This window comes from Quercus suber, unplaced genomic scaffold (genome assembly GCF_002906115.3).
Source record: "Quercus suber isolate HL8 unplaced genomic scaffold, Cork oak 2.0 scaffold_60, whole genome shotgun sequence".
NCBI lineage: Eukaryota > Viridiplantae > Streptophyta > Magnoliopsida > Fagales > Fagaceae > Quercus > Quercus suber.
This window is the reverse complement of record NW_027069525.1, coordinates 1-72089: the sequence shown is the minus strand read 5'-3', so window position 1 is coordinate 72089 and position 72089 is coordinate 1. Positions and strand designations below refer to the sequence as shown.

The window sequence follows — 72089 nt, the reverse complement described above, 5'->3', positions numbered from 1 at the left end:
ACGTTGATGTAAAAGCCAGAGAAAGGATATTTGATGGTGACTTTTAGATCAGATTTCAAATTATTTGTTTGGAAACAATTTATTTAGCTTTTTGCTAAATTTCTTTTATTGAAAGTGTGCTTAAGGGTTCATTTGTGAATAACTTATTTAGCTAAAATTGAAAACTTTTTGTTGAAAGTACTGTAATTAAAGTTACAAATTAATTGAAATAGTACAGTAAGACTTATGAATAGTACCAAAAAGTGCAATGAGACCCATGAATAATAATAAAAATAAGTTAAATAGTCAAATAAGTTATCTCAAATGCTGTGTATACTTCTACCTTGGAAAAAGTGATAAAAAGTGGAAAAAGGTGATAAAAAGTGGAAAAAAGTGATAAGAAGTAGGAAAACGTGAGATTTTAAAAAGTTTTACATAAGAGATAAAAACTAAAAGTTAAAGCTGATGCCAAGCATACCAGAATTGAAAGGACAACATATTTTAGAAGTTCCAAAACCCTTCTTTTAGGACTAGGATTGTGCCTTGAGATCTTAGATCTCAAAAAACAATTAACCAGATCAAAAGCTTTTCTGATTTGTTATGAATTTCATGCAATGAGAGTGAATCTTTCAAGATGTGTATCCCTCTTACGGAAATGTTCTCTTTCCTTTTCAGTGTCAGAGAAGCTCTGATTTCTTGTAATTCAATTTTGAGTAAAGGGCCTTTGTCTAATTTTGATAATTAGAATGGGTCTTTGATTGAGTTTTGTGTAAATCGGCTTCAAATGGGCAAAAGTTGTGTCTTCAGTTTTCGTTGTCCAATTTAATGTAAAGTTCTTTAATTTGGTGGGTCTACATTATCACTGTGTTTGGTAAAACAAAGGGGGGAGAGAAGGGAAGGGAAAAGAGGGGAAGAGAAGGGAGAGGAGGGGGAAGAGAAAGGTCAAATTTTTTCGTTTCTCTTGTCTGGTTTGTAATGAAGAAATGAAGGGAAATACACCTTATTGATGGGACCCACCATATGTACTCTCTCTTCTCTCTCTTTCCAGGAAAGAGTATGGTGGGTCATGAAGGAATTTATTTCGTTCATTCTCTTTTCTTTTCTTCCCGAATCCCTCCTAACCAAAAAAAGTGTTAGTCTTCGCCTCATATGAGAAAAGGCTGGGTTTTCTCGCAAGGAACAAAATAAAAGGTGCTTTAACGCTGTGATGTTTTTTTTTTTTCCCTGAGAAAAAAAGTTGCCACAGCTGAATTTGAAAATGGGAATCTAAGAAATTTTTTCCCTAATAATAATAAAAGTATATTCACTGTTAAATTTTAGATGAATTCAAGATCTACATTGGAAATTTTAGGTTTTACCTTGAAAAATTTCCTGCAAAAAAAACTCAATTGTCCAAACAAGTTGAGAACTGATAGGAGACTTAATTACTCTTAATGAGGAAAAAAGAGTAAACTAAACTAAAAAAGAAAAGATATCCTAGTTTTGTAATTTACTAGTTTTCCAACACGCACAACCCATCTCAACTTTATTTAGTGGTTGCATTATTTCAATTTAGAGCTAGCTTTTTAGCTTTACCCACTACCACCTTTAAATCTTGTCTTCTCCTTTTCCTTTTTCTATTTAATCGGGACCCAGACACACACGCATACCATACGGCATCTAAATAAAAATGAAAAGCAAAGAAGAAGAAAAAAAGAAAAGAAAAAGTTCAACTCTCAATTATAAAAGATTGTGATTATTGAAAGGAGATCATATGATTGCTTACTTAGAGACGGACTGGTGGAGAGAGAGAAGGGGTTGGGTTTTGGTTTACTTGGGTTAAGTACATATGTCAACTTTATAAAGTACCACCTAGCCTAGTTTGGAGAAATTTTTTTTACACTAGCTTTCATATAAACTTTGTTCAGAAACATATTAAGTTTTTTCAAACACGACTTGAGCCTTGATTTTTTCAGAAAAATATTTTTATTATTTTTTCATAAATATTAATGCTTTTAAAAAAAATTAATGCTTCATATTAATTAATTTAAATAAAATTGAAACTTAAAGGGCTTAATTAAATGAAAGTAAAGTTATAGGATTGAATTGATTTTCAAGCAAATGTTTTTTTTTTTTTTTTTAAAGAAAGGGGCATTATGAGTAGTGGTGTTTAGCAACTAATTTACACTGAAGCTATCCTATCAAAAAAAAAAAAAAAAAAAAAAAAAATTTACACTGAAGCTTTGAACAGAAATCGAGGTGCTACACTGGAAAACAAGCCGATCGACTGAACTGAAATGGGTGATCGGAGACGACCTCTCATTTTGTCATTGTTCGGTCAAGTGGTTAATTTTTGAAATCTCAGTTTCTTATATATCAAATAAAAAATGTTAAATCCACAACATTTTCACATTAATTTTACAACAACTCATAAGTAAGCTATTATTGATAGATAGCACTGGAGCTACAATGCTTTTGGTTTATTGGGTGAGCTACATTAAACTTCTTTTTTAATATAATCAAATTGAGTGAGTCAAAATTCACAATTTTACACACAAAATCTATATTAATTTTCTCACTACTGGGGCAGCACGTGCCTTGCACGTGTAGCCAATGCTAGTATATATATATATACACACATATATCTCATAACTTAAACTTAATATAGTTTGTACATACTTAATATATATATTTATAATACAATTAACTATTCAATTATTTATACTCCTTATAATTCTTATTCAATAGCATTATAAAATATTATTTTTATTAAATACTTTTCTATTAATTATAAAAAGAAAGTAGCTTAACATATTAATAATACTTAATTACTAAAACACATAATTTAATTATAAAATTGGATGGGGGTGTTATAGAGCCCAAGGCCCACTTTGTGACCCTTGGCTTGTATCCCTACACTATACATAATTGATAGTTAATCACTTACAATTTACAATGTCAAAATTGTGGCAAAATAGTTGTGAAATAATTTACGATCTTAGAATTATTCTTAAATTTGGCACAAAGTTAAAACTTGCCATTTGTAATTTAAATTTTATAGCAAATATTAGTGTGCATTTGGGTAAGAATAAAAAATTAAAATTATTTTACTATTTAACTTATTTTTACTATTATTTATGAGCTCTACTGTACTTTTTGGCACTATTTATAAATTTCACTTTACTATTTCAACTAACTTTTATCTTTATTTATAATTCTTTCAACATTAATTTTTTATTTTTAACAAAATAATTAGATCTAAATATATGGTATTTTATTACCATTCAGCAAGAAATTTAAACGGTATTTCACAGTTGGTCACCACGGAGTTACCCTGACCTTTGCCACGCTGTGAAGCATTATTTTTCTAAGGGAAAAGACAAACCAGCTGTGATGCATTGTTTAAAGCGAAAGCCACAATGGCTTTTACGAGCTCTTGTGAGATGAATTTTCCTCTCTCAAGTTCTTCATCGTCCTAAAGGTGGAAATGCCTTTATTTTTCAAAGCATTATATAGATGATCCGTAAAGCCTTTACGGGTGTCCTCGCCTCTAAAACTGAGAAAGACATCGTATGTCCACCGAGATGTTGAAGAAGAAGACGGTGATGAAGTTGAGGCTCCTTGGGTGCTCATGGAAACCTGTAAATCTTGAGCTACAATATAGATCCACGATAAAAAATAAAATAAAAAATAAAAGATACGTTCAATTAAAAAGAAGAGAAATATATTAAAAGGAAAGAGAAAACAATTTGATGTGGATTTTTCATCTCAAGGGCGAAGTGAATGGAAAGATATAAAAGGGATGAATATGTGAGAAATTGAGAACTTACCGATCTAAACTCTCCTGAAACAACGCCTGATTTAATTCCTACTAGATAAGCTTCCTGTTTAGTAAAGGAATGAATACCGTTCTTTCTCCGTGGGTGTGTGTGTGTAAGAGAGAAAGGGAGGGTGAGATGAAAGGCAGAGGGAGGTGGGGGTGAGATTTATTCACAATTTCGCATCCCTTGTTCTGAGTCAAGTCAACAAGTCTTTTTTTTTTTTTTAAAGTCACATTTTCCGTTTCGGTAATTTCGCAGNCATGGGCACACATGGAAGTGGAGCACGCACAAGGCTCAAGCACCACCCACTTGTACCCAGCCAATACAAGAGTGGTGGGCATGGGTCAAAGGTAAAAGAGAGTATGGTCTGGCAGTGGGTAGAAGGGAAAAGCCTATTTTGAGGTTCTCGCTCAAGCTCTGTTTGGAGAAATGTCCTGTTGGGATGACATACCACCCAAAAAAGGGAAAGATGAGCTGAAATCACTAAGTGCATGCCATAGGGAATAGTAAGAGAGAAATCCCACCCTTATCCGGATGGAAATGCCACGGAGAGCAAGAAAACAAAATAAAACTCTTTTGTCTGGGAATGGAATATGCCACGGCCAGCATAGGTAAGTGTGATGGCTGGGCAGCCGACAGACCAGTGGGTGGTCTAGGAAGGACATCTATACCAAGACAAAAGCAGTGAAGGGGTAAAACAGTAAAAGCCTGTCACGGTAGGCAGTATAAAAAGGGCTTTAGCTGTGCACAGTGAAAAAGGATGGAAGGAGGAGGAAGGAAAAACACAAGAGATAAAGCAAGAGAAAAAGAAGTAAGAAAATGAGTGAAAGATAAGAGGGAAAATGGAAACTTAGAAAAGAAAAAGGAATCAGAAAGGAAAAACAGAGAGTAAGTAAGAGTGTGATAGTAGGCATGTACTAATAGGTTATTTCCTTCTCTCCCTCTAATAGCCTGCTCTTGTAAGGATTAAAAAATTCAAGGATAGTCATTTAGGCCCATTCTCTTAAAGTGGGCAATTTTGTGGCAGGATTTCCCTATGAGATTGCCCACATTTAAGAGTGGTTCCCTTCCTAGACTTAACTCCGTTGAGAAATCAAGCACGATAGACTAATTTTTCTCCCTTTTATTGATCAAGCATTAATGTTATTTCCTTTTCTTTATATCATTATTATTAACTCATTTCTGCCGCATTTATATCATGCATTATTTCCTCCTTTACTAAGATCATGATTTAGCTTTTCGTTTTCTGGCTAACAATAAGCATATTCTTCTTATTTTTGTCATATTACACCTGCTTGCCATAATCTTTTTTGTAACAGCATCCTCTACCGTGGGCATGTGTTCAAGGTCCCAGTGAAGGGGTTCTAGCTTATGCACAAGCTGGCTCGGGGTGTGGGGTGTGTTGCAATCAAGCTAATCCTGACTCTCCTACCCTAGAACCATTGGGATGTAACGTGGCAAAAGACAGTCCAACCCACATTGCAAAAAAGGCTCACCAAAAAATGCAATTCTTTCCCCACCCTTGTTAGTTTGGAAAGAAAATGTACTGCAGACATTATTTCTGTGCTACAGGTTGATTTGAACGATCTCACTTATTAATATGCACTAAACTTCTTCTATAAGAAAAAAATTATTAAAAAAAAATGCTAATTGGAAATTTCATAATTTGGGATGTGTAGGGCAGTATTCCTTAGTTTGAAGTGATATTTATTAATTAACCCTTTTGATTCGTTAGTCATCAAATTTGTATTATTATTGTTGAATCTTCAATTATGAATAGCTCGCACAAGTAAATCTTTTAAGTCAAGCATTAATAAGGTCCTTCTCAAAAAAAAATCATTAAGCATCTATCAAAAAAAAGAAAAAAAAAAAGCATTAAGCATGTGAATGAGCCTTTGCAACCTGCACGATTACATATGAGAATTCTAAATGTGTGACATTAGAAAAGTGATGAAGACTTCTATTTTATGTTGCAAAATACAAATTTATAAAGACTTCAATTTAATGCTACAAAATACAGGTCACAAATCATAAAGAAAAGAGGTACAAATTACGCAAGGTTTTTATTTTTTAATGTATTTTTATTGTGATACACAATTTTTTTTTACTTCTTAAGAAGTTCATCAAACAATATGGTTTACATCCGAAAAGCAAGCACTTCCTGATTGAGTTTCATTCTCTCTAGTTGCATGGGTTTCTTGGTTCCTCAGCTGCCATAATGAAACTACATGTAAAGTATTCACCATTAGCTTCTTGTGAGAAAGAAATTCTTGGGACACCCATTTCATTGTTGGCCTATACGTTGGTTTAGCGTGTAAGCATGCAAATGCAATTGTAGCAACAAGGAAAACATCACGTGCAACTAGTCTATATCCATCAACAATGACCTGCCACTAATGGCTGTCGAGAAAGTAAATAATTTTCATTCCAAGACGATGCTGAAGTGAAATGCCTGGATTCAAAAAGTAAGACAGGTATAGATGATAGTGAATAGCAATAGCATGGCAATTCTATAACAATTGGATCTTCAAAGAGCTTCAGTGAAAGATTTAGAAAGTCGTACAGGTCAATGCAACTTAAAGTTTTGAAGGACATTGCTAATGGCCCTGTAATTCGGAATATGAAAATACAATGTATCGTATTAATCACTCAACTCCATCATCATAACATTGCATCATCAATTTGTAAGAATCCCATTATTTATTCTGAATAATAAACTTCCTTGAGTCAGTTTTTGAACCATCACATCGATTTTGAATAATAAACTTCTTTTTGGGAGGGAGGTGGGGAGGCATGGGTATGATTGGCTAACCAAATAATTAAATTGTTGTAATTTATTCTAAGAAAACTTTGGGGATCTTGTTAAAATCCACTCTTGAATGGTGTATTACTTCAGTCAGTTATTACTTATTATTGCTAACATCGCTTCTCCATTTATGTGTACTATTTGTAGATCATGTTAAAATAAGCCAATCATATACCTACCATGAAATGATGCAACAGTTTCTCTCGCATGTTTTTGACATACTTAATATTAAATACTATGAGAATTAGAGCAAAATGTCAGCAAAGTTATGTTGATGATCATCTTGTTCTTAGCTAACATCAGTTACATCAATTTTGACAAAAGATACAGAATTCGCTGATGGTGATTAGAAACCAAGAGACTTGAGGTATAGTTTCTGATAGCAAGCGATGGTATCCATCAGCAGTAGCAGGCAACTATTATTCACAATTCCAGATCAGATTCTCTTGTAATTGACTTTATTTGACTGCTAGAAAACACAAGAATTAGATAACCAAAATAACCACAAAAGCTCTTAACAGAAGGTCTGAGCAGTCAAGTGAAGCAAGTCGTAAGTGAGCAGCAACTTTGGATCTTCACCAATCAAATAAGCCAATGCCTAATTTCTAAAGAAGTTTTTTATTTGGTTTATCTTGGTTGATACAGCAAATTTATAACATAGGAAACTTGAAATTTCAATGCAAATATTGTAACTTTTTTTTTTTTTTTTTGAGAAGAAATATGGATCCACTTTATTAAAATGTGAAAAATTACGGTGTTACATCAACATAAACTAGGTAGGAAATGTCTGGTGGAATAGATTCCATCCATAAAGTTAAAGGGAAATACTTTCTAGCTCTCCTAGCTAAAGCATAAGCTACTCCATTGCTCTACCGCCTAACATGAGAGCAAGAACAGGTTTGAAACAAACCCATTAAAGACCTATAGTCTTTTACAATGTGTCCAATACTAGACCGGTTTGGACAGTCACCCACTAATGCTTTTACAACAAGCTCCGAGTCTCCTTCAAAGATGGCCTGTCTCAAGCCCAACTCCTCCATAAAGTGAATAACTAAAAAAATAGTGTCAAAGTTCATTAATATTAAATATACAACATACCAATCATGGGTAATGCCTTGCTTGACAAGTTGACATAAGTCTCAGAAAATATCTCTTTTATATCACTTGGAATATGAGTGAGTTATTTGATGAGACAATTATAGAACATACTTGGCCAAAGGATTTTAGGCTTTAGAAGTGAAAAATCAGCAATATAAAAAAGAAGTACGTTTGAAATTAATTGAGTTTTTACACTTCATAAACTATGGTTCTAAAATGTAATTTTCCCTTTGTAAACTGAAACAAATTCCATGCCCAGACTATGAGGAAGTTACACTTAGGATGCCTAGACTGGTTCGGTCATGAGATGCATATTCTTTTGTGAAAGGTTGGTTGCCTAGTTCTATTCAAGTTTTCCACAATCATGCAAGATTTAATTCTTCCTCTATTTTTTCCTTAAATCAAATTGTTTGTTGTAATGTGTATCATCCAAAGACATTGCTAGAACCTTTGAATATGACAAAATCCTTATGCTTTATCTAACAGTCACAATTGCAAAATTCCCAGAGACTAGCAAGCACATCACAACATTGGTAACACTTCATTCAAATTTTATGGAAAGCAAAATCATGGAAAAAGAATATAATTGGTTATTTATTAAGAATAATCGTAGTTCAACTGTAGAAGATAATTTCACAATCAATATCAATGGCTCAAGGATAAGACCTAGAAAGCATGGGTGTAGCTCCAGGGTTGCCGCACCCGTACTAGACACTCGGCGACATGCCGATTCGCACTAGAAGCGCCGATTCGTGTTCTTCTTCTTCTTCTTCTTCTTTTCTTTTTTTTTTTTTTTTTTCATTTCCTAATTCGCGCCAGTTTGGGCCGATTCGTGCCGATTTAGGCCAAGTCGCGCCGGTTCGGGCCGATTCGCGTCGATTTAGGATGAGTCGCGCCAGTTCAACTCCGATTTAGGCTGAGTCGCACCGAGTAAGGCCAAAATTGGCCGAGAAACTAGCCGAAATACATGTTAAAAAAAATAAAATAAAATAAAAACTTGAGTTGATTTCTTATTTAGTGATTAACTTATTATATATTTGTCAAATTATTTGTATGCTAAATAACTTAAATTGAAATTATTGAATTATTTGTAGTTATTATTGCTCTTAAATTGGTATATGTTTACCATTATATGAAAGTATATTTAATAATTTGTAAATAAAAATATATTTAATAATTTATTAGTAAACGTATCCCGTTGCACCCTCACCCAAACCCAAATCTGCACCCGTGCTTCATAGGATAAGACTATCTTGTAATTCATCAGCCACATACCCACAAAACAAGACCATGTGCCAAAAGTGAAACTTAAAATATATGTGACAATGTCTTCCTAACAAACTCTATTTCAATCAATTAAGTATTTTCTCCTTAACAACCCCAAATGCAATTACGTCAATAACTAGATTAAGGTTGTTCTGACTAGTTTTTGACTGAAGTGCATCACATCCTCTGTATATTCTTCTGAAACCTTTGTCTCCCCATTATTCTCCCTAGCTATTTTTAATCCACCAAAATTTTTTCTTTGTTATTGGAGTAAATCCAAAGCCAGTAATTGTCACCGCATGTGCAACAAAGTCATCATCTTTAGCAGTAGCTTCATAGACAAAATTTTCATCACGATTGTGTTTTTCTAAGTCTGCAAATATTTGAATTGTTGCACACAGACAAAATCCATCACTTAACATCTTCAACATTAATTCCTCATTCTCTACATTAATCACTGTGTAGTCTTGGAGATTCGCCACTATCATCCCTTGAAAGATTAGAATTAACACATTATGGCATCAAATCTCATTTTTTATTGTTATTTACATATATGTTCATTACAAAGAAAGAAGAAAAAAAAAAACTTATAGAATATCGTGGATTAAAACAGACTTTTGCAAACCCTCATATTTGCACTCAGATTCTTTTGCTACTCCATATACCATTATCCAAAGAAATACTTCAAGAATTGGCACCTCATAGTCCCCCTTCCAAATGTGTCTGTGCGTGCATCATTTTGAAGAAAATTCCTAGCAAGTAGGTGGGTCTGTAATGTGACAATAAGATCTTGTGATGACAATTCATTATCTGCATGGTTAATCCTTGCCAGCATATATTCCATTGTCGAAAGAATTGCCAAAGCCCAACAAATGGAACTTGGGTCTTGATGTCGAACCCTGCGAAGGACAGGGCCCCAAGGTCCGCATCTCAAATCGCAATCGCCATGGTCCTAAATAATCAAATCCAAATTAAGAAAACCATAATTTGAATCCCAATTAAGATTATTAAAAAAAATAATTTGAAAAAACTTACCATAATTCTGATAAACACTAAACCTGAAACAACAAATTTAAAGGTTAACATTTAAAACATAACAATAATAATTGTGATTGTTTATAATTGTACCGTGTATATACACGAAACTACACACTAATAATACTAAAATATAATATGGAGGAGAGAGCATGACTAGCCCAAAGGTCCTTATTAAAAAGGTCGCATACCCTCATAAAAAGGGTAGCTTATTGATTTTTATTCTGTATTTTTTTTTTTTTAAATGATGGTGTCACTAGGAACAAAGGGGTAGCTCACTTCTATTTTTTTTTTCAATTTTAAATTAAGGGTTTATTTAGTTGTTAGATTTTTGTGATAATTATGCAAAGCGGACAAAGAAATATTTAGTTCATCTATGAAACAAAAATATAGAGTCATGAGGCTGTGGAATAAGTTAACAAAAATTAGATTAATAAACATTAATTTAGAATAGGGCGACCTTGTAGATGTGTGTGTATATTATTCTAAATGTTGCACAGGGTTTAATAAAGACACTTATAAAAAAAAATGGTGATAAACATATAGAGCAATTAATGAAATTATTTATTATTTTGTTGACACCGATTTCAATGGAAGACAAAATTTAATACAACTTAATATAAAATTTAAGACAACAATTTTTTATATTTTGACACAAAGACAAAGATAATGGGTTTTTTTTTTGCATAACAGGGAGATTTTTTTTTTTGATAAATAACAAAGTGATTTTATTGAAAGAAAAAAAACTAAGATTACAGATATTACACCCTACCACGCCATGAAAATATAATACAATACACACTGCCCAAGACTAAAAATACATCACAAAACCCTTGGAATAGACACCAAACTAAACATACACTAAACTCTAATAGCAAGAACACACACACATGACAGACAATGGGGTGTTAAGATACTTACAATAGAAACAAGTGGAAGGACAAACAGTGAAGACAAGTTGTGGGTGACTGTTGCTTTTATAATTTTTTTCTCTTTCGAGGAGCTAAATGGTTTTAGACAAGGAGAAAGTATATGATGTTAGGGTTTAAGTGTTAGGGTTTTGAGGGAGATGCTATATTGATAACACTTTTTAAAATAAATCACAAGTGGTAAATTGCTATTGGTTTTAATTTGGCAAAATTACCCTTTTGCTCAATTAGTAACAACTAATGAAAACCTACCTTGAGGTGAAACTGCTGTTAAAATAGCATTTCCCTTCTTTTTTTTCTTTTTTTTTTTTGAGCAAAATTTCTGGCCGTTGATCTAGGATTTAGAGTAATGAAATGTAAACCTTACATCACTTGGTAATTTACGAAGATTTTAATATATGAAAAAATACAAATAGACAAGTCAACATAAACCGAAAATTAAAGCTCGTGTTCGTCATAAATCATAATCATAAGTTAACGATTATAAAAAACTTAAAAAAAAAAAAAAAAAAAACAGAAATGTTAATCATTTTATTTTTTTTTTTTTTTTTTGCATAACAGGGAGATTTTATTTTTTGATAAATAACAAGGTGATTTTATTGAAAGAAAAAAAACTAAGATTACAGATATTACACCCTACCACACCATGACAATATAATACAATACACACTGCCCAAGACTAAAAATACATCACAAAACCCTTGGAATAGACACCAAACTAAACATACACTAAACTCTAATAGCAAGAACACACACACATGACAGACAATGGGGTGTTAAGATACTTACAATAGAAACAAGTGGAAGAACAAACAGTGAAGACAAGTTGTGGGTGACTGTTGCTTTTATAATTTTTTTCTCTTTTGAGGAGCTAAATGGTTTTAGACAAGGAGAAAGTATATGATGTTAGGGTTTAAGTGTTAGGGTTTTGAGGGAGATGCTATATTGACAACACTTTTTAAAATAAATCACAAGTGGAAAATTGCTATTGGCTTTAATTTGGCAAAATTACCCTTTTGCTCAATTAGTAACAACTAATGAAAACCTACCTTGAGGTGAAACTGCTGTTAAAATAGCATTTCCCTTCTTTTTTTTCTTTTTTTTTTTGAGCAAAATTTCTAGCCGTTGATCTAGGATTTAGAGTAATGAAATGTAAACCTTACATCACTTGGTAATTTACGAAGATTTTAATATATGAAAAAATACAAATAGACAAGTCAACATAAACCGAAAACTAAAGCTCGTGTTCGTAATAAATCATAATCATAAGTTAACGATTATAAAAAACTTAAAAAAAAAAAAACCCAGAAATGTTAATCATTTTATAACGACTATAGTATAGTATACTATAGTAGTATAGTATACTATACTATACTATACTACTATACTATAGTCTACTTCATTAGAGTAATGAAGTGTCAACCTTACATCACTTGATAATTTACAAATCTTTAATTATAGAAAAAATACAAATAGACAAATCAACATAAACCCAAAATTAAATCTCATTTCCGTCATAAATCATAATCCTAAGTTAACCATTATTGAAAACTTAAAATTAAAATAAAAAACTAGAAATGTTAATCATTTTATCATGATTATAGAAAACTTACTATACTACTACTACTATGAGCAAAAAGTCTCATTTTTTATTCTTATATATATATATATAAAACACCCAACCCAGCCCGTCGAAACCGTCCCAAAGGTATTATCTTATAAACCTATAATATATATATATATATATTTTCTGAATCCAAACTCTATAACTATTAGGACTCTATAACTATTATCTTATAAATAGTTGATTCTTATTAATGTTTTTTTTTCATAGCCGTTCAATTTCTAGGTTTATTCCTATTGCCTTTCTCTTCATTCTTTTCCTCCGTTGGAATTAGGGTTAAAGGTATGGTATTCGATTTCTTAGGCTTTTTTGAATTTTAGTTTAGTTATATCAGTTTTAGCATACAGCTTCATGGTTTATTTTTTACCCCAGCCTATTTTGTATTCTAGAGTTGATTGAATTGTAGTTTTAGCTGTGCTTCTCTTTGTATTTGTAATTGAGTTTGTGCACACACTTTGAAATTGAGCTATGGTCAATTTGAATTGTTTTTGTGTGGAAACTGAGCTATGGGTTTGAATTAAATTTTTGGTTCATTGGTATATATATATATATATATTTTTTTTTTTTTAGAATCCAAACTCTATAACTATTAGGACTCTGTAACTATTATCTCATAAATAGTTGATTCTTATTAGTGTTTTTTTTTTTTCACAGCCGTTCAATTTCTAGGTTTATTCCTATTGCCTTTCTCTTCATTCTTTTCCTCCATTGGAATCAGGGTTAAAGGTATGGTATTCGATTTCTTAGGTTTTTTTGAATTTTAGTTTAGTTATATCAGTTTTAGCATACAGCTTCATGGTTTATTTTTTACCCCAGCCTATTTTGTATTCTAGAGTTGACTAAATTGTAGTTTTAGCTGTGCTTCTCTTTGTATTTGTAATTGAGTTTGTGCACACACTTTGAAATTGAGCTATGGTCAATTTGAATTGTTTTTGTGTGGAAACTGAGCTATGGGTTTGAATTAAATTTTTGGTTCATTGGTATATATATATATATTTTTTTCTGAATCCAAACTCTATAACTATTAGGACTCTATAACTATTATCTTATAAATAGTTGATTCTTATTAGTGTTTTTTTTTCACAGCCTTCAATTTCTAGGTTTATTCCTATTGCCTTTCTCTTCATTCTTTTCCTCCATTGGAATCAGGGTTAAAGGTATGGTATTCGATTTCTTAGGTTTTTTTGAATTTTAGTTTAGTTATATCAGTTTTAGCATACAGCTTCATGGTTTATTTTTTACCCCAGCCTATTTTGTATTCTAGAGTTGATTGAATTGTAGTTTTAGCTGTGCTTCTCTTTGTATTTGTAATTGAGTTTGTGCACACACTTTGAAATTGAGCTATGGTCAATTTGAATTGTTTTTGTGTGGAAACTGAGCTATGGGTTTGAATTAAATTTTTGGTTCATTGGTATATATATATATTTTTTTTCTGAATCCAAACTCTATAACTATTAGGACTCTATAACTATTATCTTATAAATAGTTGATTCTTATTAGTGTTTTTTTTTTTCACAGCCGTTCAATTTCTAGGTTTATTCCTATTGCCTTTCTCTTCATTCTTTTCCTCCATTGGAATCAGGGTTAAAGGTATGGTATTCGATTTCTTAGGTTTTTTTGAATTTTAGTTTAGTTATATCAGTTTTAGCATACAGCTTCATGGTTTATTTTTTACCCCAGCCTATTTTGTATTCTAAAGTTGATTGAATTGTATTTTTAGCTTGCTTCTCTTTGTATTTGTAATTGAGTTTGTGCACACACTTTGAAATTGAGCTATGGTCAATTTGAATTGTTTTTGTGTGGAAACTGAGCTATGGGTTTAAATTAAATTTTTGGTTCATTGGTATTGCTGTCTTTGTGTTTGTTTAAATTTCTCAGAGAATGTGTAGAACATGTTGAATACAAAATGTGCGGAAAATATCAATGCTGCCTTGGAAGATTTTACTTTGAATTTGATAGCAAAAATTATGTTGACTATATGTCTACCAATAAATCTGTTGTTTGCCTATAGCAATATTGATTATATAGCTTTATATAGATACATTGATTATCTGTCACTGAGAAACCATAGATCTAGGCAGAAAATATATATACCAATTTTGTTTTATAGCTTTTAGTTTAGATTCTTTCCACTTTTTTAAATTTGGAAATATGATTTAAGTTTTGGTATTGTGGTCACTAATCAGATTAGTTTTGAATGTTTTGATTCTTCTTTCTTTAGTGGAAACTGAGCGAGGTGGAGTTATCAGCTTGCTTCCTGATAATCTTAGTGAAATTGGTGTGGAGTACGTTGAGGTTAGTTATTCATTACATTGTTTGTGAATTTTTATTTGGGTTCATGTGGCTACCGCTTCAAAACTCTCTATTTGTTTGCTAAAATTTTTATTTGGGTTGAATTATCAACTTCACTCTCTATTTGTTTGCTAAAATTTCAAATAGAGAGTGACAGTAATTACCTGTATGTATGAAGCATTCATACATAGTAACTTCACAAGGGTTAGCCCATAACAAAGAACAGTTTTGGTTTGGCTAAGTGAGGGGCCTTGATTCCATCCTAAAGTTTTTACATGTGACTCCAAACAGGGTTGTTGAGAATGACTTACTTTTAACATTTTAAGGATTTTCTTATCGAGAATTTGGAATATGAGAAGCCTTTGCTGCTGTGGCATTGTTGTCTTAATCTTAAATTTATTTGTTTAGTAAATGAAGAAGCTCTACTTGGAAAAGATGCCCCTTTGCTTAATGTGGGTCATTTTGAGAGAAAGAAACAATTATACATTTAATGATATTGAACTCTCGGTTATCAATCTGATATCATTATTTTTTAGGCAGTTGTAGTTTGAATTAGGCTTTAGAAGCATGTTCTAATGTAGAATTTATTTATTCAACTTCTTTTAGGTTGCAATTTTTGTCAATTGTATTCCTTTAGGTTCGCTTTATAATGTCCTGTTGACATGATGTGTTCGTCATAAGGAATTTTAATTTCTAATTCAATGAGATTGTGTATTTGAAATTCTTTTATGATTCATATGTTAGATATTGGGATTGGTATGGATTTGAAATTTTTATGATTGATATGTTAGATATTGGGATTGGTATTGATAGTGGGATAGGTTTATTTTGTATCAAACAACATTTAGATAGTTTTGGTAATAGTTGATAGTATTGTACAATTTAATTTTTTTTGGCTGCACTATTGTAACAAGGTCTAATATAGGATTTAGGAAACATTCAAAATTCATCAATTGCTCTTATTGGAGTGGTCTATATTGCACATGTGGATTGTCACTCTTAAAGAGCATTCTCAAATTTTAAATCTGCATTTATGCTTGGAGTTTTAATATCATAGCATATTGTAGTGTTCTTCTTGATTCTTCATTGGTCTTTAATGGTGCGATTTTTTGTTTGCGTTGGATGAAGAAGTTGCTGGATATATGTGTACAGTGTAATGCGGTGGTAGCGTACTGCTTATTGTATTAATTTGTCTATGTCTGTGGTGATAATTTTTTATTTATGGGAATATGTTTATTTTGGATATTTCCATGGCTGAAAGTAATGATGGTGATGTTTGTAATCAAACTGCACTGTTTCAAACTTTCTACACTGCACTATTTCAAACTTTTTGCACTGCACTATTTCTCTTCTTTTAATGATTCGTGGCTGAAAATTGGATTCTTACTATTTTGCAGGTAGGGGTTTAGCATTTTGATATCTGGCTTATTTGGTAATACAACTACAAGACGAGGAAAGTCAGGTATTTACCAGTCTTTCCTTTATTCTGTACTGTTTATTGCATATTTATTGGTAATATGTTTGTAGAGAGAAGATTAATTTGTGTTTGTAGAGAGTGTGATCTTTATTGTATTTAATTTGTGTTATATATATATATATATATTTTTTTTTTTTAATTTTGAATTTAGTATGTGAATGCTATATTTTTCTTCAATTTTTCTTTGCTATATAGTTATATTTATGAATTAAAATTTTGTGAATGCTTTGATTTTAGTTTATTACCCAAGCATGGAGTTTGCTTTCTATGCAAGATTGAGACGAAGATTAATTTTATCTGAAAAGAGAAATAGAAGGGGTACGATATTGAGATATTAAAAAAATATTTTTCTTTAAAAAACTCATAATTAGTATGTAACCTAATAATTAGTACGTAACCTAGGCCAAACAAGAACAAGAGATGATGAGCCATTTGAAAGGAGTATTCGACGTAGAAAATATAGCATTAATGATGAAAGTAGAAAACAACGTAAAGGGTTTTAGTGTTAGGGTTTTGAGGGAGATGCTATGTTGACAACACTTTTTAAAATAAATCAGAAGTGGTAAATTACTATTGGTTTTAATTTGGAAAAATTACCTTTTTGCTCAATTAGTAACACCCGGTGAAATTGCTGTTAAAATAGCATTTCCCTTTTCTTTTCTTTTTTTTAAGCAAAATTTCTAGCCGTTGATCTAGAATTTAGAGTAATGAAGTGTAAACCTTACTTCACTTGGTAATTTATGAAGCTTTTAATATAGGAAAAAATACAAATAGACAAGTCAACATAAACCGAAAATTAAAGCTCATGTCTGTCATAAATCATAATCATAAGTTAACGATTATAGAAAACTTAAAATAAATAAAAAATAAAAACCAGAAATGTTAATCATTTTATAACGACTATCGTATAGTATAGTATACTATAGTAGTATAGTATAGTATACTATACTATAGTCTACTTCATTAGAGTAATGAAGTGTAAACCTTACATCACTTGATAATTTACAAAGCTTTTAATATAGAAAAATACAAATAGACAAATCAACGTAAACCCAAAATTAAATCTCATTACCGTCATAAATCATAATCATAAGCTAATCATTATAGAAAACTTAAAATTAAAATAAAAAACTAGAAATGTTAATCATTTTATCACAATTATAGAAAATTATTATACTACTACTACGAGGGAAAAGTCTTCATTCACTATTGTTTTTTTTTTTTTTTTTTTTTTCACATAACATGGAGATTTTATTGAAAGAAAAACACCTGAGAGTACATGTATTACATCCTACCCCACCATGACAATATTATACAATACACATTGCCCAAGACTAAAAATACATCACAAAACCCTTTGAACAGATACGAAACTGAACATACACTAAACTCTAACAGCAAGAGCACACACACATGACAGACAATGGGGTATTAAAATACTTACAATAGTGAAGAAACAAGTGGAAGAATGAACAGTGAAGACAAGTTGTGGATGACTGTTGTTAGCGTAAGTGTTAGGGTTTTGAGGAAGTTGCTATGTTGACAACACTTTTTAAAATAAATCACAAGTGGTAAATTGCTATTGGTTTTAATTTGGCAAAATTACCCTTTTGCTCAATTAGTAACAACCAATGAAAACCTACCTTGAGGTGAAACTGCAGTTAAAATAGCATTTCCTTTTTTTTTTTTTTTCTTTTAGCAAAATTTCTAGTTGTTGATCTAGGATTTAGGTCTAATTGAGCTCTTCTCTGTTTGATTGTCAAAATATGCAGGAAAAGGAAAATCATAGGGTTTGAAACATCTTTAGTCTTTATTCACCACAACCTTGGAAGGAAAAATTCTTGGTTTGCCACTGCTTATCATTTAAATTGAGCTCATATCTAATACCAGCCAAATTTAAGTGCATGGTCAGAAGTTGCATTTCTATAGATAGAGCTAGTTGCTTATGCTAATTCACAGTTTATTTTTAATTTATATTAAACTTGGTCTGTTGCAAAGAGTTCCAGATACTAAACTATTTATAGTATCCTTCTACAGAACGCAGAATCAGTTGCCCTTGTCTGTCCCTAGCAAGGTATAAGACTATAGCAACTGGTTTGTTGTAGTTTGAAGTTATAAATTTAAATAATTGTTGTATCCATTATCGAAAAAGTTGAAATTTTCTGCTCAGGCTCTGTAGAAAGTAGGCATTAAAAGAAAGCAATCCCTGTGACATCACTCAAAGTAGGAGATGAAGACATGCTGAGAGTACAAAGAGGGGTGCGGGATACAGTAATATAAATTCAAGAATTTATTTTCAGAACTGAACATACAAGATTACTACTTTGTAAGTGAAATTTTCTCATGACTACTTGCAGATATGATGCAAAATTATATGCACCTGACTGATTGTGTTAAATTTCCTCATGCAATTGCATTTGTATTTCCTGTTTGATGCATCTTAATTTGCGAAAATATTTTGCTATCTTGGTAACATTTGAATATTTAATGACAGAATTGCAATATAGTTTGTTGGTACGTTGTGGAAGATTAAGTTGATAATGTCAGAGTGATATGATATAGATTAAAAAGTGAGTATTATGTAGAAGAGTGCCAATAACTGTACTGATATTTAATCTAGTAAGAGTGTGATTTATTGCAATAAATTCCTGAAAAAAAATTCAATTCATTGAGGGAAACAAAGAATGTATGGGGGAACCCGAAAAATGTATATCATGGTAATCGAGATAAATATTTGGAATTAGTTGACTGAACTTACATGAATTCAGGCTTTGATTTTGAGTGTTGATTTGCATATGATGAGCAGGAACTAATTTCATATTTGACATAACTATCAAGGTTAGACAAATTGANGAATGCTTGATTTTAGTTTATTACCCAAGCATGGAGTTTGCTTTCTATGCAAGATTGAGACGAAGATTAATTTTATCTGAAAAGAGAAATAGAAGGGGTACGATATTGAGATATTAAAAAAATATTTTTCTTTAAAAAACTCATAATTAGTATGTAACCTAATAATTAGTACGTAACCTAGGCCAAACAAGAACAAGAGATGATGAGCCATTTGAAAGGAGTATTCGACGTAGAAAATATAGCATTAATGATGAAAGTAGAAAACAACGTAAAGGGTTTTAGTGTTAGGGTTTTGAGGGAGATGCTATGTTGACAACACTTTTTAAAATAAATCAGAAGTGGTAAATTACTATTGGTTTTAATTTGGAAAAATTACCTTTTTGCTCAATTAGTAACAACCCGGTGAAATTGCTGTTAAAATAGCATTTCCCTTTTCTTTTCTTTTTTTTAAGCAAAATTTCTAGCCGTTGATCTAGAATTTAGAGTAATGAAGTGTAAACCTTACTTCACTTGGTAATTTATGAAGCTTTTAATATAGGAAAAAATACAAATAGACAAGTCAACATAAACCGAAAATTAAAGCTCATGTCTGTCATAAATCATAATCATAAGTTAACGATTATAGAAAACTTAAAATAAATAAAAAATAAAACCAGAAATGTTAATCATTTTATAACGACTATCGTATAGTATAGTATACTATAGTAGTATAGTATAGTATACTATACTATAGTCTACTTCATTAGAGTAATGAAGTGTAAACCTTACATCACTTGATAATTTACAAAGCTTTTAATATAGAAAAATACAAATAGACAAATCAACTAAACCCAAAATTAAATCTCATTACCGTCATAAATCATAATCATAAGCTAATCATTATAGAAAACTTAAAATTAAAATAAAAAACTAGAAATGTTAATCATTTTATCACAATTATAGAAAACTTATTATACTACTACTACGAGGGAAAAGTCTTCATTCACTATTGTTTTTTTTTTTTTTTTTTTTTTCACATAACATGGAGATTTTATTGAAAGAAAAACACCTGAGAGTACATGTATTACATCCTACCCCACCATGACAATATTATACAATACACATTGCCCAAGACTAAAAATACATCACAAAACCCTTTGAACAGATACGAAACTGAACATACACTAAACTCTAACAGCAAGAGCACACACACATGACAGACAATGGGGTATTAAAATACTTACAATAGTGAAGAAACAAGTGGAAGAATGAACAGTGAAGACAAGTTGTGGATGACTGTTGTTAGCGTAAGTGTTAGGGTTTTGAGGAAGTTGCTATGTTGACAACACTTTTTAAAATAAATCACAAGTGGTAAATTGCTATTGGTTTTAATTTGGCAAAATTACCCTTTTGCTCAATTAGTAACAACCAATGAAAACCTACCTTGAGGTGAAACTGCAGTTAAAATAGCATTTCCTTTTTTTTTTTTTTCTTTTAGCAAAATTTCTAGTTGTTGATCTAGGATTTAGGTCTAATTGAGCTCTTCTCTGTTTGATTGTCAAAATATGCAGGAAAAGGAAAATCATAGGGTTTGAAACATCTTTAGTCTTTATTCACCACAACCTTGGAAGGAAAAATTCTTGGTTTGCCACTGCTTATCATTTAAATTGAGCTCATATCTAATACCAGCCAAATTTAAGTGCATGGTCAGAAGTTGCATTTCTATAGATAGAGCTAGTTGCTTATGCTAATTCACAGTTTATTTTTAATTTATATTAAACTTGGTCTGTTGCAAAGAGTTCCAGATACTAAACTATTTATAGTATCCTTCTACAGAACGCAGAATCAGTTGCCCTTGTCTGTCCCTAGCAAGGTATAAGACTATAGCAACTGGTTTGTTGTAGTTTGAAGTTATAAATTTAAATAATTGTTGTATCCATTATCGAAAAAGTTGAAATTTTCTGCTCAGGCTCTGTAGAAAGTAGGCATTAAAAGAAAGCAATCCCTGTGACATCACTCAAAGTAGGAGATGAAGACATGCTGAGAGTACAAAGAGGGGTGCGGGATACAGTAATATAAATTCAAGAATTTATTTTCAGAACTGAACATACAAGATTACTACTTTGTAAGTGAAATTTTCTCATGACTACTTGCAGATATGATGCAAAATTATATGCACCTGACTGATTGTGTTAAATTTCCTCATGCAATTGCATTTGTATTTCCTGTTTGATGCATCTTAATTTGCGAAAATATTTTGCTATCTTGGTAACATTTGAATATTTAATGACAGAATTGCAATATAGTTTGTTGGTACGTTGTGGAAGATTAAGTTGATAATGTCAGAGTGATATGATATAGATTAAAAAGTGAGTATTATGTAGAAGAGTGCCAATAACTGTACTGATATTTAATCTAGTAAGAGTGTGATTTATTGCAATAAATTCCTGAAAAAAAATTTCAATTCATTGAGGGAAACAAAGAATGTATGGGGGAACCCGAAAAATGTATATCATGGTAATCGAGATAAATATTTGGAATTAGTTGACTGAACTTACATGAATTCAGGCTTTGATTTTGAGTGTTGATTTGCATATGATGAGCAGGAACTAATTTCATATTTGACATAACTATCAAGGTTAGACAGATTGATGCCATTATAATGGGACTTGCTATCGCTACATGATACTATTTTATGCTCATTTTTACATTTTGAATCTCTTTATTTGAGCATTAGTCCTGATTGAGGAATATTATATGCAATTACACATTTTCATATTCTTACAGCCCCTCATTTATGATCATGCAGGTCAAAGAGGTGATCATTTCTTTCTTTGTATTGATGGAACAGGACAAAGCTACAAGACCAGCATGTATCACCCTGGGCTTTTGTACCCTTTTTAGTCATTTTCCCAGTAATCGTAGAATATAGGATGTGGATTCTTTATGGCATTATTGATGTAACTTTTTGTTAATGTGAAATAGGATCTCACGCATGTGAGGAACTAATAAAAGGAGTTTGGTGAGAGCTATAATTTTGAGTCTTTTGGCTAAATATTGCTAAATTTAAAACATATTTGCGTTATAGGTAATGTTTGAAGTTATTTAGGAAAATGAGGAGAGAGATTGAATTTCGGCAACATGTTGCCGAAATTCACGTCTACGCAACAGTGTTGCCGAAATTCATCTGCCCAAATTTCCTATGCTGCCTGGATGTGTGAGAAGTGCAATAATGAGTGAGTGCCAAAAAAAAAAAAAGTAATTGTGGCAATGGTATTGCCGAAAATGGTAGGGAAAAAAAAAGTGAATGCGGAAAAATTAAAGAAAAATATAATGTGCTACGTACACAATATTTTCACAATAAATCACAGGTAACTAGTTATTATTAGTTCAAATTTAAATTTAACATTGAGATTACTATTTTAATATAACAATAACAATAAGTAACAACTGATACTTAGAATTTGTTGTAAAAATGTTGTAAAAATTGTATGCACTTAATTGAAAAAAAAAAAAAAAAACCTTTTTCCCAATTGTGGCAATGGCATTGCCGAAATTGTGGGGAAAATTCCACAATTGGGAAAAAAAGTTTTTATTTTTTTTTCCATTTTCGGCAAATCCATTACACTTTTTTTCTTTTTTAAGAAATATAAGTGCACACAATTTTTACAACATTTTTACAATAAATTCTAAGTATCAGGTTGTTACTTATTGTTATTGTTATATTAAAATAGTAATCTCAATGTTAAATTTAAATTTAAACTAATAATAACTAGTTACCTGTGATTTATTGTAAAAATATTGTGTACGTAGCACATTATATTTTTCTTTAATTCTTCCGCATTCACTTTTTTTTTTCCCTACCATTTTCGACAATACCATTGCCACAATTACTCTTTTTTTTTTTTTTTTGGCACTCACTCATTATTGCACTTCTCACACATCCGGGCAGCATAGGAAATTTGGGCAGATGAATTTCGGCAACACTGTTGCCGAAATTCAAGGTTTACTATTGCCGAAATTAAGATTTTCTCTTTCCTCCTTTTTCTCATTCTCTCTCCTACTTTTGTTGAATTTCGGCAACAGTGTTGCCGAAATTCAATCTCTCTCCTCATTTCCCTAAATAACTTCAAACAGTACCTATAACGCAAATATGTTTTAAATTTAGCAATATTTAGCCAAAAGACTCATGTGGATGAACTGTAAAGATTGTTGTAATTTGGTGAGAGCTGTAATTTTGATGAGGAACTAATAAAAGAAGAGTTTGGTGAGAGCTATAAGCAGCTAGGGATTGTTGCTGGGGTGAGACTCCCTACAGTTTATTCCCTCATCAAACTTGAGTGTACTTAGTGGATATTTAATTTTCAATAAAATAATCAATTTGTTGTTACATCATTTTGAGTTATATGATCTTACAAAGACCTTGAAAAAAGATCGGGTGGATGATTGGAACTGTTTATTACACCAATTAGGTATGAAAAAATCATCATTCTAAGTCCAATGTTTATCAAATAGTGCATTTCATTGATTGCAGTAATAGTTTCTCCAAGACTATATGTGTAAGGCTAAGAAATGTTACATACGTTTTGTTGCCTATGGGGGTTTAATTTTAATGTTGCTTTATTGTGTGAATCTTCTCTAACTTGACACTTGATTTCAAATTCATAATAGCATTGGACGATATTTCTGCATGGGGCTAAAATGGGCTAATGACATCATTGGCAGCACAACTGAGGAGCTTGTCCTTATGGCAAGACAGGGTAATGCTATTCCTTGATGTTATCTTGGAAATGGTGAGCTTATGTTGCTTATATCTGTAAAACTGAGCTTCAAACTAGTAATGCTATAAGACTTTTTTTTAAGCTAAACTACTCTGAGACTTAATTGCAGGTGATTATAGAGCTTGAGAACATCCCATAAAAGAGTTCTCTTTCTGATGATGACGTCACATAAAGAGTTCTCTGAGATCGGCAGCTTACCCAATTATGCCTTTCAATTGATCTTCTATTTCAACGGTTTGTTAATATATATTAGTTCATTCACAAACTTAGTCCCCCCCCCCCCTAAAATTTTTGTGCCCGTTACCTTGCCAGTGTCTGAGAATGTAATGTTGCTTGGAATGTTAATAGAGGAACACTGTTGATTTTTGTCATTGAATCTTCTCTATATGTAAACATATATTCTACTTTATTTTTTAAAGAGAAAAATCAATGTTTTGGTATCCGGTGATACCAGTTGGAGCGGGAATCAGTGATTCCAATCCAGAAGCCAAAGCATATAGGCACCTTGGCCGACCTCTTAAGTATCTACTACATATCCTCAACACTTTCCTACATAAAATTTGAGTTCCTACATATATTTAAATAAATATATTCGTATGCATGGGATTGCTATCAAAATCTTTTAATGGGTGTTGTGATCTTTTTTGTGGGTTGCTGGAATTAATTGCTTTTTTTTTTTTTTTGGAATCCTCTGATAAATGGGTCTTGTCTGTTTTACCAGTTAAAAATTTTTGAGTCAATAGTTATTGTACACAATAACCTTTATATGATCTGGCTAGATATGGTTATTAGTTAAGGAGTACAAGGAAAAAAAAAAAAAAAATACGAGTGCAACAGGCTATTGGGGTGCAACTGACCTAGACGTATTAAAATGGCTTATTATGTTTTTTTTATGCCTGAACTCCCTTTTTAGTTTCCAAGGATGAATCTTTTTCTGGTTTTCTTGAGCTGCAAAATTGATTATTAAATGTTTTTAAAACGTGGGAAATAAGATTTTTGTGACAATATTGGGCTAAGGAAGATGCTATTTACTTAAACTATATTATGCCTTTGTATAGGAAACCACTAAATGATTCCAAGAGCAGCAAGATTCAATTATATCTTCTCTTATCCATGCCAAGTTGATTTTTTTTTTCCAATATTAATTTTTGATATCCAATTTATGGTATAACTGAAATTTGAGTTCCCTATATTGTGCAGAACAAAATTCTGACCAAGCCAAGTTTTAAAACTCTGCCAGAGAATTGAAACACAATTCGAGCTTGGTATCTTCTACAGTTTGAGTATATGATGGTGTTGTCATTTTTTCAAGACCTCATTAATCGAAAGTTTTATCTATTTTCAGAGCTCTTAATCAGATTAGTTATGTTGCAGCAATTATACACCTTATTTGACCCAATCCATGGGGCCCAGAAATTGGAGCAATAGAACCTAACTCCTAAAGAAATTGATGAATTTGAAACTATTGTTTATAATTTGAAAAAGAATATGTTGTCTATGTACCAGTAATGAACCATTTCAGGCATGATAAAAAATTACAATAATCTATTGTTTGAAGTTTCAATTTGAGTCCACTTGGCTTTCATCTAACTTTCCAACATTTCCCTTCTATACGGGTGATGGACAAGTGCAATTTCAGGATAACAACAGATGATGAGATTGAGGTTGCTCTCTCTGCACAATCTTGCCTAAATCTTAATATTGTATTAACATGTCTATTGAGACCCATTACATTATAGAGTAACTCTATGAATAACCACCTTTTGAAATAAAGTAACTCTATGAATTTCCTCAAAGAAATGATTTTGAGGTCATCATTTCAATTGTTGTATGATATTAAACTACATTCAAAGCTGTGATGTATCAAACGTCATCTTTACGAGATAAAAGCTTACTACCCCTCTACCAAATGAAAGTCATGCAATCAAGTCTGGCATGTTGGTGATTAGAATCTTATTGATGTGTACATGAGGTCTCTCCTCTTTTTTTCAGGGAAACTTACTTAATTCTATAATATAAAAAAAAGGGCTATATAGTTCTTTGTTGAATGCAAGTTTCTTTATGAGTAATTGCAAATGCACTATGGTTGGTCACCAAATAACTGGAGGCACAGTAGTTGTAATGAATGTAGTAATGGATTACCATTCTCCTTTTTTACCTTATTTTGAAGTCAAGGGTATTCTCTCTCTTTCTCTCTCATAAAACTTTGTGATCCATCTTTTTCGTTCTAGTACATAATCTTCCCACGAGGCATTGGGATTGATCATACAACTGGTAACTTTTTCAAATCCAAAGTAAATACAATTATTGTGTGGAGATGTTTTTAGAAAGTGATTGGGTACATACTGTTGGGAATTTAAGCAAAAATTCCAACTTGTGAGAAACAAAAAATAGAAGAAAACACGTCAAAGAAAACAATCACACGCACAAAATAGTATTTACATGGTTCGGCAATTTGCCTACGTCCACGGAGTTGCAGGAATTTCACTATTATCAAGGAAAAAAATACAAAGTGCGACTACAGTGTTTTTTTTTCCTCTCTAAAAACACAACAACAACATCAAAACCCTAATCACAAAAGAGGCTTTTATATCCTGCGCACAGGATTACAATGGGCTACAAAACAGGCCAAAAAATTTAAATATAAACTAGGCTCCACAAAGCCCAACAAATCTCCCACTTGGAGACTAGTTCAATAACCAACATCAGCCGCTATCCTCCAAAAACAATCTCTCATCCCTGCAACTCATCCTCTTGTCCTCAAGCTAGAAGACCAACTGAAGCTGCACACAGCTTCAGCTTCTCAATAGTGACACCCTTAGTCAACATGTCTGCCGGGTTCTTAGATCCACATATCTTCTCAAGTATTACTAGCTTATCTTCAACAAGGTACCGGATAAAGTGGTATTTTGTTTGTATATGTTTCGACTTTGAATGAAAAGCCGAATTTTTAGCAAAAAAAATTGCACTATGACTGTCACTGTGTAGAATGCCCATCTCCTGCTTCTTACCCAATTCATCTAAGAAACCATAGAGCCAAATCATCTCATTTCCAACTTCAGTTGCTGCAACATACTCAGCTTCTGTAGTAGACAAAGTAACAATCTTTTGCAAATTTGAAGCCCATGATATAGCTGTACCACCCAGAGTAAATACAAACCCAGTAGTACTCTTTTTACTATCAACATCACCAGCAAAATCAACATCTACATAACCTTGCAACTTCAAACTTGCACCTATGAAGCAAAGACATGTATCTGATGAACCCTTCAAATATCTCAAAATCCACTTGACTGCCTCCCAATGCTGCTTTCCAGGCCTACTCATGAATCTGCTCACAACTCCCACTGCATGTACAATGTCTGGCCTTGTACACACCATAGCATACATCAAGCTGCCAATAACTGAGGCATAGGGCACCTTGCTCATATGGTCCCTTTCTTCTTCTGTCTTCGGTGACTGTTCCTTGCTTAATTTGAAATGACTACCCAAGGGTGTGCTCACTGGTTTAGCTTCATTCATGTTGAACCTGCTGAGAACTTTCTTCACATACTCTGACTGTGAAAGCTTCAATGTACCATTAGCCTTGTCTCTAATGATTCTCATACCAATGATTTGCTTTGCAGCTCCCAAATCCTTCATTGCAAACTGTTTTGACAATTGCTTCTTCAGATTATTAATCTCTTCAATGCTAGACCCTACAATGAGCATATCATCCACATACAACAGTAAAATGATATAAGAATTGTCAAAGAATTTGACATAGCAACAATGATCAGCTTCACATCTCTTGAACCCAATTTTATGCATAAAACTGTCAAATTTCTTGTACCATTGTCTAGGAGCTTGTTTTAGGCCATACAAACTCTTTCTTAGTTTGCAGACTAGATTCTCTTGTCCTTAAACAATAAACCCTTCTGGCTGAATCATGTAAAGGTCTTCCTCCAAATCACCATAAAGGAATGCCGTCTTCATATCTAACTGCTCAAGATGTAAGTTTTCTGCAACCACCATTCCCAATACCAGTCTAATTGTTGACATCTTCACAACTAGAGAAAATATCTCTATGTAGTCAATGCCCTCCTTCTGCTGGAACCCTTTAACAACCAATCTGACCTTGTAACGTTTGCTACCATCATGCTCATTCTTTATTCTGTATACCCATTTGTTGTGCAAAGCCTTCTTTCCTACTGGCAATTCAGTCAGTTCTCATGTCTGATTCCCCAACAAGGAATCCATCTCATCCTTCATGTCTAACTCCCACTTGCTTGAATTTTCATCTTGCAAGGCTTCATCATAACACTCTGGCTCACCACCATCAGTCAATAGTAGATAATTTAAAGCGGGTGAATAACGCTGTGGAGGTCTAATGTTCCTGGAAGATCTGCGGACTTCAGCTACAGGTGTACTCTGATCTACCTGTGAATCTGCATTCTCCTTATTTTCTTCACCCCTTTTCTGGACAGTACTTTCAGTCAATCCATCTAAGTTGACAAACTCAGATTTCTTTTGATCTATCTCTGCAATATCTGATACTACAGTTGACCCGTCCTTATACATAACCTGTTCATTAAATATCACATTTCTACTTCTGATGATTTTCCTGTTTTGTTCATCCCAAAACCTATAGCCAAATTTCTCATCACCATAGCCAATTAAAAAACATATTTTAGACTTAGCATCAAGTTTACTACGAGCATCAGAATCAATATGAACATAAGAAACACAATAAAAAACTTTTAAATGGGAAAACTTTACCTCTTTACCACTCCAAACCTCCTCAAGAAGTTTGAACTCCATGGGAACTGATGGCCCTCGGTTTATCAGGTAAGCTGCAGTGCTAACAGCATCAGCCCAGAAAGTTTTTGGTAGTCCAGCATGCAACCTCATACTCCTAGCACGCTCATTACGAGTTCTGTTCATGCGCTCAGCCACACCATTCTGCTCTGGTGTCCCAGTAATGGTCTTTTCCATCCTAATTCCCTGTGCAGCACAATACTCACTGAACCCTTCATCTATGTACTCTCCTCCATTATCTGACCTCAAACATTTTAGTTTTAAACCTGTTTCTGTCTCAACCATGGCCTTCCACTTCTTAAAAGTTTCAAATACATCAGATTTATTTTTCAGAAAATAAACTCATACCTTTCTGCTTGAGTCATCAATGAAAGTGATGTAGTACCTTGAACCTCCAAGGGATGCAACCGGAGAAGGCCCCCACAAATCAGTGTGTACTAACTCCAATTTTTCTGCCTTCGGTGTCCTGCCAGTTTTCAAGAAGCTCACATTTTTCTGCTTTCCTAAGATGCAGCTTTCACACATGTCAAAATCAATGGACTTCAGTTCTGGTAGTTTTCCTTTTGACAGCAGCATCTTCATCCCTTTCTCACTCATATGACCAAGTCTGCGGTGCCATAGGCTTGTATCAGTACTTGCATCAGCAACTGCAATTGTGTCTCTTGGACTTGAGGTCATATAGAGAGTGCCAGTCTTCTTTCCACGAGCCAATACTCTAGCTCCCTTTGTAACCTTCCAAGTACCACCAACAAATAATATTGCATGCCCTTCATCATCAAGTTGTCCAACAGAAATCAGATTCCTCCTCAGGTCAGGAATATGTCGAACCTTCTCTAATAACCAAACAGACCCATTGGGCAACAATATCCAGACGTCTCCCATACCTACAACATCCAAGGCTGAACTATCAGCTAAATACACCTTACCAAAATCACCTACAACATAATTCTGTATGATTTCTCAGTGTGGAGTGGTATGAAACGAAGCTCCTGAGTCCAAAACCCAATCATCAAGTGGACTGTCTACTGCAAGAAGTAACGCATCTTGTATCTCTTCTGTTACAGCATTAGCAGAATCATTTTCATTCTTCTTCTTAGGATTTTTGCATTGGTTCCTAAAGTGACCTGTTTTCCCACAATTCCAGCATTGTACTTGTTGGCCTGATCTAGATTTATTTCTGTTCTGATTAGAATTTCTGAATTTTGATCTACCTCGATTTGAATTTCTGTTATTACATCTGCCTCTTGTCTCAAGGTTTAGGACAGAACCAGATCCTGAGGTTTCACCTGCATCTCTTCTGCGAATCTCCTCAACCAGAATCAAATCTCGAATATCATTGTACTTGAGATTTTCCTTTCCTGTAGAATTACTTACTGCCATCCTCATTGCCTCCCAACTGTTTGGCAAAGAAGCCAAGACGATCAAAGCACGAATCTCATCATCAAAATCAATTTCTACAGACGACAATTGATTTGTGATAGTGTTAAATTCATTCAGATGTTGTGCTACTGATGCGTTCTCTGCCATCTTCAAACTAAACAGTTTCTTCATCAGATGCACCTTGTTGTTTGCTGACGGCTTTTCATACATACCAGACAAAGCCTTCATCAGATCTGCTGTGGTCTTCTCCTTTACAACATTGTGTGCAACAGACCTAGACAGAGTTAACCTGATAACTCCCAGTACCTGTCTGTCAAGATGAGCCCATTCATCAGCCTTCATCGCCTCAGGTTTTATCCCCAAAAGAGGCAGATGCAATTTCCTCCCATAGAGATAATCTTCAATCTGCATCCTCCAATACGCAAAGTTTGTGCCATCAAACTTTTCTATTCCAGACGCCTTTCTTGCTTCCTCTGCCATTACTCCCACTGCTCTGATACCAGTTGTTGGAAATTTAAGCAAAAATTCCAACTTGTGAGAAACAAAAAATAGAAGAAAACACGTCAAAGAAAACAATCACACGCATAAGACAGTATTTACGTGGTTCAGCAATTTGCCTACGTCCACGGAGTTGCAGGGATTTCACTATTATTAAGGAAAAAATACAAAGTGCGGTTACAGTGTTTTTTTTCTCTCTCTAAAAACACAACAACAACATCAAAACCCTAATCACAAAAGAGGCTTTTATATCTTGCGCACATGATTACAATGGGCTACAAAACGGGCCAAAAAATTTAAACATAAACTAGGCTCCACAAAGCCCGACACATACTTATCTTGATGTGTCTAAAAGTGACTGCTTCTATTGGATTGCAATACAATAACCTAAATGTTCTGTAATATTGCTTATTTCATACATTTAGATATACTGGAATGTTATTATTATTATTCAATTGTTTGTGTTATTGAGCGATTACATTGACCTAGGGAAATTGGTGTTCAATTTTTGTTCTTGAAATCTGAACTTACCTGATTTAAGAGTTGTATTTAGTATGTGAATCTGCTTTCAATATAAGTCCAAGCTCTCTCTCTCTCTCTCTCTCTCTCTCTCTCTCTCTTTAGTATGTGAACTGTCTACTTTATAATTCTGAGCTCTCATTCTTCTGTATTTATCATGTGAATTGCTTTTAATTATTCTGTGAGACAAAGAGACGATGCACTAATTCAGTGAGCCAACTCCCCACTAACACATGAATCCTAATCTCTTCTATTTTCCCATATTTTCATGGAATTTTTTGAATTAAAAGTGCGTGATAACTGATAACTTGAAAAATTAGGCATTTGCTTAAGTTACAATTGTCTTTCAGAAGATCTTTTGCCTATTCTGATAAATTTCATGGATGCTTTTGACTGAATGCTCGATCAGTTAAATGAACTGGATCTTGAGATTTTTTTTAGTCTCAACTGGCTGTTGTGGAACAACAGAAATGAGGTTTAACTTGGGCTTTGGTTGACTTGTTCATCTCCGGATATGCTTGCTCAAAAAGTTGCAGATTATGCTACTCAATTCCTTAAGCATATCATACAGACAAAGATAGGTAGGTGATAAGAGGAACTAAAAAAAGGTGGCAGCCAATTCCTCTTCTTTAATTTCACTGCTGTACAAAGAGCATATAAAAATTATTTTCTTAATGAGAAAATTAAAGATGTTGTGAAGTGACAAAAAAAATGTAAAATTATTTTTAAAGTTGTGCTTACTTCTTCACAATAATTTCTTTTAACTGTCCATTTCGGTCCATGCATAAAAGGAATGTAGCCTAACTGTTTTATCTCTTTTAAAATAGAGATTAGATAGGTATTGTACAGATAATATAAGGTGAATTTAAATAGAAAATCAAACAGAGATAATATCTCCTAGTTCTTAGCTTCAAATATCTAAGTTATCTCTTTTATTTGATATTATCCTTATCTGTAAGCTTGACAATAAAGGTGGTGTATTATTAGGAATAAAATTGTCACACCTAAGGTGTAAGGAAAAGAAATGAAGAGATCATCAATACCAAAAGAATGAAAAAAAAAAAATTGAAATAGGATGCATGTGTATCCTAAAACAATAAATAAATAAGTTGATATTAACAAAACTTAAGTTGCATGTTTTATTAAAAAACTTATTGTTACTTTATCCAAAGAAGCTAATAAGAACAAATAAACTGTAATCATTTGACGCAACTAAAGTTTCTAAAGACTAAACTCAACTTTTATTATATAGTATATAGCATATGATTTGTAAATTTATATATAATAAAATTTGTATTAACTACAAAGTCTACAATATCACTAAAAAATAATTAGGAAAGTGAAATTAACCAATCATGTCACTTTGTACAATTTTTTAGTTAGTAAACAATATCTTTTAAATGTTTTTTTACTATTAAAAATTTAAATGAAAACATTCATACGATGCATTATTTAAAAGAACTTATTGTTTGATTAATATTAATTTTTAAAATGCTTAAATGACTTAATGCACTTATACTTGTAGAGTGACCACTGCGCACCCTTAACGTGATAGTCACTTCACAAGTATAAGTGTTTGTGGGATGTAGAAGGTAACGGTCGGGATTCAAGTATCCAAGAGGGAGCTTCACACACATATACACTTAGATTAGACTAGAATAGAATTTCTATCTTGTATCCAAAAAAAAAAAAAAAAGATTTGAACAAAATGATTAAATTAACTAATTATTTACTAATATATTTTAGTATTGAAGTGGACCGAATGAACCGAAGTAGACTGAATTAGACCAAAGTGGACCAAAATGGACTGAAGTAGACCAGATGGACCGAAGTGGACCAAAATGGACCGAATTGACCAAAATAGATTGAAATGTTACCTTGATGTGGCTCAATAAGAGCATAGCAACTTTTAGATATTATATAAATATAGATAAGTTTTTGTTGTGAATTAAACATTTTGTTACTATTATTTGTTTAAGTCAATTTTTTGTCTATGCGTTTTTAATGAAGTTTAACGAATTTAATTTTATCACATACTGTGCAAATGATTTCTATATTGTACAAGGGTTAAAGGCTCTTCATACTGCCAACATTGTCTACAGAGACTTGAAGCTAGAAAACTGTCAGTTCTTGAACCAAAGTCAGGATTATTCTATGAAGATTATGGATTTTGGACCGAGTCCTGTGGAGTTCACAGACCTAGTTGTTAGATTCTTTGATTCTCACCAGAGGCACTTTAATTTCTCAGGGATCAGTAACTTCTAAAAGTGATATGTGGTATTTGAGTTGGATCATGGGTGTCATATTGTATATCTTACTCTCTAGGTGAGTATGTAGCTTTCTAATTTTCCTAAATATCTTCTTACAAAAATTATACAGTAACTGATACAACTCTTACAATTATCACACCTCCTGTAACACTCCAAATTGCATTACATTTCTTCACGATTGCTGTTCCTAAAAATTATATTTGGATCTTGGTTTTCCTATTGAACCTCTCACTTTGCACATGTAATTAGTTTAGCACCCATCAACTTGGTGCTTTCCACACAAGTATATGGGTTGCTAGTGGATAACAAATCTTAATTGCCCAATATATCTATTAGCATCCTCTCCATGTGAAATGAATCTAGTTCATAATTCAAATTAAATATTATAAATTAAAAAATGTATGTAGTCTCACATCATTTAAAATTTTAAATGATTTGGTACTTTATACACACTGTCATTTCCAGAAAATAAAATAATATTAACCGTGAAATACTCTTTCAATCCATTTCACATATAAGTTTCATACACGTCTCATTTTCCCAGTATGGCAACTATTATGATACATTCATGTAATGGAATAAATTCATCACATCATGAACTTGTTTCACCTAAATTAAGAAACAACAATTTTTTGTTTTTGATAAGTATAAATTAAGAAAAACAATACTAAAAATACTCAATTTTACAAATTACTGAAGCAATCAATTGTGAGTAGCGGAAAAAAACGGTGCTAGGACCATGTAAATAATAGCGGCTAGAAAGTGTTCACCACTCACAATCGACCACTTCAACATGCAAAATTGAGTATGTCTCTAGATTTATTCAATAAGAAATTGATGGAACCAATAAATAATTCAGTTGCCCTAACAAGACAATGTAAATTAAAAGTGATACAATGGTTAGGTTACATTCCATTTATGTATAATCCTGTCATATAGGTAACCAAGAGATTAGTACAAAACTAATATATAAATCAGCTGAACCATTTTTCTAAATCACTTTTCATTTATTTCAATCCAAAATATTATGAAGAAATTATCAGGGAAGTAAAATAACCTGGAAGTACATATAAACAGCTCAACAAATCAGTTAAGGTTTAGAAGGCCAACTGATTTACACTACAGGTGCATGATGATAGCCTATATTGTCAACAAGAATGATTAATTTGCTTTTAAGGTCTCCAGCAATCAATCTGTATCAATAAATCAAAAAACAACCACAGTAAATTTTTATACACATACAGATGTCTAGTTACATAACAATTGTCAGCATGGAGGATATGGTGGATACCTTGCTAGATAAGACGATATGACATCAATTGAAGAACAAGCTAGGATGATATGGCATAAGTCCGCTATTTTCTTCTACGTGGATCCCGGGTGAGTCCATGCTTCTTTAATGATTTGATATAATTTCTCATGAAGCTAAATTTGTTGCTACCAAGCTCATAAAAATAATCCCAGGAATATATCCCAGTTTTATGCAAGTCATCAAAAACAATCCTGAAACATCAACCAAAATGAGAACAGCATCACATCATCAAATGTGAAAAAATTTGTTAGCAGATACATTTCCGGAAACAAAAATTTAAACAATGATGCCCAAACTTAATCAAACTTACAGTACCTTACCCCGTAGTTTCCTACAGGCTCTGCAGACATGATTCCCACATGACGCCTTCCAGAAATCACCTGGTTTGAGTCAAGTTGAAATCATAAACACGAAACATATACCGCGATAATCAATTCATTTGAACTAGACAAATGAGCTCATTGTTTGAGGCCTTAGTGAAAAATCCACCAACAAAGTAACAACATTTTTTTTTTTTTTGGGGCAAAAATTATGGAGAGAAAATATTGTTGTAACAATTACCTTTTCACCACCAATAGACCTGATCTTGCTGTCAACAGCTGGGCTGTGTACTCTTAGAAATTCAGCTGACAAATTAAAGATGCTACCATCAGCAAATCCAACCTCTACCTAAAATTTAAAATAAAATAAAATAAAAAATTGGAAAAACCAAATAATCACGAACTAATTAACTAGCTACTAACTTAAATCAGGGATTCCCAATTTCAATGAAATTTTTTTGCAATAATATTGAGTAAATCTTTAAAAAAGAGAAATATACAATGTATTATGAATTAGGACTAAAGCTGAAGAAGAGCGAGAGAGAGAGAGAGAGCGGTAACACATACAGATTTAGGGGGATGAAGAGCGAATCTGGTGAGGCGTGGAGCATCTACAGTTGTGTGGATCCTTCGAATCGCGCTCCCTATTGCTAACATCGCTCCCTTTCTCTCTCTGCTGCTCTGCTCTGCTCTGCTCTGCTCAGCTCAGTCTTTTACACTGTTTTTATGTTTGAGGTGAGGGCAAACCGGCGTCGTCTGGTGGTAGTAGCAGTATAGCACTGGACAAATATGTCACTAGCGGCCGTGCTATACAATAACTTGTTTTTGGGAGTTGATTTTTGCTTTTTAAAACAATCCTTCAAACTTTTTATATATTTTTATTTTGAATTTGAATTTTGAAAACTTAACTGTTGAATTAAATATTTTTATTATATTTTTCATACTTGCAAAAATTTTAAAAATTCAAATATCAATTGCTATGCCATCAAATAAATGTTATAATTTCAAGTTTTTATGGTCTAAAATTGTATATAAAAAATAAGAACATAAGAAATATGAAATTCAACAATTAGATTTTCAAAATTCATATCTAAAAAAGAGATGAATTAAAATTTTGAAGAATTTTTTTTTTAATTAGTTTGGAGCGAAATTTTATTCTAATAGACCGAATAGAACTAAAGTGAACTAAATAGGATTGAATAAGACCAAAGTGGACCGAATAGGACAAATAGGATCGAATAAGACCAAAATGGGTGAAATGGAGTTCTACTTTAAACCCGATTTACTGAATTTTGAGGAAGTCAAATTCCAAAAAAAGTTACATAAATAAATAAATTATGATACGGTCCATTCAGTTTTATTCGGCTAATCCTGTCCACTTTGCTCTTATTCGGTCCTATTCAATGCACTTCGGTCTTATTCGGTCTTCTTTGGTCCTATCAGGTCTTATTCGGTCCACTTCGGTCATTTGGTTCTATTTGATCCACTTCAATCTATTTTGGTCAAATTTGGTCCACTTCGACCCATTTTGGTGCACTTAGATAATAGGAAAAGACAAATTTGAACGGACAGCACCTATTCTAATTTCTAAATCCAAATTTATTTTTAAAAAAAGTATAGACCTCAAATTTATTTGCAGTCCACTTCAGTCCAACTAAATTTGAGTGAAAGTCTTTCTAATCATAAAGACTGCTCTGCTCTGCTCTGCTCAGCTCAGTCTTTTACACTGTTTTTATGTTTGAGGTGAGGGCAAACCGGCGTCGTCTGGTGGTAGTAGCAGTATAGCACTGGACAAATATGTCACTAGCGGCCGTGCTATACAATAACTTGTTTTTGGGAGTTGATTTTTGCTCTTTAAAACAAACCTTCAAACTTTTTATATATTTTTATATTAAATTTGAATTTTCAAAACCTAACTGTTGAATTAAATAACCTTATTATATTTTTCATACTTGCAAAAATTTAAAAAATTCAAATATTAATTGCTATGCCATCAAATAAATGTTAAAATTTCAAGTTTTTATGATCTAAAATTGTATATAAAAAATAAGAACATAAGAAACATGAAATTCAACAATTAGATTTTCAAAATTTATATCTAAAAAAGAGATATATTAAAATTTTGAAGAATTTTTTTCTTAACTAGTTTGGAGCGAAATTTTATTCTAATAGACCGAATAGAACTAAAGTGAACTAAATAGGATCGAATAAGACCAAAGTGGACCGAATAGGACAAATAGGATCGAATAAGACCAAAATGGGTGAAATGGAGTTCTACTTTAAACCCGATTTACTCAATTTTGAGGAAGTCAAATTCCAAAAAAAGTTACATAAATAAATAAATTATGATACGGTCCATTCAGTTTTATTCGGCTAATCCTGTCCACTTTGCTCTTATTCGGTCCTATTCAATGCACTTCGGTCTTATTTGGTCTTCTTTCGTCCTATCAGGTCTTATTCGGTCTACTTCGGTCATTTGGTTCTATTTGATCCACTTCAATCTATTTTGGTCAAATTTGGTCCACTTCAACCCATTTTGGTGCACTTAGATAATAGGAAAAGACAAATTTGAACGGACAGCACCTATTCTAATTTCTAAATCCAAATTTATTTTTAAAAAAAGTATAGACCTCAAATTTATTTGCAGTCCACTTCAGTCCAACTAAATTTGAGTGAAAGTCTTTCTAATCATAAAGGCTATGAATATATAAGTGTAATTTTTTTGCAGTAACTCATTTGTCCTACATTAAAGTAATTCATTTGTTTTAACATTAACATCATTCACGGAATAGTGACTAGTTGATATTTATTATTTACATCAAAATCCATGTATAGATATAAAATTTTAAAAAAAATAAAAAATAAAAAAAAAAAACCCAAAAATGAAACGGTTGTAATTATAAAATGTCTAGTTATAAAACCCAGAAACGAAACTGTTGAAAATATATAGTATGTAAAGTGTTTCTTTCGTGCTCTTAAAAATTTTCAATTCAATTGAATCAATTCTTATATCATGTTGCATGGTAACTATAAGAATTGCCTTGACTATCACATCCGTGGCTAGAGACCCAAGACTACGTCCCGGCGTTCAACTAAAATCTCAACTTCGCATGTTCCAACTCTGCACACAAATTATCCCATCTTATAAGATTTGGATCCCCATCTAACTCAATCCACATGCCATAGAGCAGGTAAAACCATGCGCACACGCCTTCACAGCATTTAGTTGAAAAGTATAAAAAGGCATTTCTCTAACAAACAGTCCCCGGAGATGTTGCATGGATCTTCAATAAAAGGAAAACCACTATTCGTAGAGAGAGATCTTTTTTTTCACTACATTACGTTGAGATGAGCGCAGAATAGAGTAAAGTTTGTCATTAAAAAATAAAATCCAATAAAAGATGAGCGCCAAATGCAACTCCATTAAAAGAGTCGTCCACACCATAGCTAAACACGAGCTGGATTGAAGTACTTAAAGCACGCAGCATTTAAAATAACATAACTAGAAATAAAAGCTGGCATCAGTATTTAGAACAAAGAAAGTATAAAATATCATACCAATAGATAAAACACCAAAACCGACCATTCCTTGCCTTAGATCTATGACTTTGACAATACAAGACCTAACTAGAGCTAACCATAGAAATAACCAAAAAAAAAAAAAAAAAAAAAAAAAGCAAATTACCAAAAGGACTCTACTTATCAGATATCATTAACTCTGGGGTGATGTTTTGGCAACTCCACTCTGCTGAGCAGTCTGAGAAGCAGGTGCTGCATCATAGGTCCCACGGGTGTTCCCGCCAGCACTGCCATCAGCAGAATAAACCGGAGGCTGTGAGTAAGCAGCACCATAAGCATTGTATGGAAGCGGTGCCTGTCCATAACCTGGCTGGCTAACAGGTGGTGCACCATAAGGTGGAGCTGCATAACCTGGCTGACCAGCTGCAGCACCATAATTGGATGGTGGGGCACGTTGCGAACCAGAATCTGGCTGAGCATAACTAGCAGCTGGTGGCTGAGAATGGGGATATCCTGGCTGCACAGGGGCAGGCTGGCCATAGCCTACAGGGGTGCCACCAGGTGACTGCGTAGGCTGCCCATAAACCGGGGGATTCGCAAGTGGTTTCTGAGCCTGAGGTGCTCCATAGCCAGGCCCATATCCAGGCTGAGCTGGTGGTTGATTTCCATAGCCAGCTTGGGAAGTTGGGGGAATACCATAACCTGGCTGTGTTGTTCCTTGAGTTGGATAACTTGCAGGACTGAGGCTAGGCTGTTGACCACTAGTGTATCCTTGCTGGCCCACAGAAGAAGGCTGGACAGGTGGAGCCTGGGTCGAATCCCCCTGGGAACCATAGGAGGGAGTGTGCCCGTCTTGTGTTGGATTAGTCACATTCCCATAGGTAGGAGCAGAAGCATACCCTTGCTGCTGATCATATGATGGTGGTTGGCCATATCCAGATTGAGGTTGTGCCTGATACCCTCCATAGCCATCTTGAGTATAACCCTGTCCCTGTTGATTATAGCTTGAAGGTTGTTGTTGACCATAATAATAACCAGAGTTATCTGCCGGAGCTGCAGGACCACCAGGGGTTTGCTGTTGCTGTGAAGGTGGCTGTTGACTGTAATAATCATTACCACCTCCCTGAGAAGTCTGTTGAGATGGTGGCACAGCTGACTGGTCCCAATTGGAGGCATATCCACCAGATGCAGGCTGAGGAGGATAGCCTGAATAAGGAGGCTGAGACATGTTATACTGGGGAGATGGGCCTGGATATGCTCCAGGCTGCACATAGCCATAACCTGTTTGTTGAGCGGGGGGAGCTCCAGGTGTGCCCCAGCCTGTAGGAGGCCGTGCTTGGTAACCTTGCTGAGGGTACCCTCCAGCCATTGAAGGATTTCTAACACGATTCTGCACAAAATTGTTTCCACAAATAAGCATGGCGAACTTTTCCAAAATGCTAGGAACATATGCGCATACAAAAAACCACAGGATGTGCATACATATATACATATAAACAACATAGAATGGAAAAGGTCCAAAAATTCAACAAAGTAAACACAGATAGCAAATAAGACCATACAAGGATTATTGGATTTCATACTGTACTAAGAAGGGGGTATAAATGCCTACATACCGTACTGGTTGAGGAAATATTGAGTTACTCCAGCAGAAGCCCAACCTCTCCCTATTCGAAGTGAATGGGTACCAAAAAAAAAAAAAAAGAACCACAATACTATACAAGATTTTACATAAAAGAGACATATGAACTCCATTGCCATGAAGAGGCAACAAGTTCATAACAAAGTAAAAACCAGAAAGTATATTTCAATAATATCCATTTGTGCATCATAATTAATAAACAGAAGCATCAGAATAAGAGTACAGGAAACCTAGAATGTCAAAATTTTGATCCAACTAGACATTGGTCAAGTAAATAGATCTCTTTAAAGAAGCTTACCAAGTTTGTGTATACATACATTTGTCATTCTTCTCTTAAAACTGGAAAATATTTATAATATACTTGAGAAAATATAATATATTACAATCTAACAGTCAAAGGACTACTTTGACTGAAAACAGTGACCAAAATCAGGACTATGTAAGAAATTAGAACTATGCATAGGACAGAATGAAATCAAACTGTTCAGCTAATCAAGAGAAACAAAGGGGGCATGTGACATTAAAATGAGGTAAACTGGGTGTTCTAATTGTTGTTAATGTTGAGCAATGTACTAACAAGAATATCACAAGGAACTTCATCGTAATAGATAGTATCAACGCAATAATCCTTAAGGTCCTCATCCAATGACAAATAATTCAGCCCAATGACCTTGTATTTCCATCAACAGAAACGCAGCTTCACTCCACAATATAATATCAGAAATTGGGTTTTAGAACCATACCAGAGTGATGCTGAGGGAACACCAACACAAAGAATTCCATGTTGGTGTCACCAAGGGTCCAATACACACTAACCCTACAATAGTTCCCAATAACAACATCAGTCATAGTTACAGAATCAATAAGCACATTTGACGGTTGAACAAGCTATAATCCCAATAATTATTCACTTGGACATAAGCTAAGAATGATTGTAGATTTGGACCAATATAAATCATAGGAATTAAGGAAGCCTTCATGAGCCCATAACCTAAACAGAAAACAAGTATGGAGGGCCGGACAGAAACCAATTATCCAATAAATCTGCATAGCACTTAGAAATGACAACAATAAACACTCTCACGAGAGACTGCCAGTTCAAACTATCAAATTTCAACTCTGCTCAACCCTCAATCTCATACATCCACCATCCACCAAAATCAACATATACATAATAATCTAACTGCAGTATATGATAAATTCAAGGAGCAGACAAGTCAAAACACGCTGCACGTTCATAGACTATATATAAATTCAGAACTTAATCCGTAAGAGATCCAAATGCATATAGAGCATTGCAAATTACTGTGCTACAGGGATCCTAACTCAAAAACTAATAACGACACACAATTGAAGAAATCTCTGTCAAAGCAGTTATTAAACAGAGGCTCAGCTCCTCTTCCAGAGTTCTTTCTGACACAAAATATGGTCTCCATGCATACCATCAAGAACAGCAGCAGAAGCAAAATTCTGGATTTGACAAGTCCAATAAAGGGAAGAAGAGCAATTGATGATAAAGTAAATGTATCCAATCATAAGAAATTTAACCAGATAGCTACTTAATGAAGATCCAGAAAAGTATCGGATATATGGTTAAGAGTAACATTAATAGAGGTGATGAAAACTACGAATGCAAATATTACCTATTTCTCTCTTAACAGAAAGTGCAATATGGGGAGAACACGTTACGATATGGTGGTATAACAATTAAGATTATTTGATAGAGAACTAAATTATGAGCCATCCAGCTGTTTATTGAGCATTGTGAACCGCGCTACAGGAGTCCTAACTCAAAAATTAGTAACAATACACAATTGAAGAAATCCCTATCAAAGCAGTTAATATTCCAGAGGCTCAGCTCCTCTTCCAAAGCTTTTTCTGACACGTTGGATTAGACAAGTCCAATAAAGGGAAGAAGAGCAATTGATGATAAAATACTTGTATCCATTAACTTTTTTGATAAGCAATCTATTTTATTGCAAAATAACTACCTTCTGAATTTACAATCAAAGGTAGCCTAAAAAAGTACCAAAGATTACATGCAAAAGAGAGCAAATAACTAAATAATATGACAGTACTACCATCACTCAGCCCCATTAAATTTTGTATCCAATCCTTTGAAAATTAACCAGATTGCCACTTAATGAAGATCCAAAAGTATTGAATATATAGTTAAGAGTAAGATTAATAGAGGATGAAAATTAAGAATGTAAATATTACCTATTTCTTTCTTAAGAGAAAGAGCAATAGGGGAAGAACACACTATGATATAGCAGTATAACAATTTACAGAGTATTTGATAGATAACCAAATTGCTAACAACTTCATGAGAATCCTTTCTTCAACATGAAGACCAGTAGCTTTAGCACGAGCTCTAGAACCATTAAACAATAAAACAAACAGAACCTACCATAGTCGGGATATGGACAAGAAAAGCAAAGTTGACAAGTGATACTTTCAGGAAAGAAATAAGAATGTACTTAACAAAACAAAGAATCTATTAATTGAAAGAAGAGTGCTGCTGAACCGTGAGCAATATATTCTCAAGATATCAGGTAATGGCACAGCAAATAATAACATGAATAAAAATGAATTAAAAATCCAAAAGGGAATTACGTCCCATTACTACCAAAAAACAAGGAACCCTTATGTCCTGCATCAAAGAACATTTGTAATAACAGTGCAACATGAAGATCTCTATTCTAACTTGTTGATAACAAATACTTGCTACAGAAAAAGATGAACCAAATGAAGATCTGAAAATTGTCACCATTGAAACAGATATCTAACAGTATACTTTCATCAAAGCACCACACAAAAATAGTATTAAAAAGCAATACTTAAAAAAACCCAAGCAACAAGATCCAGTTCCACAATCAAGAGTGCACAATAAGAATTATTTTTTTTCAAGATGCAACATAAAATATGCACACATATAAATCAATAAGGACAATGAATGTTCTCTTCTCATAAGAAAAGTTTTTCATCACTAGAAAATTTTAATTACGCACATAAGAAGCCGAGAGTTTATAGTCAAGGCCAGATCTGCAAACTGGCATTACCAACATACCTCACTGATGACTTCATTGACCAACTGTTTAGCAGTCTCAATTTGCTCGCTGGTCCCATCAATCTGTAATGTCCTTTCAGTCGATGTATCACCAGGGGGTAGATGTAATGGTATCACCTGACATGAAGATCTCTATTCTAACTTGTTGATAACAAATACTTGCTACAGAAAAAGATGAACCAAATGAAGATCTGAAAATTGTCACCATTGAAACAGATATCTAACAGTATACTTTCATCAAAGCACCACACAAAAATAGTATTAAAAAGCAATACTTAAAAAAACCCAAGCAACAAGATCCAGTTCCACAATCAAGAGTGCACAATGAGAATTCTTTTTTTTCAAGACGCAACATAAAATATGCACACATATAAATCAATAAGGACAATGAATGTTCTCTTCTCATAAGAAAAGTTTTTCATCACTAGAAAATTTTAATTACGCACATAAGAAGCCGAGAGTTTATAGTCAAGGCCAGATCTGCAAACTGGCATTACCAACATACCTCACTGATGACTTCATTGACCAACTGTTTAGCAGTCTCAATTTGCTCGCTGGTCCCATCAATCTGTAATGTCCTTTCAGTCGATGTATCACCAGGGGGTAGATGTAATGGTATCACCTGCACAAGGAAGAAAAAAAGGTATACAATCAGAAAATCAGGTTGCCCCCGAATTGAACATTTAGATAGAACAAATATTCTGAAAGGAAACCTGAATACGAGCTCCAGTATTAGCTTGCATATTTTTAATTGTCTCTCCTCCTTTGCCAATTACTAGACCAACCTGAAATGAGGTGCATATCACATAATATCCTGAAACACGCCAATAAAACTTTCAGCTCGAGCTGGCAAAAACAGTAACTATGTATACCTTGTTATTTGGGATTTTCATTACAAACTTATCAGCCCCAGACTGTCCAGTCAACCTTCGAGAAACCACACCAGAACCCCCTGCCTCAGCCTGGCCCAAACATTATACAATAATTGCAAAGGAAGAGATAATATAAACAATCACATTCAATCTTTATGGAAATGCAAAGTTAGAAGTACAACTTATCAAAAAAACAAAACAAAATAAAGTTGGGAGTAATATGTATTTTTTATAAGAAAAGAATACACAAATTTCAAGAGATTTGATTTCTTTTTCTTTTTTTTTTGATAGGTAAGATTTGATTTCTTTTTAAAGTTGCACCCACTGGAAAAATTCTTTTTGCAGTCAATCGTGAAGCTTCACTTAAAATAGTAGTGCTTCTTTCACTTCATAAAAATTAGCTGAAGATTAGACAAAGAAAAATAATAAAAGGTCTTACCAGAGGAGCATTAACTAGCTGCAATTTACATTAAAAAGAAAAAGAAACACTTGTCAACCACAAACCATGTAGGAGCAAAATCGAGTTTTGATAATTTGAAACTTTACCCCAAGTTTTCACTGACAAATATGTATGTAATAATTTCAGTTTACCTTGTTTAGTGTTCAATTTTACCAATTTAAGTTCACCCTGGCTATATTAACATCACACAATATTATAATTTAGCACTGAACAAAAATGCTAGAGGGCACAGTTAGCGCAAGGACAAATAAGCACCACCTCAGAAAGAACGTCAGTTATCAACTGTTCAGCCTTGGCAATCTGTTCTGGGGTACCCATGAGCTCCACCATCCTAGTAGGAGAATTGGGGTCCGCATCCATATCCCGAGTGACCTGAATCTTAGCTCCAGACTGAATTTGAAGATATTTGATGGTCTCCCCACCTTTCCCAATAATAACACCAACTCTACCATTCGGAATATCGATCTTCTTACTTGAGCTTGCATTCTGGTACCCATATGAAACGGGTGGCAAAGGAGCCGAGTTCATGTGTGGCTTCACATCTGTCCATCCAACCAAATCAAAGTCACAAGAGCTTTACACTAACATTCAGATTCATATAATTACACAATAAACATTCAATTATAATTAATAACCCTAGAAACCAAATCCCTAGAATCAACTATAGCTAACTAATACACTAACACAAAACCTAGATCAATAACCCTAGTAAACAAAACCCTAGATGCTATCAACAAAATCAATTCACGAAATTTTCACGCATGTAGCTCAAAAACGAAAACAAAAACTCAACCCTAGTAAGTTCAATATAGATCGAGAACCCTAATAAATTCAGTATAGAAGAGAGAGAAGGAACCAGGGGGAATGGAGCTGAAGCCAGAGTCGTGAGAATCGAATCCGGAAGCACCGTTCTCGAACTTAGGGCGTTTGGCGTCGAGTCCTCCGCCGACTGCGGCGGCGGCAGCTCCGGCGGAGCTGATTAAGAGGCGAGCTGCGACCTCCTGGGCGCGCTGCTTGGCTTTGATTAGGCCTTCGATGGGAGGAGCGACGGCGTTGTAGGAAGGAGGAGCCGAGTCCGGAGAGTGAGGCGCGATCGGAGCGGAGAAACCGGTGGGCCTTCGAGTGGACGGAGGCGGCGCCGTCTGGTCATCGTATTTGCGCTTGTTGGTGTCAGCGCCGGAGGAGTATTGTGCTTCGTCAGACATTTTAGGAGTGAGAGAGAAACCCTAGAAAGAGAGAGAGAGAGATTGAGTGAGGTTAGAACACGGGGAGGGTTTTATAAAGTGATGGTGGTGGAAAGAAAGAATATTGGATTTTTTTAATAGAGGATTCTTTTTTTTCTTTTTTTGTTTTTATTTATTTATTAAGGTTTTGTTTGTGTATGGGAGGAAATTATGGTTTTTCAACTTTTTTGGTTGTAGACAAAACAATATATAGCCAATGGGTATTAATGGCTGTTTACCGCTAGTTTAAGGAATTTACAGACTGTTGTTTGTTTCTATTAGAATAGGAACGGGAGAGGAGAGGTGTGTTTGTTTTATCTTATTAGAATGTAAATATTTATAAGTTTACATAACTTACTTTTAAAACAAAATAAGATAATAAAATAAGTCCATTCAAAGTAGTGTATTCTTAAATTCATTGTGCCTTCTCAAAAAAAAAAAAAAAAATTGTGTTTTGGACATTGAGAGAAAAATGAGTAAAATGTGTTTATTTCGGTTTAACTTATTAAGAGACGAATCTCCCCAAAAAAAAAAAAAAAACTTATTAAGAGACAAAAAAACAAAAATTGATGAAACAATTGATATAGTTAACCTCAAACTTATAAATACCTGCAATGGGAAGGAAACAACTCGAAATGAGGCAGTGATAGGGGATACCCAAATGCTTAAGTTAGTAATACAAATTTCTCTCCAAAAAAAAAAAAAAAGTTAGTCATTCAAATATGTTAATAGTTGTGACAACTAGAGTTATTTGTTTTGCACACATTCAATTATTTTTTACGATCTATGTATAAAGTGTTTTAGTTAATTCTTTTTTTTTTTTAGAATAAAAAATGAGGTCTCTAGTGTGGGCTCATCGACCTCACGCCACGTGACGGTAATAAATAATACCACATGTACCACATGAGCCTTGTTAGGACTATCGCTCGAATCGCTCCTCTCTGAGTGTAAAACAAGGACTCCTACCATTAAGTCACACCCACTGAGTGGTGTATTTTAGTTAATTCAAGTGTCACAATTGTATACAACAATAGATGAACTTCCATCATCTTAACTTAATGTCACATTTTTTTTTCTTTTCTCCTTGGTTTTGAGTGAATACCGAGGTCTATACATACATACATACATATATATATATATAATTTATTTTTTGGGTGGAACTGCAGGCACGTTCTAATCTCAATGTCGCTTTGAAATTCTTAAATTGAGCTCCGAACTACTAGTCTACTACTGAAGTTAACTCGGATCACTCTCAACCCCTTATACCGATAATTCTAATTAAATTTTTTTTGCCAAAGGTTACTGCCTTCTTCTTTTTTCTCTTTTTCTTTTTAATATTATTAGTAGACAGCAAACCTTTAGAGGGACACATGACCATTTTTAGACAACTGTTAAGTGTCCATATCACATCCAATGGATTTGATTTCGCAACACAAGCCAAACTCATCAGTGGGCCAAAAAATAAATCTGCTCATAGGAGAAGCATTGGTCTTTAAGGTGCATCCTGCAGGTGTAATTTGTAAAGGCAAAGTTGCACGTTTAGCTGCTCTTTCACCAATTCCCACTTTACAAATTCCATGAAAGTTGAGAAGATAAAAGGAATTTGGGGAAGCCACATCTTTTTCAAGAACAAGAAAAAGTTCAAAGAGGTTGTCTGTTCCATGTTTAGTGCCCAAAAAGCAAGCCTTGACTTTCAAGTTTAAATAGGAGGCAGACAGTTAATTTATGATTTTTTTAGAATAAAAAAGGAGGTCTCTAGTGTGGGCTCATCGACCCCACGCCACGTGACAGTAATGGATAATACCACATGTACCACATGAGCCTTGTTAGGATTATCGCTCGAATCGCTCCTCTCTGAGTGTAAAACAAGGACTCCTACCATTAAGTCACGCCACCCGAGTGGTGTGTTTTAGTTAATTCAAGTGTCACAATTGTATACAACAATAGATGAACTTCCATCATCTTAACTTGACGTCACATTTTTTTTTTCTTCTCCTTGATTTTGAGTGAATACCGAGGTCTATACATACATACATACATACATATATATATGTATGTATGTATATATATATATATAATTTATTTTTTTGGTGGAAGTGCAGGCACGTTCTAATCTCAATGTCGCTTTGAAATTCTTAAATTGAGCTCCGAACTACTTTTTTTTTTTGGTAAGCCAGAACTTAATATTAAAAACTAAACAGGAACAAATCTATTACAAAAAGAAGCCTCCTTATCAGCAAGGAGGAGATCAGCCACCACAGGCGGAGGATACAAAAAAACAACAAAATTAGAAATGGAGCTCCCCCCAAATCTTGCCAGCATGTCTGCACATTGATTAGCCTCACGGTATGTGTGTACCACTCTCTTGTTGGGAATGGCTTCAAGCAGCTTTCTGCAATCAGATAGCAAAGGCTCCATTAAAAGATTTGCCTTATTATTGTTCATGAGCATAACAATGCTTAAGGCATCTATCTCAACAATGAGGTTGTTTAGACCAAGTTCTATTGCGATTTCAAGGCCATCACGGAGAGCCCATAATTCAGCTGTGGAGCTGCTGGTGCTGCCGTGAGCCCTGGCATAACCTCTGACCCAATTTCCTTGATGATCCCGAATTAAACCCCCTCCCCCTGCCTTGCCTGGGTTCCCTAAAGCAGACCTGTCAGAATTGAGCTTCATCCAGCCCAAAGGAGGCTTTTCCCAAGCCACACGAATAACCTTTTTCATTTTATTACATCGGTCCTTGGTCCCAATGGAGAAAAATTCCGCACTTTCTTTAATGCACTTCGTATGGATCAGCTTATCTACTAGTCTACTACTGAAGTTAACTCGAGTCACTCTCAACCCCTTATACCGATAATTCTAATTAAATTTTTTTGCCAAAGGTTACTGCCTTCTTCTTTTTTCTCTTTTTCTTTTTAATATTATTAGTAGACAGCAAACCTTTAGAGGGACACATGACCATTTTTAGACAACTGTTAAGTGTCCATATCACATCCAATGGATTTGATTTCGCAACACAAGCCAAACTCATCAGTGGGCCAAAAAATAAATCTGCTCATAGGAGAAGCATTGGTCTTTAAGGTGCATCCTGCAGGTGTAATTTGTAAAGGCAAAGTTGCACGTTTAGCTGCTCTTTCACCAATTCCCACTTTACAAATTCCATGAAAGTTGAGAAGATAAAAGGAATTTGGGGAAGCCACATCTTTTTCAAGAACAAGAAAAAGTTCAAAGAGGTTGTCTGTTCCATGTTTAGTGCCCAAAAAGCAAGCCTTGACTTTCAAGTTTAAATAGGAGGCAGACAGTTAATTTATGTAATTCGAAATCTACCAATGCAATATCATAAGTCGTCCATCAAATAAGGAATTTGGAAATCAAAATCAGCGAATGCTTAAAAGTAAATAGCTCCACAACCAGGAACTCCCTATTGCACAAACATGAGCATTTTATTTAATCCCATTTTAAGAACTATAAGCAGTAAATTTAACACTTCAACGAGTAGACATGACAATGAAGGAAAATTCATGCAGCTCCAAGTTTAAGACAGAAAATAGGTTTACACAATATGGAGCCACCCTAACAGCTTCCGTAAACAACAGGAAACAGTTCATAACATGTAACACACTAGTTCTCCCTTTACATGGCGCTTAACCAAGGCAAGCATAACCACATATTGACTTATTATATTGTCATGAGGATGCAGCCAAAGCTGCCCAGATATATGAATGCTCTCTCACTTGTTCCACCAATGGAGGAAATCCTTGCGCCTGTTAATCTTCTTCTGCAGCTGCAGAATTCCATAGAGTAAGGCCTCAGCAGTGGGAGGGCAACCCGGAACATAGATGTCAACGGGGACAATCCTATCACAACCTCTAACAACAGCGTATGAATAGTGGTAGTATCCACCACCATTTGCACAGCTTCCCATAGAGATAACCCACCGAGGATCAGGCATTTGGTCATAAACCCTGCAAGCAATATTCAGTGCAAGGTCAAAAAACCTTACCTCTCCCTGCATATAAGTTGCAACATATTTGACACAGAGTGGACTACCAGCATCACAAGAAACATGCATTTTTATGCAATTCAAAGTAATGCAATCATGTCAATTGGTAGAAAGCTTAAACAGTGAGCAGGTTTTAACCATGAAACACTATGAATACACCACCTCCATAGCCCCTGTAACCATTTCTTACATTCATAAAAGCTTGCAACTTTGATTTAAGCTCCTTTACCAAATCCTTCTTATGCTCATACACCACAAATGACTCAAGTTTGGTCCAGGTCCTTTTTTATTATTATTGATGGGTCTTGAACCCTACGACAGACCTCACCCTCCACCAAGCACTTATAAGGGGGAGGAGGTGCCAATTGAGTTACAACTTATCGGCAAGTTTGGTCAAGTCTTCACTTATTTTCTCCACAAACCAAGTTTTGAGTAAGGCTTTTTGGATTATATTTGGCGCATACTTGTGTATCAAAATGCTATGAATTCATTCATGAACAACATAAGCATGTTGTTTAACTAACTTCTTTACCAACCTGAAAGCCAAGTTGAACATTAAGTTCCAAGCCTGATTCTATAAAAGCATAAAACCCAATGAGGCACGATAAAATGCTCTATTAGGCAGTAATAGAAGTCTTATAACACAAACAAGCAAGCTAAGATATGCTTCAGAACAACCCTGAACGTGGCAAAGCCAAAATCAACCAACCTTATACGTCTTGTTTGGTTAAAGAAACTGTCATATGCAACCTAGGGTAAGATGTGACAATAATGAAGTCATATCTCTTAGAGTAACACTCCAGCCACATGCATTCCAACTGGATTGCTTAATTATTAGTCTCTTCTCTACGGAAAGGGTGGTGTTACTAAACCATTTATGCAATAGATATCTGTAAGTCACTTACCTATTAGTCCTTGATGGTTCAAAGAGTAGAGAAGTTGCTGTTTCAATCATTTATATCCCACTTTATCTACTACTAGCCTCATCACACGCGCTTCGCGCGTGTAATGAGGCTTTCTTCCTTTTTAGTGGTAGTTGCATTAAAAAAACTTTGTTTTTTTATTTTATATAATAATTTTTATTTTGAGAATTTAATTTATTAGTGGATAAATCAATTTGAAAATCAATAAGAGAGTGACCCTAATTTTTAGGCATTGTTTTAGTGGAAGTTATATATATAATTTTTATTTTGAGAATCTAATTTATAAGTGAATAAATTAATTTGAAAATCAACAGAAAAGTGACCCTAATTTTTAGGCATTGTTTTAGTGGAAGTTAGGGTTGTATTTTTACTTGATTGTCCTTTAGTTTTGTCTCTACTTAAATATAGGGATGTAGGGGTATTTTAGAACAAAAAAAATCCGGTCCAAACAAGTGCAGCCTCTTAAATAGTAGTATAGATATAAGTTTTAATGGTAGATGCAACAGAAGTTGCATAGGTAGCAAAGGTTGTTTGATGTTTGCGGCGATTACATCAATAAGGCTGGGGATAACCACACTTTGAATGATGTTGTTTTCTCTATAGTTGATCTAAGATTTTTGTTCCTTAGATCATTGTGTGAGTGAATGTGTAATCCATGCTTCTTTTCTAGATTTTGTTGAGCAGTTGTGCTTTGCTTGAATCTTTTAAGAGAACTTCTGTACATACTCAGTGTACTTCAGGGCTCTCCTCTTTTAGTTTTTTGATAACTAATAAAATTCATTCAAGAGAAATAAGCAGCACAACCCTAGTACCTTTTTTATATAATTAAAAATATATATCATTCAAAGCGAATACAAAATAAAACACTGTCCTAAAAAGAAAAATCACAATAAAACGCAAGCTATCCAAAAAAAGAAAGGAGTGTTGCCTAAAATCACCATCCACTTAAATACACTGCTTAGCAATGACTGCTTGATAACATTAATTGGATACTCTACAGAATAAAATATCCTATTGTTTCACTCTTGCCAATTTGTCAGCAAGATGCATAAGTACACAGATGTATACAAGCACAGATGTATACAAGAGAAACAAGGGTTCAAGACTCCTTAACTTTACTAATAAATAAGTAAATACAAGAGAAACAAACTAAAAGGAAACTATCATCTAAAATTCAAAAGATCAAAAAAATCCAACAAATTTGGGGAAGAGTGTAAACTATTAGCCACCATCCAATCATAGAGAAACCTTAGGTAGCTCTAGCCTCATACTCTTTTCTTTTCTGTTCTTCTTATCTTCTTCTTGGTGATAGCTTTACCCTCATTACTTACTACTTTAAAGACAATAGTATTAAAGATGTTTACTAATATACAATTTAGAAGCAATCTCTCATTGAAACTTGCTCTAATGCAACACAATAATGAAACACACTGGTACTTACAGCAATTGAAGCAAGAGCTGGATAAGGATCTGGAGCCTCATAAAGTTTTTGATAAATTTCAAGAAAAGCATTTTCTCCAAACTTTGCCCTCATGGTGAGATTGTTAACTTCTTCTTGGTATCCCTTAAGTAAAGAGTTAAACAAACTTAACTTTTCTTCTGCTGAAGCTTTCTTGAAATCTGTTATCAAAACAGTTTTAAATATAACACCAAAACAAATTGAAGCTAACGTGGCTAATAAAATAATAATAATATATTTAATTTAACATTTAAAAATGCCACTCAGCCAAAAAAAAAAAAAAAAAGGTCAGCATTTAAAAAATGTTCTTTTTTTTCATTAACCAAAATTTTCTTTTTATCCTTCCTGCACTCTCCCCATAACCAAACATTTCTAAATTTGGGTCATCAGGCTTGTACGGATCGAAGTTGTTTATCTCTATGTTTGTATGTGATGAACTTTGTTCTTTGTTTGGTGGCTAAGAAAATTGCTAGAAAACAAAGGAAATCTGGATCTAAACCCACTCTCTAAATCTGGATCTAAACTTGAAGGAGAATCTATAAATCTGAGTTGTCAAGCTTGTACGAATCAAATTTTTTAATACATATTGAACTTGTTTACCTCTATGTTTGTATGTGATGAACTTTATTCTTTGTTTGGTGGCTGAAAAAATTGCTAGAAAACAAAGGAAATTCTGGATCTAAGCTTGAAGGAGAATCAGGAGATTAGGAGAATCTCTAAATCTGGGTTGTTAGGCTTGTATTTGTATTTGACGAACTTTCTTCTTCATTTGGTGGCTGAGAAATCCTGAAAAACAAATGAAAATGCAGGAAAGAGTATTTTTTGGCCCCCTTTGAATTCTAACCCATCACTTTCCTTTCCTTTCTTTCTGTCTTTCCTTTTTCATACTCTAAAAAATTTCTTCGATTCCTTTAATTTCCTGAGGTTTGATCTTCTCCTGGCATTGTTCTACGGATTCATGTTTAAAAAGTGCCTTAGCACTTATAATTTCCAATACCATAACCAAACAGTATTTTTCCTTTTTTAATTCCTTAATTTGTGTTTGATTTTTTGTGTGATTTTTCAATGCATGTATAGATAGAGAAAAATAAAGTTCATGGAGAAAGCATTGAACAGAATTATGGGACAGGTGGCGAAGGTGCTGTACATAGTGGTGGTGGATTAGGATAAGGACGAAGAAGACATCATCAGAAGAGGAAAAAAAAAGGGAATGAGTCCATTTAGATATGTTTGGTTCTGGGTAAAGTCCAGGAAAGATAAGAAGAAAAATGAAAATTTTGGTTAAAGAAAAAAAAAAATAATATTTTTAAATGCTGACTTGTTCTCTTTTTTCTTTTTTCTTTTTTCTTTTTTCTTTTTTCGCTGAGGTGGCATTTTAAAATGTCAAATAATTTTATTTTATTTTATTATCCATGTCAACTTCAAGCGTATCACGATGCCATTTGACACAGAGGTGTTTCCCATTAGAGAGTTAATGGTAGAGACCAAATTGACTACTACAAAAATGTAGGGACCCCAAAATAGTATTTTAGACAAACTTTTTTTTTTTTGATAAGTAGCGTAAGGATATTATTAATAATAGAAAAAGTGCCAAGCCAAGTACATTGGGGATGTACTATGGGGGCACAAATCAAGAGACCAAAGTACAACAGTCAAGAAAAAAAGAAAAAGACAAACTAGAAAAATGAGAAAAGACCACACTCCATTCAAAGAGAGTGTGCAAGAAAAAAGACTTAATCCCTAGCAGTACTTTAATCTCTAGCAGTATTTTAGACAAACTATAACCCATGACCATATTATGAAGCTCATTCCATAGACCACAGTACTTATACCATTTATGCTTTTGTTTGGTTGCGAAATGTAAGGAGGATAGGAAAAAATAGAAGTAAAGAAGGGACTAATATTTTCTATTGTAACTATTTGGTAAGAGGCGTAGAAAGTAGAGAGAAAACAAAGCGTCTTGTATTATATTTATTTTATATCCAACGTATAAAATTGTTTTCAATAAACTAAAGGGATAATATTGTCAATAACCTATTCAAGACATTTTCTCTCATGTTTCCTCCCATTTTGGAAAAATTAAAAATGGTTAGCTTGGATATAAAATAATCATCTCTCCTTTTTTTTTTCACCATAGAAAGAACATCAATCCATCTTCCATTTTCTCACCACCATTTCCTCTCCTTTCACTTTTCCACACCCCCAAACACACTCTTTAGAGAACATACAGTTTTCTAATCTTCTAAACCATTTGCCAAATACAAATCATTACCGTTACAATCCTTTACATGTAAGCCCCATTAACATCAACCTATATTGCACATCATACTAATATTTATGTTTGACTATTGAGAATCAAGTACGCATGGATTATCCATCTTTCCCCCCCTTAATTGGAAAGTTGCACACATTATGTGAGTTTTGAACCCACAACCTCACCCTTCTCCCATAAGAATCATCTCTCCTTTTTTCTTTCCTTCCACTTTTCTACTCTACCAAATAAAATATGTTAATCCATCTTCCATTTTCTATCCATCATTTTCTCTCATCTTTCTTTTCTACCCTACCAAACACACTCTTTGAGAACATACAGCTCTCAGACCTTCTAAACTGTTTGCCAAATATAACTTATTACCATCACTATCCTCAGCGTCGAAACTCCATTAATGTCATCCTATGTAATATTCATACTAATATCTATGTTTGACCAATAAGGATCACGCACCAACGGATTATCAATCCCTTCTATTTGCCCTAAGTTACACTCATTGCATTAGTTTTATGATCTACAACTTCACCCTTCACCCATTCCTATAGCAGAAGGAAGTATACTGACCTTAATTCAATTATTCTACCATCACAATCTCTCACAACCATGTTGTAGCACACCCTATCCATCCCATTTGAGGGGGAAAAAAAAAGATTAACACAAGCAGCCACCATACTAATCACTATGTCTTCCACACATCAAACTCCATAACAAAATTCGACCGACCAACCCGCCAAGTTAGCGAAAACCTAGGAAGCATGAATACGGGTACAACACGAGAAATTTGTTAAAAATTTATAACATGACACTGATACGACTCCCAAATGAAGTGTGCGTAGGCAAAAATCCACCGTTAACAATTACTCAAGAAATTAACACAAGCAATCCAAGTCAAATCCCAGACAACTAGCCAAGAGCTTCGTAGCTCAACTATTGTAACCATTGAATTATCCAAAAAAAAAAACCACAATAACCTAAAAGAAAGTAACTAAAAAGGAAAGTAAATCACATGAGATCCAACACATCACACATCTTATTTTCTCTGCAACCAAACAGTAAACTAACCCCACCCCCCACCCCAAAAAAAACAACAACAACAATCACAAAAACCATAAGCAACCAAAAATAAATGAAAATGAAATCTGAAAGAAGAAATATATACTTGCGGAGAGCAGGGGCCATCTTGTTGGTGAGAGTGCCAGCGACGATCATGCAATCGGACTGGCGTGGGCTGGGCCGGAAGATGATACCGAAACGGTCCAGATCGTAGCGAGCAGCACCGGTGTGCATCATTTCGACGGCGCAGCAAGCAAGTCCGAAAGTCATGGGCCAGATGGACCCAGTCCGGGCCCAGTTCATGAGGTCGTCGACTTTCGAGATCACGAACTCCGCCGCCTTCGAGAGGCCCGCGGGCGGTGGGCCCCGGGCATAGGGGGCCGGAGTAGTGGCGGAAACGCCGGCGGGTGCGGTGGTGGTAGAGAGGAGGCGCTGTGAGAGTGCTGGGATTATTGAGCTTGAGAGGCGGTGGGGAGTTCGGGTTACTAGAGCCATGACTAGAGAAAAAGAAAAGAAAGAGAGTTGAAAGTTGAAATGTTTTGACAGTGGCTCCGGTGGAGGTGAGTGTGCGGTTATTTCGGTGGAACTCTCTACTCTCTAGATTGGGGGAAGGAAGTCAGGAAAGAAAGAAACCCAACAGAAGAGAAAATATATGGGAAGTAGATTTCCTACGGTTTGGTTTTGTACAGTTCGGTTTAATAAACGAATTGGGTGTTGTGTGTGTATCACCTTATAACCCGCTCCGTTAAAGTAACTGTCTTGCTTGTGGCGTGTGAATTTAACAAAAAAAAATATTTACTGCTTCTGTTTTGGGGTTGCCTCTATAGGATCCCACATCGGGCAGTTGTGTGTATGTGTTTCTCCTTATAATTCGCTATGCGCAAGTAACTGCATTGCTTGTAACGTATGAGTTTAACGAAAAAATATTTACTACTTTTGCTAGGGAATTGCCTCTATACGATCCCACATCAGACAGTTGTTTATGTGTGTGTTTCTCCTTATAACTCGCTCCGTGCAAGTAACTACCTTACTTGTGGCATGTGAGTTTAACCAAAAAAAATAAACGAATTGGGTTGGGACTATCTACTTTCTAGTTTTTAGTTTGAAGTTTGGACCAACTTATTTTTAACGAGAATTTACTTAATTTAAAATGTTGTAAACATATTATTTCTCTTTTTTTAAAGCAAAACGTGATATTGTTTATATTTTATCATTTATCAAGTAAGATACCAAATTTTTCATAAGTATTATGGTGGTATATTGGGATTAATACATTATAATTGAAGTGTCAATGATGAACCCCTCGTACGCTCCTACTCTCATAGTAGCAGCCTCACTCATATGGTCATAAGATTAATATATATACCTGAGTTTTTATTTTTTATATATAAATTTTATTTTAAGAATCTAATTTATAAGTGGATAAAAAATTTGAAAATCAACAGAAAAGTGATCCTATTTTTTAGGCAATGTTTTAGTGTAAATTAGAGTTGTATTTTTACCAGATTGTCCTTAGATTTATCTCTACTTAAATATAAGAGTGTAGGGACATTTTTGAACAAAAAAATAAATGAGGATTTCAAATAAAGAAAACTCCTTAAATAGTAGTATAGATAAATGAGAAATATTGCTAAAAAAGTTGTGAATTAAAAATGTTCGTTATTTATACATGCATGTTATTTTTAGGGCCCATACACTCATAACTGCACGAATAAAATCTTTTGTGCATTTTCATTTTAAATAATTAATTAATAGAAAAGTGAGAAAAAGAAAAAACAAAAGAGGTGGTTGACGTCAATCAAATGGTATATTTTTTAATTGACAGATTGCAGTACACGCAATCAAATAGTAAGATAGCATATTTCTTATTCTTTTTTGCTAATTAGCATATTTCTTATTCTTAAAATCGATGATTTCGATAGATAATAAGGAAACAAAACGATAATTTTAATAATTTTTCTAGTAAAAAAAACATTTGAGATTAATAAAAAGGAATTTTAAGGAAATTTTATTTTCGTTTTAACTGTTCATTTTATTATAAAATACTACAAATAACACTAAGCTTTTTTAATCTAAATAAGACAATATTTATGTTAACGATTAATTTTAGTAGATATAACACTTGAAGGGAAAAAAATAGAAAAGTAAGAATTTGTTGCAAACTAAGTTACACAAAATGCACACGTGTCAAGTAGTCATTTGGTGAAATATTCAATATTGATAAAAAAGTTTTCAATCTTGATAAAGGAGTTAGTTACTGCAAACTAAGATTTGCAGCAAATCTTTGCCCAAATGGAAGTCCTTGCCAAAAAATGGACCGAAGGATTCTCGGAAAACAAGAAACAGAAGAAGCCAACCTAAATCCGTTTCTGCAGTGGGTCAAAATCAGACTCAGACAGGGAGTACTCATCGACTTAAAGCAAACTTTAATGTTATGACTAATGAGGCAAAACTAACATAGCATGTGTCTTACGTTGCTCTGCATGCCCGCTTTTACAGTTGGTTTCTTCACCCGCCACTTGTTCTCACGCCAATCACTTATTGCGTATGATAGTGAAACTGAGTCACGGCTACCGCTAGTCTAGTCTTCTCCAAACTCCGTTATCATCGATGTCTTTGTAATATCTAAGTTACCTGTATTTCGGGAAGCATTTAAACGAATCGACTTATGGATGGAGGATAGTGGAATCACTTTCGCGTGGATTATTTTGGGAAATATAACTGGAAAATAACTGCAGGGAATCCCTAAACTATGTATGCCAAAGACCACATTGATAAATAGAGGTTTTTAGCGGCCTTTGTAAAAGGAGCCAAAACAGGTTTTAAAAACACTTATTAGAGATCCAAAGGCCAAAAGTTCAGACGAAATATGGTGAGAAAAATTAAACATTTGAGAGGGACTTTCAACCATTATCAAAGAACTTACTAATAACGTGTGTAACATTTGATTTAACAAAGTACACTAGACCAACATATTATATTTTTGAATTTATGAATAGGGTAAGTAGCCTTCACCAAAGCACCCAACCTCAGAAAAGTAGAGACCTATTGAAAAACATATTTGAGTTGAAGAAGAAAAGAGTGGCTAGCATGAGGTGTTCTACCCCCAAAGCCAGATATACGATTACATGGATCACAACAAATTAGCAAAATCCCAAGGAGAAGAAAGAATGGTTAGAATGTGAGACAGCAATAAACATGACAATATTTCACAATCCTATAATTTTAAGATCAAATAATACAAGGTTGAAGCCCCAATGCATCGATGAGAATTGAAGCACCATAATAGTTCCTTTCCCCCAGCTTCATGTTGAGACCCCCATTGGTTTGAAACTTATCAGCACCATTAGCATCCTTTCAGTTGCAGTGAAGCAAATGTCACATTTTCTTCAACCTATTAAGAAACAGCACAACTAGCAATGCCTAGCCAGCCTGGAGCAAAAGATAGTTGGGTAAAATTTTCCAAATTGCAGTCTGGAATCCTGAGGTTGGGAGAAAGGCAAGAGTTTTTTTAAGTGTCAGATATTCTGAAAAAATGGTGCAGCTTCAAAATCAGTGATAGGGGAGGAAGGCAAAGCAGTGTTTGCCAAATCAACCAGAGGAGCTTTGTCTGGCAAAAAAGTCTTCCAGGACCCTCTTTACGCATAATACATGTAAAGGCTATTTGAAGCAGCACAGGCAATTGAGTTCTCGGTTGGATGCCATGCTAGATGTAGCAACTTTGTGGTGAAATCAAAAGCATTTCCATTGGCATCAACTCCAGATGTATCAGCTCCTGTTACAGTTGAAATGGAAAAAAGATGCGCAGAGACACAAGTCAAACTTTATAACACAATTATAAACAAACACTACAAGAAAAGTTTGGGACAGAATCAAAAGATTACTTTCCCAGGGTTTGTATTGGTCTACAAAATGAACTACATACCTCATACAAATTGTATATCAACTGAACAGTGACTCACCATCATGTGAAATTGTACTTCAATATAATTAAGTCAACTAGGGAAATTTAGGTGGAAAAATACACTGATCACACTAGCTTAACAAATTCATTATGTACAAGTCAAAGTAATTGAGTTTTACAGCCAAGGGGATAAAATTATCAGCAACACGCATATTTAAGTTTTGGAGACTTTAGACTAAAGCATATTCAAGTTAAATGTGTCAGAATAACGGTTTAATTATTAAGCTTAAGCTTTTGGGGCAACTTATAATTCATCATGGTATCAAAGTATACAGTTCTGAGTTCAACCCTATCTCCAATCTACCACCCATTCAAAAGTAGAAATTCTCACTTGTTGGGCCCCACTTATTAAGGGAGTCTAGGCTCAGGCTGCTCAGTGGCTCACACGTGAGGGAGAGAGTTAGAATAATGGTTAAATGATTAAATTAACTATTTACTAATAGCTTAACCTTTTGGGACAACTGGTAATTTATCAGAAGGTTAACAAAGACATACCTCGTCTGAGCACACGAGGAAGAGTGCTTAGAGATTTTGAAGGCCTTGTTGGTGTTTGGACTTGTCTCCTGGAAGTGCATGAAATAAATAAAATCATATTATATAAAGACAAAAGATTGAAGGAGAGTTTTTTCGGGCAATTAAATAATGCTATTCAATTAGATAGAAGACTAGTCAAACAAGTTCAAGAGCTGATGCAGCTATTATCATTGTCATACACCTATATTAATATGATGTACATTTTCAGAAAATACCTCATAGGGTTTTTGCTGGCTTCCAATGTTGTTGCTTCTGTGCTGCCTTCAGAACAACCAAACACACGGAACAGATTGCTGGAATCACAGACAAATATTGCATCAAACATTGTGGTGCACATATCATGATTTAACTTACGGTGGTAAAAGAGGATCGTGCAGGAAAAAATATTGCATCAGACATCAAGTTGCAGGTATCATGCTTAGGTGTTTTACACTTTTACTAATGATAATAAAAAAATTCATGCAATATGGTTAAAGCAGACCTGTAGGAACCTGTTGCCACGCGATGTCCATCTCCACTTAGACAGCACTCAAATTTGTCGAAGATAGAATCATTTTCATATAAATCACACAGCTGACCAAGGTAAAGAACTAAAATAAATTGCATTGTATATGATAAATGCATCAGCTCCATTCTATATCATAAAGAACTAATAAAGGCTTTCTGAAGGAATGCGTCACCTTAGGTCTTAAATATTCATGAACCTGAAAAGTTGCAACTGGGCCACGATCCATATTTATGTCCCACAGCTGACAACCAAGAAAACAAAACTAAATGAGGAGAAAGTTGGAGATCAAAAATGGATTAGCATATCTTCTCCATTCAAATTCTATTAAATATCAAACTTGATGCAGATCAAGGGATTACAAATTTTCTTTTTTATTTGGTAAGTTAACATGCACAGCCCATGGGTTTTGACCCTACAACCTCAACCTCTAACCATTCTTGTGGGAAGAGGATGTGTCATTTGAGCCAAAGCTCATTCGCTAGATCAAAGGATTACAATACCTCTGTAGCAATCTTAATCAGAATAATTAGTTTTTAAACTAATCTTTTTTTTTTTAATAAAACGGCAGAAAAGTACTCTTATTCAAAATAAGACCAAGGCACTATTGCTTAAATGAAAGATGAAATACAGCTAACACAAAGCTATTAACTTCTTCTACACATACCAGATAGCATAAAAAAACCATCCAGCACTAAGAAGTTCAGTTCTAGATATAATGCATTTGTGATTCACAGAAATAGGAACTTAAAAAATAGAAATATGAACCTTAAGGGTCATGTAGTCACGACTAAGTATATGTCTTCCATCTTTAGCAAACTTAATATCTGAAATTGAGGCAATTATCTCAGTGAAAAAAGACCTTGTACCAGGCACTTCTGGTTCCTCAAACCTGTACCAGTGAAAAGCATTATAAAAACCTACAAGTCAAAAAGTGAATGTATCCAAAAATATTCTCACACTTCCTTTTCTTTTGACAAGTAAACACTGCTTACACACCAAGATGCAAATAAAAGATGAGGAAAGTAAGTAGACAAGACAAAAGACTGATAGACAGCTTACAATTTGCTATGAGTATCACATAACGCTGACTGCCGCATATCAATGAGACGGATTGAGCCCCTTGAGCTACTGTATGCTAACGTATTACAGTGAGTAGGATGAAACTCCGCTGATGTTATCACCTCTGCACAAGTAAATTCGAGCAATGAGAATGCCGAAATTCTTTGATCACATTAGCATTTTAAATTATGTATGAAATTGAGTTGTGTACATAAATAAAACATTTCAATAATCAACAAAACTCAATGAGAAACAGATAAAATGTCTTCTCATCCATTCACCCCAGCAAAGGGGAGAGAATTAGAAAGTATAACTAAGAAAAACAGAAACACCAGAAAGAATGATGCTTTATCTATTCGAATAGAGTTTTCTTTTAGCACATCCAAATCCTTTTTTTTTTCTTTTTTCTTTTTTAATAAGTAACACATCCAAATCCTTTAAACTAAGAATGATAAAAAGATCCGTCAAATCATTTAATTTGCCACTCAGAATGCCATGGGTTCTACCAGTAAGATCCTCCATGTTTGCAGGCTTGACGTCAACAATATTGAAACTTTGGCTGCTAATTTCTAAGTTCCAAAGATTTATTCGCAGATCATCCGCAGAGATAAAAGTTTCACCATCACTACAAAAAGGGGAAAAAAGAATATAAGTAATCAGTGAATGTCATGGACATGATAGCCATACATATGATGCATTTCCAGAGAAAATAATCAAACATCACTACAGGCATGCATATTGCATAGAAAAAGACTTTTTTTTTTTTTTTAGCTTCGTGGTCGTCCTTTGGTGAATCGTTGTTATTTGTGCTGTTGTAATGCGGAATCTGTGGATCACCTGTTACTTTTTTGTCTGATAGCTCATTCTTTGTGGATGCATATGCTTCAGTTGTTTGGGATCGATTGGGTCATGCCAGGTTCAGTTGAGGACTTATTATTCTGTTGGTTTCATTGGCTTGGGAAGCATAGTTCTGATATCTGGGATTTGGTCCCAGGCTGTTTAATGTGGACTATTTGGTCTGAGCGGAATCGGCGGGCTTTTGAGGATGAGGAGAAAACTGTGGTTCAGTTATTAAGTTGTGCCAAAGGACCCTCTTTGATTGGTCTCGATGTTGGGGTTTCTCAGATTGTTCTACCCTTACGGATTTTATTTCCTCTATTAGAATAGATTAGGGGCTGTTTTTTTTGTCTTGTTGTTTCTTTTTTTTCCTTTGTTCACTACCGTGAACTCTTTGTGTTTCTCTTGCTTTTCTTTTATTAATAATATTCTATTCTTACTTATCAAAAAAAAAAAAATTGTTCTACGGATTCATGTTTAAAAAGTGCCTTAGCACTTATAATTTCCAATACCATAACCAAACAGTTTTTTTTTTTTTTTTTTAATTCCTTAATTTGTGTTTGATTTTTTGTGTGATTTTTCAATGCATGTATAGATAGAGAAAAATAAAGTTCGTGGAGAAAGCATTGAACAGAATTATGGGACAGGTGGCGAAGGTGCTGTACATAGTGGTGGTGGATTAGGATAAGGACGAAGAAGACATCATCAGAAGAGGAAAAAAAAAGGGAATGAGTCCATTTATATATGTTTGGTTCTGAGTAAAGTCCAGGAAAGATAAGAAGAAAAATGAAAATTTTGGTTAAAGAAAAAAAAAAGAATATTTGTAAATGCTGACTTGTTCTCTTTTCTCTTTTTTCTTTTTTCTTTTTTCTTTTTTCGCTGAGGTGGCATTTTAAAATGTCAAATAATTTTATTTTATTTTATTATCCATGTCAACTTCAAGCGTATCACGTTGCCATTTGACACGGAGGTGTTTCCCATTAGAGGGTTAATGGTAGAGACCAAATTGACTACTACAAAAATGTAGGGACCCCAAAATAGTATTTTAGACAAACTTTTTTTTTTTGATAAGTAACGTAAGGATATTATTAATAATAGAAAAAGTGCCAAGCCAAGTACATTGGGGATGTACTATGGGGGCACAAATCAAGAGACCAAAGTACAACGGTCAAGAAAAAAAGAAAAAGACGAACTAGAAAAATGAGAAAAGACCACACTCCATTCAAAGAGAGTGTGCAAGAAAAAAGACTTAATCCCTAGCAGTACTTTAATCTCTAGCTGTATTTTAGACAAACTATAACCCATGACCATATTATGAAGCTCATTCCATAGACCACAGTACTTATACCATTTATGCTTTTGTTTGGTTGGGAAATGTAAGGAGGATAGGAAAAAATAGAAGTAAAGAAGGGACTAATATTTTCTATTGTAACTATTTGGTAAGAGGCGTAGAAAGTAGAGAGAAAACAAAGCGTCTTGTATTATATTTATTTTATATCCAACGTATAAAATTGTTTTCAATAAACTAGAGGGATAATATTGTCAATAACCTATTCAAGACATTTTCTCTCATGTTTCCTCCCATTTTGGAAAAATTAAAAATGGTTGGCTTGGATATAAAATAATCATCTCTCCTTTTTTTTTTCTCCATAGAAAGAACATCAATCCATCTTCCATTTTCTCACCACCATTTCCTCTCCTTTCACTTTTCCACACCCCCAAACACACTCTTTAGAGAACATACAGTTTTCTAATCTTCTAAACCATTTGCCAAATACAACTCATTACTGTTACAATCCTTTACATGTAAGCCCCATTAACATCAACCTACATTGCACATCATACTAATATTTATGTTTGACTATTGAGAATCAAGTACGCATGGATTATCCATCTTTCCCCCCCTTAATTGGAAAGTTGCACACATTATGTGAGTTTTGAACCCACAACCTCACCCTTCTCCCATAAGAATCATCTCTCCTTTTTTCTTTCCTTCCACTTTTCTACTCTACCAAATAAAATATGTTAATCCATCTTCCATTTTCTATCCATCATTTTCTCTCATCTTTCTTTTCTACCCTACCAAACACACTCTTTGAGAACATACAGCTCTCAGACCTTCTAAACTGTTTGCCAAATATAACTTATTACCATCACTATCCTCAGCGTCGAAACTCCATTAATGTCATCCTATGTAATATTCATACTAATATCTATGTTTGACCAATAAGGATCACGCACCAACGGATTATCAATCCCTTCTATTTGCCCTAAGTTACACTCATTGCATTAGTTTTATGATCTACAACTTTATCCTTCACCCATTCCTATAGCAGAAGGAAGTATACTGACCTTAATTCAATTATTCTACCATCACAATCTCTCACAACCATGTTGTAGCACACCCTATCCATCCCATTTGAGGGGGAAAAAAAAAGATTAACACAAGCAGCCACCATACTAATCACTATGTCTTCCACACATCAAACTCCATAACAAAATTCGACCGACCAACCCGCCAAGTTAGCGAAAACCTAGGAAGCATGAATACGGGTACAACACGAGAAATTTGTTAAAAATTTATAACATGACACTGATACGACTCCCAAATGAAGTGTGCGTAGGCAAAAATCCACCGTTAACAATTACTCAAGAAATTAACACAAGCAATCCAAGTCAAATCCCAGACAACTAGCCAAGAGCTTCGTAGCTCAACTATTGTAACCATTGAATTATCCAAAAAAAAAAACCACAATAACCTAAAAGAAAGTAACTAAAAAGGAAAGTAAATCACATGAGATCCAACACATCACACATCTTATTTTCTCTGCAACCAAACAGTAAACTAACCCCACCCCCCACCCCAAAAAAAACAACAACAACAATCACAAAAACCATAAGCAACCAAAAATAAATGAAAATGAAATCTGAAAGAAGAAATATATACTTGCGGAGAGCAGGGGCCATCTTGTTGGTGAGAGTGCCAGCGACGATCATGCAATCGGACTGGCGTGGGCTGGGCCGGAAGATGATACCGAAACGGTCCAGATCGTAGCGAGCAGCACCGGTGTGCATCATTTCGACGGCGCAGCAAGCAAGTCCGAAAGTCATGGGCCAGATGGACCCAGTCCGGGCCCAGTTCATGAGGTCGTCGACTTTCGAGATCACGAACTCCGCCGCCTTCGAGAGGCCCGCGGGCGGTGGGCCCCGGGCATAGGGGGCCGGAGTAGTGGCGGAAACGCCGGCGGGTGCGGTGGTGGTAGAGAGGAGGCGCTGTGAGAGTGCTGGGATTATTGAGCTTGAGAGGCGGTGGGGAGTTCGGGTTACTAGAGCCATGACTAGAGAAAAAGAAAAGAAAGAGAGTTGAAAGTTGAAATGTTTTGACAGTGGCTCCGGTGGAGGTGAGTGTGCGGTTATTTCGGTGGAACTCTCTACTCTCTAGATTGGGGGAAGGAAGTCAGGAAAGAAAGAAACCCAACAGAAGAGAAAATATATGGGAAGTAGATTTCCTACGGTTTGGTTTTGTACAGTTCGGTTTAATAAACGAATTGGGTGTTGTGTGTGTATCACCTTATAACCCGCTCCGTTAAAGTAACTGTCTTGCTTGTGGCGTGTGAATTTAACAAAAAAAAATATTTACTGCTTCTGTTTTGGGGTTGCCTCTATAGGATCCCACATCGGGCAGTTGTGTGTATGTGTTTCTCCTTATAATTCGCTATGCGCAAGTAACTGCATTGCTTGTAACGTATGAGTTTAACGAAAAAATATTTACTACTTTTGCTAGGGAATTGCCTCTATACGATCCCACATCAGACAGTTGTTTATGTGTGTGTTTCTCCTTATAACTCGCTCCGTGCAAGTAACTACCTTACTTGTGGCATGTGAGTTTAACCAAAAAAAATAAACGAATTGGGTTGGGACTATCTACTTTCTAGTTTTTAGTTTGAAGTTTGGACCAACTTATTTTTAACGAGAATTTACTTAATTTAAAATGTTGTAAACATATTATTTCTCTTTTTTTAAAGCAAAACGTGATATTGTTTATATTTTATCATTTATCAAGTAAGATACCAAATTTTTCATAAGTATTATGGTGGTATATTGGGATTAATACATTATAATTGAAGTGTCAATGATGAACCCCTCGTACGCTCCTACTCTCATAGTAGCAGCCTCACTCATATGGTCATAAGATTAATATATATACCTGAGTTTTTATTTTTTATATATAAATTTTATTTTAAGAATCTAATTTATAAGTGGATAAAAAATTTGAAAATCAACAGAAAAGTGATCCTATTTTTTAGGCAATGTTTTAGTGTAAATTAGAGTTGTATTTTTACCAGATTGTCCTTAGATTTATCTCTACTTAAATATAAGAGTGTAGGGACATTTTTGAACAAAAAAATAAATGAGGATTTCAAATAAAGAAAACTCCTTAAATAGTAGTATAGATAAATGAGAAATATTGCTAAAAAAGTTGTGAATTAAAAATGTTCGTTATTTATACATGCATGTTATTTTTAGGGCCCATACACTCATAACTGCACGAATAAAATCTTTTGTGCATTTTCATTTTAAATAATTAATTAATAGAAAAGTGAGAAAAAGAAAAAACAAAAGAGGTGGTTGACGTCAATCAAATGGTATATTTTTTAATTGACAGATTGCAGTACACGCAATCAAATAGTAAGATAGCATATTTCTTATTCTTTTTTGCTAATTAGCATATTTCTTATTCTTAAAATCGATGATTTCGATAGATAATAAGGAAACAAAACGATAATTTTAATAATTTTTCTAGTAAAAAAAACATTTGAGATTAATAAAAAGGAATTTTAAGGAAATTTTATTTTCGTTTTAACTGTTCATTTTATTATAAAATACTACAAATAACACTAAGCTTTTTTAATCTAAATAAGACAATATTTATGTTAACGATTAATTTTAGTAGATATAACACTTGAAGGGAAAAAAATAGAAAAGTAAGAATTTGTTGCAAACTAAGTTACACAAAATGCACACGTGTCAAGTAGTCATTTGGTGAAATATTCAATATTGATAAAAAAGTTTTCAATCTTGATAAAGGAGTTAGTTACTGCAAACTAAGATTTGCAGCAAATCTTTGCCCAAATGGAAGTCCTTGCCAAAAAATGGACCGAAGGATTCTCGGAAAACAAGAAACAGAAGAAGCCAACCTAAATCCGTTTCTGCAGTGGGTCAAAATCAGACTCAGACAGGGAGTACTCATCGACTTAAAGCAAACTTTAATGTTATGACTAATGAGGCAAAACTAACATAGCATGTGTCTTACGTTGCTCTGCATGCCCGCTTTTACAGTTGGTTTCTTCACCCGCCACTTGTTCTCACGCCAATCACTTATTGCGTATGATAGTGAAACTGAGTCACGGCTACCGCTAGTCTAGTCTTCTCCAAACTCCGTTATCATCGATGTCTTTGTAATATCTAAGTTACCTGTATTTCGGGAAGCATTTAAACGAATCGACTTATGGATGGAGGATAGTGGAATCACTTTCGCGTGGATTATTTTGGGAAATATAACTGGAAAATAACTGCAGGGAATCCCTAAACTATGTATGCCAAAGACCACATTGATAAATAGAGGTTTTTAGCGGCCTTTGTAAAAGGAGCCAAAACAGGTTTTAAAAACACTTATTAGAGATCCAAAGGCCAAAAGTTCAGACGAAATATGGTGAGAAAAATTAAACATTTGAGAGGGACTTTCAACCATTATCAAAGAACTTACTAATAACGTGTGTAACATTTGATTTAACAAAGTACACTAGACCAACATATTATATTTTTGAATTTATGAATAGGGTAAGTAGCCTTCACCAAAGCACCCAACCTCAGAAAAGTAGAGACCTATTGAAAAACATATTTGAGTTGAAGAAGAAAAGAGTGGCTAGCATGAGGTGTTCTACCCCCAAAGCCAGATATACGATTACATGGATCACAACAAATTAGCAAAATCCCAAGGAGAAGAAAGAATGGTTAGAATGTGAGACAGCAATAAACATGACAATATTTCACAATCCTATAATTTTAAGATCAAATAATACAAGGTTGAAGCCCCAATGCATCGATGAGAATTGAAGCACCATAATAGTTCCTTTCCCCCAGCTTCATGTTGAGACCCCCATTGGTTTGAAACTTATCAGCACCATTAGCATCCTTTCAGTTGCAGTGAAGCAAATGTCACATTTTCTTCAACCTATTAAGAAACAGCACAACTAGCAATGCCTAGCCAGCCTGGAGCAAAAGATAGTTGGGTAAAATTTTCCAAATTGCAGTCTGGAATCCTGAGGTTGGGAGAAAGGCAAGAGTTTTTTTAAGTGTCAGATATTCTGAAAAAATGGTGCAGCTTCAAAATCAGTGATAGGGGAGGAAGGCAAAGCAGTGTTTGCCAAATCAACCAGAGGAGCTTTGTCTGGCAAAAAAGTCTTCCAGGACCCTCTTTACGCATAATACATGTAAAGGCTATTTGAAGCAGCACAGGCAATTGAGTTCTCGGTTGGATGCCATGCTAGATGTAGCAACTTTGTGGTGAAATCAAAAGCATTTCCATTGGCATCAACTCCAGATGTATCAGCTCCTGTTACAGTTGAAATGGAAAAAAGATGCGCAGAGACACAAGTCAAACTTTATAACACAATTATAAACAAACACTACAAGAAAAGTTTGGGACAGAATCAAAAGATTACTTTCCCAGGGTTTGTATTGGTCTACAAAATGAACTACATACCTCATACAAATTGTATATCAACTGAACAGTGACTCACCATCATGTGAAATTGTACTTCAATATAATTAAGTCAACTAGGGAAATTTAGGTGGAAAAATACACTGATCACACTAGCTTAACAAATTCATTATGTACAAGTCAAAGTAATTGAGTTTTACAGCCAAGGGGATAAAATTATCAGCAACACGCATATTTAAGTTTTGGAGACTTTAGACTAAAGCATATTCAAGTTAAATGTGTCAGAATAACGGTTTAATTATTAAGCTTAAGCTTTTGGGGCAACTTATAATTCATCATGGTATCAAAGTATACAGTTCTGAGTTCAACCCTATCTCCAATCTACCACCCATTCAAAAGTAGAAATTCTCACTTGTTGGGCCCCACTTATTAAGGGAGTCTAGGCTCAGGCTGCTCAGTGGCTCACACGTGAGGGAGAGAGTTAGAATAATGGTTAAATGATTAAATTAACTATTTACTAATAGCTTAACCTTTTGGGACAACTGGTAATTTATCAGAAGGTTAACAAAGACATACCTCGTCTGAGCACACGAGGAAGAGTGCTTAGAGATTTTGAAGGCCTTGTTGGTGTTTGGACTTGTCTCCTGGAAGTGCATGAAATAAATAAAATCATATTATATAAAGACAAAAGATTGAAGGAGAGTTTTTTCGGGCAATTAAATAATGCTATTCAATTAGATAGAAGACTAGTCAAACAAGTTCAAGAGCTGATGCAGCTATTATCATTGTCATACACCTATATTAATATGATGTACATTTTCAGAAAATACCTCATAGGGTTTTTGCTGGCTTCCAATGTTGTTGCTTCTGTGCTGCCTTCAGAACAACCAAACACACGGAACAGATTGCTGGAATCACAGACAAATATTGCATCAAACATTGTGGTGCACATATCATGATTTAACTTACGGTGGTAAAAGAGGATCGTGCAGGAAAAAATATTGCATCAGACATCAAGTTGCAGGTATCATGCTTAGGTGTTTTACACTTTTACTAATGATAATAAAAAAATTCATGCAATATGGTTAAAGCAGACCTGTAGGAACCTGTTGCCACGCGATGTCCATCTCCACTTAGACAGCACTCAAATTTGTCGAAGATAGAATCATTTTCATATAAATCACACAGCTGACCAAGGTAAAGAACTAAAATAAATTGCATTGTATATGATAAATGCATCAGCTCCATTCTATATCATAAAGAACTAATAAAGGCTTTCTGAAGGAATGCGTCACCTTAGGTCTTAAATATTCATGAACCTGAAAAGTTGCAACTGGGCCACGATCCATATTTATGTCCCACAGCTGACAACCAAGAAAACAAAACTAAATGAGGAGAAAGTTGGAGATCAAAAATGGATTAGCATATCTTCTCCATTCAAATTCTATTAAATATCAAACTTGATGCAGATCAAGGGATTACAAATTTTCTTTTTTATTTGGTAAGTTAACATGCACAGCCCATGGGTTTTGACCCTACAACCTCAACCTCTAACCATTCTTGTGGGAAGAGGATGTGTCATTTGAGCCAAAGCTCATTCGCTAGATCAAAGGATTACAATACCTCTGTAGCAATCTTAATCAGAATAATTAGTTTTTAAACTAATCTTTTTTTTTTTAATAAAACGGCAGAAAAGTACTCTTATTCAAAATAAGACCAAGGCACTATTGCTTAAATGAAAGATGAAATACAGCTAACACAAAGCTATTAACTTCTTCTACACATACCAGATAGCATAAAAAAACCATCCAGCACTAAGAAGTTCAGTTCTAGATATAATGCATTTGTGATTCACAGAAATAGGAACTTAAAAAATAGAAATATGAACCTTAAGGGTCATGTAGTCACGACTAAGTATATGTCTTCCATCTTTAGCAAACTTAATATCTGAAATTGAGGCAATTATCTCAGTGAAAAAAGACCTTGTACCAGGCACTTCTGGTTCCTCAAACCTGTACCAGTGAAAAGCATTATAAAAACCTACAAGTCAAAAAGTGAATGTATCCAAAAATATTCTCACACTTCCTTTTCTTTTGACAAGTAAACACTGCTTACACACCAAGATGCAAATAAAAGATGAGGAAAGTAAGTAGACAAGACAAAAGACTGATAGACAGCTTACAATTTGCTATGAGTATCACATAACGCTGACTGCCGCATATCAATGAGACGGATTGAGCCCCTTGAGCTACTGTATGCTAACGTATTACAGTGAGTAGGATGAAACTCCGCTGATGTTATCACCTCTGCACAAGTAAATTCGAGCAATGAGAATGCCGAAATTCTTTGATCACATTAGCATTTTAAATTATGTATGAAATTGAGTTGTGTACATAAATAAAACATTTCAATAATCAACAAAACTCAATGAGAAACAGATAAAATGTCTTCTCATCCATTCACCCCAGCAAAGGGGAGAGAATTAGAAAGTATAACTAAGAAAAACAGAAACACCAGAAAGAATGATGCTTTATCTATTCGAATAGAGTTTTCTTTTAGCACATCCAAATCCTTTTTTTTTTCTTTTTTCTTTTTTAATAAGTAACACATCCAAATCCTTTAAACTAAGAATGATAAAAAGATCCGTCAAATCATTTAATTTGCCACTCAGAATGCCATGGGTTCTACCAGTAAGATCCTCCATGTTTGCAGGCTTGACGTCAACAATATTGAAACTTTGGCTGCTAATTTCTAAGTTCCAAAGATTTATTCGCAGATCATCCGCAGAGATAAAAGTTTCACCATCACTACAAAAAGGGGAAAAAAGAATATAAGTAATCAGTGAATGTCATGGACATGATAGCCATACATATGATGCATTTCCAGAGAAAATAATCAAACATCACTACAGGCATGCATATTGCATAGAAAAAGACTTTTTTTTTTTTTTTT

The 72089-nt window shown here is 34.1% G+C and overlaps 6 protein-coding genes across 8 annotated transcripts; all 6 read right to left on the bottom strand.

Moving 5' to 3' along the window:
- Positions 1 to 34048: 34048 nt before the first annotated feature.
- Positions 34049 to 35837, bottom strand: LOC112001570 (uncharacterized). 3 transcript variants are annotated; one of them, XR_010628657.1, is made up of 6 exons: positions 35583 to 35837; positions 35257 to 35364; positions 35011 to 35075; positions 34675 to 34886; positions 34441 to 34576; positions 34049 to 34311 (listed from the first exon to the last, which is right to left on the bottom strand). XR_010628657.1 is itself a non-coding variant. In XM_024033751.2 (4 exons), the coding sequence occupies exons 1-4, from the start codon at positions 35670 to 35672 to the stop codon at positions 34875 to 34877; spliced, it is 270 nt and encodes an 89-aa protein (XP_023889519.2). In that variant the 5' UTR covers positions 35673 to 35837; the 3' UTR covers positions 34761 to 34874. The 3 variants fall into 3 exon arrangements, 1 of the variants encoding a protein (XP_023889519.2); XR_010628656.1 differs by having other exon boundaries at positions 34049 to 34576; XM_024033751.2 differs by lacking the exons at positions 34049 to 34311; positions 34441 to 34576 and having other exon boundaries at positions 34761 to 34886; positions 35016 to 35075.
- Positions 35838 to 38502: 2665 nt separating this feature from the next.
- Positions 38503 to 45908, bottom strand: LOC112001523 (uncharacterized). The gene is made up of 6 exons (XM_065772507.1): positions 45435 to 45908; positions 44837 to 45120; positions 44119 to 44208; positions 43960 to 44031; positions 43752 to 43868; positions 38503 to 39924 (listed from the first exon to the last, which is right to left on the bottom strand). Exons 1-6 carry the CDS (start codon positions 45781 to 45783, stop codon positions 38728 to 38730), a joined length of 2109 nt encoding a protein of 702 aa, XP_065628579.1. The 5' UTR covers positions 45784 to 45908; the 3' UTR covers positions 38503 to 38727.
- A 3317-nt stretch (positions 45909 to 49225) lies between these two features.
- On the bottom strand, positions 49226 to 56228 carry LOC112001535 (uncharacterized). The gene is made up of 2 exons (XM_024033719.2): positions 55618 to 56228; positions 49226 to 49766 (listed from the first exon to the last, which is right to left on the bottom strand). Exons 1-2 carry the CDS (start codon positions 56004 to 56006, stop codon positions 49532 to 49534), a joined length of 624 nt encoding a protein of 207 aa, XP_023889487.1. The 5' UTR covers positions 56007 to 56228; the 3' UTR covers positions 49226 to 49531.
- A 2329-nt stretch (positions 56229 to 58557) lies between these two features.
- LOC112001483 (serine/threonine protein phosphatase 2A 55 kDa regulatory subunit B beta isoform) lies at positions 58558 to 62221 on the bottom strand. Its single transcript, XM_065772506.1, has 8 exons — positions 62083 to 62221; positions 61577 to 61700; positions 61283 to 61406; positions 60690 to 60758; positions 60491 to 60582; positions 60225 to 60302; positions 59971 to 60038; positions 58558 to 59286 (listed from the first exon to the last, which is right to left on the bottom strand). The coding sequence occupies exons 1-8, from the start codon at positions 62096 to 62098 to the stop codon at positions 59150 to 59152; spliced, it is 708 nt and encodes a 235-aa protein (XP_065628578.1). The 5' UTR covers positions 62099 to 62221; the 3' UTR covers positions 58558 to 59149.
- Positions 62222 to 65203: 2982 nt separating this feature from the next.
- LOC136067155 (NADH dehydrogenase [ubiquinone] iron-sulfur protein 7, mitochondrial-like) lies at positions 65204 to 65749 on the bottom strand. The gene has a single exon (XM_065772588.1). The coding sequence runs from the start codon at positions 65747 to 65749 to the stop codon at positions 65204 to 65206; it is 546 nt and encodes a 181-aa protein (XP_065628660.1).
- A 2551-nt stretch (positions 65750 to 68300) lies between these two features.
- Positions 68301 to 71964, bottom strand: LOC136067145 (serine/threonine protein phosphatase 2A 55 kDa regulatory subunit B beta isoform-like). The gene is made up of 8 exons (XM_065772505.1): positions 71826 to 71964; positions 71320 to 71443; positions 71026 to 71149; positions 70433 to 70501; positions 70234 to 70325; positions 69968 to 70045; positions 69714 to 69781; positions 68301 to 69029 (listed from the first exon to the last, which is right to left on the bottom strand). The coding sequence occupies exons 1-8, from the start codon at positions 71839 to 71841 to the stop codon at positions 68893 to 68895; spliced, it is 708 nt and encodes a 235-aa protein (XP_065628577.1). The 5' UTR covers positions 71842 to 71964; the 3' UTR covers positions 68301 to 68892.
- Between the last annotated feature and the right edge of the window lie 125 nt (positions 71965 to 72089).

Coding starts and splice junctions, on each gene's coding strand:
- LOC136067155 (XM_065772588.1), bottom strand. CDS start 65,749: ATGGCTCTAGTAACCCGAACTCCCCACCGCCTCTCAAGCTCAATAATC.
- LOC112001523 (XM_065772507.1), bottom strand. CDS start 45,783: ATGTCTGACGAAGCACAATACTCCTCCGGCGCTGACACCAACAAGCGC. Junction 44,032..44,118: donor TGAAAATCCCAAATAACAAG/GTATACATAGTT, acceptor ACCTCATTTCAG/GTTGGTCTAGTAATTGGCAA. Junction 43,869..43,959: donor ATACTGGAGCTCGTATTCAG/GTTTCCTTTCAG, acceptor TTCCTTGTGCAG/GTGATACCATTACATCTACC.
- LOC112001483 (XM_065772506.1), bottom strand. Junction 61,407..61,576: donor TGTGATACTCATAGCAAATT/GTAAGCTGTCTA, acceptor TCACTGGTACAG/GTTTGAGGAACCAGAAGTGC. Junction 60,583..60,689: donor ATGAATATTTAAGACCTAAG/GTGACGCATTCC, acceptor TACCTTGGTCAG/CTGTGTGATTTATATGAAAA.
- LOC112001535 (XM_024033719.2), bottom strand. CDS start 56,006: ATGGCTCTAGTAACCCGAACTCCCCACCGCCTCTCAAGCTCAATAATC. Junction 49,767..55,617: donor ATGGCCCCTGCTCTCCGCAA/GTATATATTTCT, acceptor TATTGCTTGCAG/GGTTTATGACCAAATGCCTG.
- LOC136067145 (XM_065772505.1), bottom strand. Junction 71,150..71,319: donor TGTGATACTCATAGCAAATT/GTAAGCTGTCTA, acceptor TCACTGGTACAG/GTTTGAGGAACCAGAAGTGC. Junction 70,046..70,233: donor GTGGCAACAGGTTCCTACAG/GTCTGCTTTAAC, acceptor CTGTGATTCCAG/CAATCTGTTCCGTGTGTTTG.
- LOC112001570 (XM_024033751.2), bottom strand. CDS start 35,672: ATGTTAGCAATAGGGAGCGCGATTCGAAGGATCCACACAACTGTAGAT. Junction 35,365..35,582: donor CTCTTCATCCCCCTAAATCT/GTATGTGTTACC, acceptor TTTAAATTTTAG/GTAGAGGTTGGATTTGCTGA. Junction 35,076..35,256: donor GGTCTATTGGTGGTGAAAAG/GTAATTGTTACA, acceptor GACTCAAACCAG/GTGATTTCTGGAAGGCGTCA.